Source organism: Triticum urartu, chromosome 3A (genome assembly GCF_056163025.1).
Source record: "Triticum urartu cultivar PI428250 chromosome 3A, HENAU_Tu73, whole genome shotgun sequence".
Classification (NCBI taxonomy): domain Eukaryota; kingdom Viridiplantae; phylum Streptophyta; class Magnoliopsida; order Poales; family Poaceae; genus Triticum; species Triticum urartu.
Window position 1 is genome coordinate 22,139,290 of NC_141875.1, and position 72,089 is coordinate 22,211,378.

General features: G+C 45.2%; 12 pseudogenes; all 12 read right to left on the reverse strand.

Moving 5' to 3' along the window:
- Positions 1-10,301: 10,301 nt before the first annotated feature.
- LOC147977996 (uncharacterized) lies at positions 10,302-11,118 on the reverse strand (annotated as a pseudogene).
- A 422-nt stretch (positions 11,119-11,540) lies between these two features.
- Positions 11,541-19,533, reverse strand: LOC147977997 (uncharacterized; annotated as a pseudogene).
- Positions 19,534-21,373: 1,840 nt separating this feature from the next.
- On the reverse strand, positions 21,374-22,302 carry LOC147977998 (uncharacterized; annotated as a pseudogene).
- A 2,908-nt stretch (positions 22,303-25,210) lies between these two features.
- LOC147977999 (uncharacterized) lies at positions 25,211-26,403 on the reverse strand (annotated as a pseudogene).
- A 412-nt stretch (positions 26,404-26,815) lies between these two features.
- On the reverse strand, positions 26,816-27,609 carry LOC147978000 (uncharacterized; annotated as a pseudogene).
- A 2,224-nt stretch (positions 27,610-29,833) lies between these two features.
- On the reverse strand, positions 29,834-30,637 carry LOC147978001 (uncharacterized; annotated as a pseudogene).
- An 820-nt stretch (positions 30,638-31,457) lies between these two features.
- On the reverse strand, positions 31,458-33,069 carry LOC147978002 (uncharacterized; annotated as a pseudogene).
- A 467-nt stretch (positions 33,070-33,536) lies between these two features.
- On the reverse strand, positions 33,537-34,230 carry LOC147978003 (uncharacterized; annotated as a pseudogene).
- A 177-nt stretch (positions 34,231-34,407) lies between these two features.
- Positions 34,408-35,447, reverse strand: LOC147978004 (uncharacterized; annotated as a pseudogene).
- Positions 35,448-54,516: 19,069 nt separating this feature from the next.
- LOC147978005 (uncharacterized) lies at positions 54,517-55,256 on the reverse strand (annotated as a pseudogene).
- An 11,664-nt stretch (positions 55,257-66,920) lies between these two features.
- On the reverse strand, positions 66,921-67,692 carry LOC147978006 (uncharacterized; annotated as a pseudogene).
- A 131-nt stretch (positions 67,693-67,823) lies between these two features.
- LOC147978007 (uncharacterized) lies at positions 67,824-68,906 on the reverse strand (annotated as a pseudogene).
- Positions 68,907-72,089: the final 3,183 nt, after the last annotated feature.

Genomic DNA, 72,089 nt, shown 5'->3' on the forward strand with positions numbered 1-72,089 from the left:
TTAGGTTAATGTAATAAAAATGCGCGAATTTCACCGAAATTTGTCATGTTTGGCCGAAATTTAACTAGTTTTTATCATAACTTCGTCGAACGGTCCTTTTTTTTAAAATACGCGCCTGGGGCGGCCTTGGGGGCCGACGGCTGGGGACCGACTCGCCCCAGGGCCATTTTTTGCGCTGGCTCATCCCCAGGCGGCGCTTTTAGACGCCCCTTAGGGGGCCAACGGCTGGAGATGCCCTTACGGCCAGTTCCAACCCACGGCCCAAGCCAAGGTCCGTTCTGTCCGGATTTCGTTTGTTTGGGTATAATAGCAAATGAAGCAACATCCAGCCATTTTCCCGAATGCGTCCATGGTGCATCCAACATCCGGTCGCATCTTGTTCGTTTCCCTATGACTATGCAAATAACCAAATAATGCAAATAAATCAAACATTGCAATTCCTTTTACAAAATATAAAACAGTTCCACGTCCAAATAAAAACACAATCAAATAGTTGTTTTACAACCCAATCAAAATTGTTTTGAATAGATGAAAAGTAAAAATAAACCGGTACATCTACTAGTTGCCACTGTGAGTCCAGATGTATTTGACCAAGACATCTTAGAGCTGCATATGAGTATACCAATCACGTATTTCGTGATGAAATTGGGCAAACTGTTCAAAGGTTGCCGGTTCTTGGTGCTCAGGCTCAAAATCTTCGCCCTGAAAATTGAACCCTTGGTCGTAGATGCTATCACCATGCTCATCTTCCAAAAGCACGCTTATGCATGATCAACACAAGCAGTCATCACCTCTCAAAACTTTTGGGTGCTCCATGTTAGTGCAGGGTTTCAAACGATACCCCATCGAGATTGAAGCACGCTCCGCATCCTTCCTGGCATTCTCTTGCATTTGGGCAAATTTTTGTCGCTTCTCTCCTTGTGGATTGGGTATTGTCTTAACAAGAGTTGACCACTGAGGATAGATACCATCAGCTAGGTAGTATCCCTTGTTGTAATGGTGGTCATTGATATCAAAGTTGACCTCTGGGGAGTGGCCTTCTGCAAGCCTTGTAAACACTGGAGAACACTGAAGCACATTTGTTAGGGCATATTTTATCATTGGTAGTTTTGGTGATTGATGACAGTGCGATTTGCAGACTAACTATGTGCATTGAGTTTTAGAGATTATTAGATGGTTTGAGACGGTTTGTTTGCCCTCGGTGATTAAGAGTGAAGACGATTATTTTTCCAGCAATTTCTTTTTGGTGGATTTGAGTCATAGGAAATCTATACTATCAAGAGGGGGTCCGCATTTGGAAAGGTTAGGTTGAAAATCAACACGTACACATTCATCTTTGCACCCTCCTTCCTTCCCGGCAATGTGGATCACCATCTATCTTTTGCTTGGGCTTATTAGAAGCACACAAGCGGTAGTACCGTGTTGGGGAGCGGCAGCACTGCTCCAGCGGTACTACCGCACTCTAGTACTTTAGACACTGCCGCTTGTTTTAGGCATTCTGTAAAATGAGCGGTAGTAAGACGGTACTCCCAAGTGATAGTACCGCTCGCGCGGTTTCACCGAACTCTATGCGGTACTGCCGGCTTCTACCTCCGCCCGGAGTACCGCTTAGCTTTGGGCTTCTGTAACCCATTTTCGCTCCAGAGGAAGTAGAGCGGTAGTACCACCCTGTGTGGTATTGCCGCACTACCTACCTCTACTACTGCGGTTTCACCTCTGTGTGCAACACTAAGTGGAAGTACCACTGGCGGGAGTGGTAGTACCGCTCTAGCGGCACTACCGTGTCCTTGATTGTGTCAGTTGCATGATGTGACTGGAACTACCATGTGCAGCGGTAGTACCATTCCCCCGAGCGGTAGTACCGCTTGTGCATGACTTGTGGGCAGAAAACGGTTGGATTTTGTTCCCTCACTATATAAGAAGGTCTTCTTCCCCAAGAAGACTTACCTCTTTTCCCCCCAAGCTCCATTGTTGCCCTTAAGCTCATTTTTTCCCGATCTCTCTCCCTAGCCAACAAAACTTGTTGATTCTCTAGGGTTTGCTTGAGGGGGCCCCGATCTACACTTCCATCGAGAGAAATTTTATTCCTCCCACTAATCCCTTGTTGATCTTGTTACTCTTGTGTGTTTGGGCACCCTAGACGGAAGAGGTCACCTTGGAGGGACAATCCATTGTGGTGAAGCTTCGTGGTGGTATTGGGAGTCTCCAATTAAGTTGTGAAGAGAGCTCCAACCTTGTTTGTAAAGGTCCGGTTGCCGCCTTCAAGGGAACCACTAGTAGAATCACGACATCTTGCATTGTGCGAGGGCGTGAGGAGAATACGGTGGCCCTAGTGGCTTGTTGGGGAGCATTGTGCCTCTACACTGCTCCAACGAAGACGTACGTCCCCCTAAAGGGAAGGAACTTCGGTAATACATCCTCGTCTCCATCGACTCCACTTGTGGTTATCTCTCACCATTAGTTACTTTGTGCAAGCTATTATTGTATTGTATCTCTTGCTTGCTTGTGTTGTGAGCGTCATATAGATTGTTCACCTAGTTGCATATGTAGACAACCTATTTGTTTCTAAACCTTTTTAAGAAAAGCTAAAAAGTGGCAATAGCCTATTCACCCCCCCACCCCCGCCCCCTCTAGTCAACCATCGATCCTTTTCAAGGTTGATATCATTGTGAGAACCAACCATGTCGAAGAAAGAATGCCATATCCACAAACCTTGTGAAGCCACCGCTTCTGGTATGACAGTGGCACCTTTCACGTGACACTCATATTGCCCCTGCCAAGCAAATGGACAGTTCTTTCACTTTCAGTGCATACAATCTATACTAGCAAGCATGCCCGGAAAGCACCTATCGACATTGATCACCAACAACATCTCTGTATCAGCGGTAGTTGTCTCTCTCAGGTACTCAGGGCCAAACACTGCCACCGCAATCTTGCATAAACTATACATCGATAGAAGACATGTGGACTCACTCATACGCACGTACTCACAACAAGATCACCTGGAATTTCATATGCAAGCATGCGAATAACCAAAGTGCATTTCTGGTAAGAGGAGAAGCCAAGCTTGCCAAGGGCATCCTCTTTGCACTCAAAGGATCAGTCATATCCTACCACTCCCTCTCAAATACAATTGAACACATGTCTCCTCATACGGAAGCGGCGGCCGAATCGGTGTGGTTTGAAGAGCAAGGTATTCTCAAAGTAATCGACAAAGAGTAGGGTGTGGCCACTCTCCCTATTGCGGTTCAAGGCCGGAGCATGACCCATGATTGATCCCCTGAACCAAGGCCGCTACCTAGCATTAGCAGTGTGGTCATTCACGACCAATGCAGCCACCACAAGGTCTTCGTCATCTGATGAACAAATGAAGTTATGAAAAAAATACTCACCCCACTATCCATGGTATCTTATGAGAAAAGTGTTCAACACCTTGCGGTCGTGGTGGAGCCGCGGCCGGGAAGAACATCTCAAGCTCCCCTCACAAGCAGCAGGCAAGGTTGAAGTTGGTGGGCGGCATCCTGCGTCTATGCAGCGCCTGCCTGAAGGTGTTGGGGTCGATGGGCGTCGGCGACGGCCGTAGCTTCTCTCCCACCGGTTGCATCAACAAAGATCCACGGACGCCGGCAAAAAGTCCTACGAAACGCATGCGTGGAGTAGGCTATGGCACGGGGTGGTCGTGGTTTGGGCGGCCTGGTAGGAAAGCAAGGAAGGCGGATGGGAAAATGCACCGGCGCTGATGGATGGCGGCGGCGATGGCGCGGGGGGGGGGGGGGGGCGGAGGGAAGGGCAGGAGAAGAGAAAATGGGCGTCTTTGTCCCCGACGGGCGGGCCAGGGAGGACAAGGGGCGTGCGCGTCCCGCCCGTCCGTGCGCTGTCCATTTTGGCGCAAAAGCGACCCAAATTTGGGCCGGGAATGGTTTGAAAGCGGATGAAAACAAACGTTTGTCCGTTTGCTCCCACGCGTTGGACCATGTTTTCTGTCCGTACGTTTACCCCCAAACGGACGCGGCCGGACCATTTGGGGTCATGCGATGGAGTTGGCCGAAGGGACATTTCTTTTAGGCGGCTTAAAATATAAGCTGCTTCTCCCGAGCTTAAAAAATAAATCTATGCCACACTGTGCAACACAAAATATCTGCGTACTACGTTATACATTTTTAAACCTACCTTAGTAGTTCTTGTATACGTCGGAGAGGTCGACGACCTCCGTGTCGACAGTGCCGGATGGACCGGCCTCGTCGTTGGCGGGAGCCCGCAACTCTGGCTCCTTGTTGGTGTCCAGGTCTGCGAAAACTTGCTCCAGCTCCGCGTCCGCCTGATGGAGGTAGTGCAGTTTTACCGCGACCTCAAGCTCCGACCAAATGGAGTCGAGGATGGTCTGTTGCCTTGCCGCCTTCTCCGTTTGGGCCACCTCAAACACGGCCAGCGTGTCGCCTATGCCGAATTCGGCAACAGGATGTGCTGGAACCGCCTCACCTTCCTTCTCCTCCTCATCATCCATCTCCGTGTCTGACGTCTCCTGCTCCTCCTCCGGAAAGTCCGGAGGCAAGTGGTTGCAATGTGAGCAGCGCGTCCTGCCTGGTTCTCTGATAGGAGCTCCAAACGGCACTACAGAGTAAGCATGGCGTAGGTGATGATCTGGCAGTGCACCATGGCTACTGCCGGACAACGAGCTTTGAGTAGATAGGGAGTGGTGGCGTGGTCGGGAGGAAGATGGTGGAAATGGGACTGCCTAGAGTTAAGGGTCGTCGGCGGCCCGTCGAAGCGGCGTTCTCACCGAACTGTTGGTTTCCCACGTGTGTCCGCCTGGGTTCCGCATATCAGTCTGGCATGGCAAACGTGTCCAGGCCTCTTATATCCACCCCGGAGACGAGTTGGTCAACCCGTACCTATAGGGCCGGTTTGAGGAGCCCGGCTAGGTCACGATTTTATGACCGGACACTGATCAGGCCGTCCACCCAAACATATAGAAGACATTTGAGAAGCCGATTGTAGATGCCCTCAGGTCACGGAAATGGCCTGAAATGGACGACCGGACGTGACGAGATAGACACTTTTAGCCATCCAGCAGGGCTCATCAAATATGTCCAAACTGGTCCAGATGTCTGAAATCGCATGGGAGCTATATGAAATTCTGGTCAGTTCGTCCAACCCACTGTGAGTTGGATAATGTCTCCCACTCTCCTTTTCGTTCGTCTGGTCCATTGTAAGTCACAGCTCACAGTTAAGAAACAAGGGATACCGCGTCAAAAAAGGATACGCTGAAGGGTCTCCGACCTGGAGCTGTACACGGACATTTGAGGTGGTCCGTCTTATGATTTCCATTGAAGATGCCTTTATATACTCTCTCCGGTCCTTTTTACTTCGTGTTTCGTCAAGTCAAACATTGCAAAGTTTGATCAAATTTATATTAAAAAATACCAACATCTACAATACCAAATGTATAGCTATGAAACTACATTTTATAATGAATCCAACAATATTGATTTAGCATTATGAAGATTGATACCTTTTTTATATGTTTGATTAAAGTAGAGATACTTTGATTTTGTATAAAACTTATAGGCAGACTAAAAAGGACCGGAGGCACTGCACAAAAGGCATGCACGCTGCGAACCATAGCAACCATGAATGAAGAAGAAATTGACTTGTGCGAGCTCTCTCCAACCAAAGTCTAACTCCTCAATCACGTGGCCTCGCATAGACCACCGAAAAGCAGAGGAAGAAGAGGCCTGGCCTACGGCACAGACCGAAGTCACGACGGTATCCGATCCGGAACAGTCAACGAATTGAACTAGGCAAAAAAAAATTAAAAAAATTAGAGCAACTCCAATGGGACGTCGTCCGTCCGCGTCCGTTTGGGTCGGCGCGTTGGCGATTTGCGTCGGCGCGGACACGGGACGGACGCGCGCGCGCCTACTCCTTTCCTCGGGCCCGCCGGTCGGTGGCAGCCACCAACATTCCCTCCATTTTCCAAAAACGCTCCCGCCCGCGCGCGCCTCCGCCCCCTAACCAGCCATGGAGGACGCAATCGGCCTCGACCTCGACCTCGACGCCGCTGCCCAATATGCCGCGCTCAAGGCACGTAGGGGGAAGGGCGCCGTGGAGGATGTTGGGGAGGGCGAGCCGGCACGGCCGCGGGGGAAGACAAACTCTAAGAAGGAGGACAAGCGAGATGCGATCACCAACGCCTTGATCGCAAGCGTGGACGGCATGATGAATAAGAAGGACTCAAGGAAGGAGGAGCGCCGACGTTTCAAGGCGGAGCAAACGGATACTTTCATGAAGATCCAAAGAAGGAGGCTTGATCTTAACGCCGAGAAGCAAGCCAAGATGTTCGAGCTCGAGGCGGAGAAGTAAGCCAAGATGCTAAAGATCGAGGCCGCCAACGCCAAGACAAAGGCGAAAGAAGTGGCTCTTGCAAGCATGATGACCGGGGTGGAGATCATGAAGGTGGATCTCAACACCTTGTCGCCAAGAAAGAGGCTGTGGTTCGAGAAGATGCAGGCCGACATGCTCAAGTTCGAGGACGAGTGATCTATGGCGTCGAGGGCCATCTTTTTGTATGCCGGCAGGTGTGCCGGCATGACCACGAGAGCCGCGATGGCGTGGTCGAACTCAAGTCCCACCATTTTTTGTGTGCTGGCATGTGTGCCGGCCGGCTGGCGAGTGCGCCAGCATGAACTGTGGTATTTTCTGAAGTCGGCATTGTATGCCGGCGCTGCCATGGTGCCGGCATGAGGCATGGTCACTGGCACGATCAGCCGCAGACCTTTTTTATTTAAAAGTTGAATGCGGACATGAAATGGATCGGCGTGTTGGGCGCATTGCCGATCCAAATGCAAAACTGAATGGATGCCCGGTGGACGGCCTAATCAAACGGACAAAAAACGGACAAATGCGACGTCCGTTTGGGTCGCCCCATTAAAATTGCTCTTTATTGCTTGTAAAAAGTAGAGTAAAATGCATTGACGGTAATTGAACTTGCGTCGGTAGCTCATTTTGGTCATTGTACTTAAAAATATGGTCAATACGGTCACTATATATGACTGTTGGTGATTATACGGTCACTGCCTCATCGTATGGCTTTGTATTTTTTTTCAAGTGACTGGTCAAACAATCCAAATGGTGCCTCATCAACTCAGGTCCCACATGTCAATGGGATATAAAGAAATAAACAAAATAAACTAAAATTATGTTTTTTAGGCGAATCGACACAGGGACCTCTTGGTCCAACCCAGACGCGCTAGCAAATTGAGCGCGCGCGGAAACCTTTGTGATGCAAAATTGGATCAACCTCTTATTATTTACTGTATTTAGTATTACTAGTACAAAGCACGGACAGCACACACCCAGCACGCATGCACGTGCGCCCACAACACACAGGTGCAAGAACGCGCGCGCACACACCATACACCGACACACGCGATTACACTCCTATGCATGCACATCACTTCTCGGTGTCTTGCTGATGGCGCAGCGGTCGACGGCCCCGGCGTCGACGCCGAGCGCGCGTGGTCGTGGGCTTACGTATCTCGCCTGTCGGGCGGCGGCTGCAGCCGAGCTGGTCGAAGGTAGACGTCGACGAGAGCGGATGCATGGATGATGCTCGGTGCGTCAAGACTCGCCCGACGTGTGTGCGCGTGTACTAGTGTGAGTATTGTGCTGGGTGTTCGTTGTGTGCATGCCTGCTGACTGCTGTGTGCTAGCGCGTGCGTGCGTACAATGTGTTCACGTCCTGTGTGCGTCGTGGGTAATTTATACGGAGTATTAAGTATCAACCAATTTTTTTACACAAAAAGGTTGTGCGCTCAACCGGCTAGTTTACGTGGTCGGCGGCGGCGAGCGAGAGATCCATGCTAACGTCCACAATTTTAGTTTAACCCACTCACATGCGGCGATTCACATAGGCAGAGAATACGATTTTTTTACCCCACTGACATACTGCCCCCGCACAGGCAGTGAGAGAACGCGAGTTGATGTGGCGCCACTTAGACTGTTTGACCGGTCAACCAGAAAAAATACGAAGCCATACAGTGAGGTAATGACCGTATAATCACCAACAATCGTACATAGTAACCGTATTGACCGTATTCTTAAGTACGACGATCAAAGTGAGCTATCGACGCAAGTTCAATGACCGCTAGTGCATTTTACTCTAAAAAGTACTCCCTCCATTTCACAATGTAGTGCTTCCTCTATCCACGTGTTTTAACTTTGACCGTAAATTTAACTATCAAAACCGATTGCGGCGGGGGCAAAAGTTATATCAGTGAATTCGTATTCGAAAGAAGTTTTTAATTATGTAACTTTTTCTCCCGCCGCAGTCGGTCTCGTTCGTTAAATTTATGGTCAAAATTTGACCTCGGAAAACGTAAACGCACTATATTTTAAAATGGAGGGAGTATATACACGCAAGATCGGGACAGATGACTGCGCGGACAGATAAGCTCGCCAGGAACGAACCAGTCTGAAGCCACGGCGCAGTCCCCGTTCGCTTCGGTCCAGAATCGAGAAGGCAACGACGACGACCACGTCTACTCCCGCGCGTCGCGGTCGGATCGGAACCAGCACGGGTAACGGCGAATAGTACCAGCTAGTGCTCGACAAATTCCGTTTAGGTGGCCGTCGCCGTCGATCGGCCTGTCAATCCGTCATGCCGACGGACGGGCGGTTGCGGCTGACATGGTTTGCGTCCGTGTACACGGGTTCGTAGGCGAACGGCGCGGCTCTGTTTTTTCACTACAGAGCACGGCAACAAAGTTTTCTTCTCTCACCACCCTCCAGTGGAAGCAAGCAACACGAAGCCAAGTTTAGTGCGATGTCTGTTTGGTATTTGATTCGGACATTTGGCACCCCTTCATTAAGGGATAGGAGTAGTGACAAGTGTGTTGCCAAGATGATGACTTTAATCTAACTGATGTATTACTTTGTAAGATCTTTGTGAATAATTAATAAAAATGGTTGCATGTCGTCTAGATGCAAAGGTCAGGGATATATAATCTTTTTTCTAAAGAAACAGTTGCTCAGAGAAGATGTAAGATACGTTTAACCAGTTTAAATTGTTGTGACAACTTTAAGTCTTGTTGGATAGATTGGCATTTAATCAGAAGACCAAATACCCACCTTATTCTCCTTTAGTTAAGATCACTTAGACCTTGCCCGATCCCTTGATTACACATATCTTCTAGGTTATTACTTTTTTCCCATGTCATTTCATTATTCTTCATTATTATTTTTGAAAATATTGTAAACACATATATTCCAAAAGAAAGAAAAAAGAACTATATCTGTAAATCATGAGTTTGCAAACATGTTAACTTAATTCAAACAATGTTGATAACATTAAACAAACTGTTTGTGACATTTTAAAAATGTTCATGTCATTAAAAATGTATTTGACATTTTTACAAAATGTTTACACAATGTAAAAGAATTGCGTAATTTATAAAAAAAACTACCATTCAAAAACATGAAACTTACATTTTTTAAAATGTTCAGGCGTTTCATAAATATGTTCATGACACTTTTAAGATATGTTTATACAATCTACAAAAATGATTGCTTAGTGTAAATAAAAAATCAATGCATATTTGAAAAGTGTGTATAACATTTTGGAAAAATGTCCAAAATCATGTGTTTGAAAAGGTGTTAATTGTGTATTCATAAAATGTATAAAAAAATTATTTACATGTAAACAACAATGTACAATGTGTGCAAAAAATAAATAATATTTGAAAAACCATGTATTTTCAAAATGTTAAACGTATATAAAAAAGTTCTTGATGTATATGAAAAACATACAGTGCACACAAAAATTCAGATATAATTGACAAAGGGGAAAGAAAATAATAAGAAAAAGAGGAAAAGATATTCACGAAACATGTATTCAAAAAATGTACATCATGTATTTGAAAAATGTTTATCATATATTTTAAAAAGTTCCAAACATGTATTTAAAAAAATTCAACATATTTTCAATATTAAAAACATGAATTCTTAAAAATGTACATTGTGTCTCTGAAAAATGGTCGATGTCTATCAATAAAATGTACTACGTCTAAACTAGAAGTGTACATTGTGTAAAAGTAGACATGTGTAGAAAACAAACACACACAAAATGGTGAGGAAATGCCAAAGACGAAAGAAACCAATTAAAGAAAGAAAGAAAAAAACGAAGAAAACAAGCAAAAACCAGCGAAGAATCGAAGAAAACCACGAAAAACCGGCGAACAAATGAACTAGAACATAAAGACGAAAAAGCAGTAAAGAAACAAAGTAAAACAGGGAAAATCAAACTAAACGCGAAAACAGTAGTCCGACAAATTAACGAGTGAAAGTTCTTGTTCGCTCACATTGTACATCACTATTTATAAGCTCCAGTAGCCCCACCTGATGAGGAAATGGGCTTTCTTTCCCACAACCGCAAGGTGCCCCATCTCCACAATGGCATATAGATGCAAGATGGTGCCAAATGGATACGTAACGATGGCATTCGGGTTCTCAACCGAGATCATTTTGCTTCACTCAGTAGTCTCAGATGAGTAAACAAAGGTGAACATGGTCTTTTCCTACCACGTTGGAGCCCACGAAAGATAAGAGGAAGGGACCGTCATGGTAGCCTAGGTGGTCGCAACAGTTCTTGGCACAGAGGACCGCGGCCATCCAGGTTATCTCCTCTCCATCACAAAGTGTCTTAAATAGCTTGGAGTCGGTGGACATCACTCGTTGGTTGTCGTTGATGGGGTCCCAAACGATGAAATATGTATCCTTCTCCCGGGTTGTGTAGAAGAGGACGCGGCCATGGCGGGAGTCGACCGCATCCTAGTCTCCGTGCTCGCAAATGAGTGGGCAGAAAGCTTTGGTGGGAACAAATTGAGCAACGTCGTGGCTCTCGTAGGATTTGTTGCGGAGGTAGACCAAGATCGGGGGCGTCCCGTGGAAGGCCTGGTAGCCGCTAAAAAAGCAGGGTAAGAGATGATCTCAAGTAAGGTGGCAGACGATGGAGGCGTGGACGAGGCTCGTCGGGTCATCTGACTGGATGCGGAACAAAATCTCGCGGATAGCGTCGTTGATCAGCGAGTGGAGGCTGAGTTGCGGTGGAGGTGGATTCATGGCGGGTGGTTGGGGCGAGTTGCCCTATCGCTCTATCAGCATTAGTGGCAAAGGGGCGGAGGTTGGAAGCATTGTGGCGTCGCGGCAGCATGGAGTAGCAGTACGCCACCCGTTGAGCCAAAAGGGGCGCCACGCCGCTGCGTGCCGTCGAACGAACAGGCTACCAGTGGGGACTACACTTAAAAATATACATTGTGTAAAAGTAGACATATGTCGGAAACACACACAAAAAACTGATGAAGAAACGCCAAAACACAACAAAGAAAAACCAAAGAAATCCATAAAAAATCAGTGAAGAAGCAAAGAAAACCATGAAAACCACAGAAAATAGGTGAAGAAATGAACTAAAACAGAAAGATGGAAAATAGTAATGAAACAAAGTAAAACAGGAAAACCCGAAGAAAACGCAAAATACCTTAGCCCTACCAATTAATAAGTGAAATTTCTTGCTCGCCCACATTGTACATCACTAGTTTCATGCTATAGTAGCCCCACTTTATGGGGATATACACTTTCTTTCCCCCAACCGCAGTGTGCCCCGTCTCCTCAATGGCATACATATGCAAGATGGTTTCAAACGGATACGTAACGACGGTACTTTGGTTCTCAAACGATATCATTTCGCTCCAGTCGGTTGTCTCGGATGGGTAAACGGAGGCAAACATGGTCTTCTCTACCACGTTTGGAGCCGACGAAAGCCACGAGGATGGGACCGCCATGGTAGCCCAGGGGTCGCAACAGTCCTTGGCGCAGAGGTCCGTGACCATCCAGGTTATGTCCTATTCTGCAGAAAGTATCTTCAATATCTTGGAGTAGGTGGAACTCACCTGCTGGTTGTCATGATGGGGTCCCAAACAATGAAATCTGTATCCTTCCCAGGCGTGTAGAAGAGGACGCGGGCATGGCGGGTTTCGACCGCATCCCAGTCTTCGTTCTCGCAAACGAGTGTGCATAAGGCTTTGTTGGGAACGAATTGAGCGACGTCGTTGCTTTCATAGGATTTGTTGTGGAGGTAGCCCTAGACCGTGGGCGTCCCATGGAAGGCCCGATAGTCGTGAAAAAAGGCATGGCCAAAGATAATCTCGAGCAAGGTGGTGCAGACGGCAAAGGCGTGGACGAGGCTGTTGGGGAACGCGGTAATTTCAAAAAAATCCCTACGCACACGCAAGATCTATCATGGTGATGCATAGCAACGAGAGGGAAGAGTGTTCTCTACGTACCCTCGTAGACCGTAAGCGGAAGCGTTATGAAAACGTGGTTTATGTAGTCGTATGTCTTCATGATCCGACCGATCCTAGTACCGAAAGTACGGCGCCTCCGCGATCGTGAAGACGTACTTTCGGTACTTGGATCGCGGAGGTGCCGTACTTTCGTTACTAGGATCGGTGATGTCCCACGAACTCTCGATCCAGCTGAGAGTCGAGGGAGAACTTCGTCAGCACGACGGCGTTATGACGATGATGATGAAGCTACCGGCGCAGGGCTTTGCCTAAGCACGACGACGATATGACCGAGGTGGATTATGGTGGAGGGGGCACCGCACACGGCTAAGACAATAATCAACTTTTGTGTCTATGGGGTGCCCCCTCCCCGTATATAAAGGAGTGGAGGAGGGGGGAGGGACGGCCCTCTATGGAGCGCCCTAGGGGAGTCCTACTCCCACCGGGAGTAGGATTCCCCCCTTCCAAGTAGTAGGAGTAGGAGAGAAGGAAGGGGAGGAGAGAGGGAAGGAAAGGGGGGCCCACCCAATTCGGATTGGGCTAGGGGCGCGCCTCCCACCTTTTCCCTTCCTCTCCTCTATTCCAATAAGGCCCAATAAGGCCCATATACTCCCCGGGGGGTTCCGGTAACCTCCCGGTACTCTGGAAAATGCCCGAACTCATCCGGAACCATTCCGATGTCCAAACATAGGCTTCCAATATATCGATCTTTACGTCTCGACCATTTGAAGACTCCTCGTCGTTTTCGTGATCATATCCGGGACTCCGAACTACCTTCGGTACATCAAAACACATAAACTCATAACACCGATCGTCACCGAACGTTAAGCGTGCGGACCCTACGGGTTCGAGAACTATGTAGACATGACCGAGACTCATCTCCGGTCAATAACCAATAGCGGAACCAGGATGCTCATATTGGTTCCTACATATTCTACGAAGATCTTTATCGGTCAAACAGCACAACAACATACGTTGTTCCCTTTGTCATCGGTATGTTACTTGCCCGAGATTCGATCGTCGGTATCTCAATACCTAGTTCAATCTCGTTACCGGCAAGTCTCTTTACTCGTTCCATAATGCATCATACGCAAATAACTCATTATTCACATTGCTTGCAAGGCTTATAGTGATGTGCATTACCGAGAGGGCCTAGAGATACCTCTTCGATACTCGGAGTGACAAATCCTAATCTCGATCTATGCCAACTCAACAAACACCATCAGAGACACCTGTAGAGCATCTTTATAGTCACCTAGTTACGTTGTGACGTTTGATAGCACACTAAGTGTTCCTTCGGTATTCAGGAGTTGCATGACTCATAGTCATAGGAAGAACATGTATAAGTTATGGAGAAAGCAATAGCAACAAACTAAACGATCATCATGCTAAGCTAACGGATGGGTCAAGTCAATCACATCATTATCTAATGATGCGATCCCGTTAATCAAATGACAACTCATGTCTATGGTCAGGAAACATAACCATCATTGATTCAACGAGCTAGTCAAGTAGAGGCATACTAGTGACACTCTGTCTGTCTATGTATTCACACATGCACTAAGTTTCCGGTTAATACAATTCTAGCATGAATAATAAACATTTATCACGATATAAGGAAATATAAATAACAACTTTATTATTCCTCTAGGGCATATTTCCTCCAGTCTCCCACTTGCACTAGAGTCAATAATCTAGATTACATTGTAATGATTCTAACACCCATGGAGTCTTGGTGCTGATCATGTCTTGCTCGTAAGAGAGGCTTAGTCAAAGGGTCTGCAACATTCAGATTCGTATGTATCTTGCAAATCTCCATGTATCCCTCCTTGACTTGATCGCGGATGGAATTGAAGCATCTCTTGACGTGCTTGGTTCTCTTGTGAAATCTGGATTCCTTTGCCAAGGCAATTGCACTAGTGTTGTCACAAAATATTTTCATTGGACCCGATGCACTAGATAATACACCTAGATCGGATATGAACTCCTTCATCCAGACTCCTTCATTTGCTGCTTCCGAAGCAGCTATGTACTCCGCTTCACACGTAGATCCCGCCACGACGCTCTGCTTGGAATTGCACCAACTGACAGCTCCACCATTTAATAAAAATTCGTATCCGGTTTGTGACTTAGAGTCATCCGGATCAGTGTCAAAGCTTGCATCGACATAACCGTTGACGACGAGCTCTTTGTCACCTCCATAAACGAGAAACATATCCTTAGTCCTTTTCAGGTATTTCAGGACGTTCTTTACCGTACCATTGTCCAGTGATCCACTCCTGGATTACTTTGGTACCTCCCTGCTAAACTAATAGCAAGGCACACATCAGGTCTGGTACACATCATTGCATACATGATAGAACCTATGGCTGAAGCATATGGAATGACTTTCATTTTCTCTCTATCTTCTGCAGTGGTCGGGCATTGAGTCTGACTCTAACTTCACACCTTGTAACACAGGCAAGAACCCTTTCTTTGCTTGATCCATTTTGAACTTCTTCAAAACTTTATCAAGGTATGTGCTTTGTGAAAGTCCAATTAAGCGTCTTGATCTATCTCTATAGATCTTGATGCCCAATATATAAGCAACTTCACCGAGGTCTTTCATTGAAAAATTCTTATTCAAGTATCCTTTTATGCTATTCAGAAATTCAGTATCATTTCCGATCAACAATATGTCATCTACATATAATATCAGAAATGCTACAGAGCTCCCACTCACTTTCTTGTAAATACAAGCTTCTCCAAAAGTCTGTATAAAACCATATGCTTTGATCACACTATCAAAGCGTATATTCCAACTCCGAGAGGCTTGCACCAGTCCATAAATGGATAGTTGGAGCTTGCACACTTTGTTAGCACCTTTTGGATCGACAAAACCTTCTGGTTGCATCATGTACAACTCTTCTTTAAGATATCCACTAAGGAATGCACTTTTGACATCCATTTGCCAAATTTCATAATCATAAAATGCAGCAATTGCTAACATGATTTGGACGGACTTAAGCATCGCTACGGGTGAGAAGGTCTCATCGTAGTCAACTCCTTGAACTAGTCGAAAACCTTTTGCAACAAGTCGAGCTTTGTAGACAGTAACATTACCGTCAGCGTCGGTCTTCTTCTTGAAGATCCCTTTATTCCCTATGGCATGCCGATCATCGGGAAAGTCAACCAAAGTCCATACTTTGTTCTCATACATGGATGCCATCTCAGATTTCATGGACTCAAGCCATTTTGCGGAATCTGGGCTCATCATCGCTTCCTCATAGTTCGTAGGTTCGTCATGGTCAAGTAACATGACCTCCAGAATAGGATTACCATACCATTCTGGTGCGGATCTTACTCTGGTTGACCTACGAGGTTCGGTAGTAACTTGATCAGAAGCTTCATAATCATCATCATTAGCTTCCTCACTTACTGGTGTAGGAATCACTAGAACTGATTTCAGTGATGAACTACTTTCCAATAAGGGAGCAGGTACAATTACCTCATCACGTTCTACTTTCCTCCCACTCACTTCTTTCGAGAGAAACTCCTTCTCTAGAAAGGATCAATTCTTAGCAACGAATATCTTGCCTTCGGATATGTGATAGAAGGTGTACCCAACAGTCTCTTTTGGTATCCTATGAAGACACATTTCTCCAATTTGGGTTCGAGCTTATCAGGTTGAAGCTTTTTCACATAAGCATCGCAGCCCCAAACTTTAAGAAATGACAACTTGGATTTCTTGCCAAACCATAGTTCATAAGGTGTCGTCTCAACGGATTTAGATGGTGCCCTATTTAACGTGAATGCAGTCGTCTCTAAAGCATAACCCCAAAACGATAGCGGTAAATCAGTAAGAGACAGCATAGATCACACCATATCTAGTAAAGTACGATTACGACGTTCGGACACACCATTACGCTGTGGTGTCCCGGGTGGCGTGAGTTGCGAAACTATTCCGCATTGTTTCAAATGAAGACCAAACTCGTAACTCAAATATTCTCCTCCACGATCAGATCGTAGAAACTTTATTTTCTTGTTACGATGATTTTGCACTTCACTCTGAAATTCTTTGAACTTCTCAAATGTTTCAGACTTATGTTTCATTAAGTAGATATACCCATATCTGCTCAAATCATCTATGAAGGTGAGAAAATAACGATATCCGCCGCGAGCCTCAATGTTCATTGGCCCACATACATCAGTATGTATGATTTCCAATAACTCTTTTGCTCGCTCCATTGTTCTGGAGAACGGATTTTTAGTCATCTTGCCCATGAGGCATGGTTCGCAAGTACCAAGTGATTCATAATCAAGTGATTCCAGAAGTCCATCAGAATGTAGTTTCTTCATGCGCTTTACACCAATATGACCCAAACGGCAGTGCCACAAATAAGTTGCACTATCATTATCAACTTTGCTTCTTTTGGCTTCAATACTATGAAGTGTATCACTACTATCAAGATTTAGTAAAAATAGACCACTCATAAAGGGTGCATGACCATAAAAGATATTAATCATATAAATAGAACAACCATTATTCTCTGATTTAAATGAATAACCGTCTCACATCAAACAAGATCCAGATATAATGTTCATGCTCAAAGCTGGCACCAAATAACAATTATCTAGGTCTAAAACTAATCCCGAAGGTAGATGTAGAGGTAGCATGCCAACGGTGATCACATCGACTTTGGAACCATTTCCCGCGCGCATCGTCACCTCATCCCTAGCCAATCTTCGCTTAATCCGTAGCCCCTGTTTTGAGTTGCAAATATTAGCAACGGAATCAGTATCAAATACCCAGGCGCTACTGCGAGCATTAGTAAGGTACACATCAATAACATGTATATCAAATATACCTTTCACTTTGCCATCCTTCTTCTCCGCCAAATACTTGGGGCAGTTCCGCTTCCAGTGACCAGTCCCTTTGCAGTAGAAGCACTCAGTTTCAGGCCTAGGTCCAGACTTGGGTTTCTTCACTTGAGCAGCAACTGGTTTGCTGTTCTTCTTGAAGTTCCCCTTCTTCCCTTTACCCTTTTTTCTTGAAACTAGTGGTCTTGTTGACCATCAACACTTGATGCTCTTTCTTGATTTCTACCTCCGCAGCCTTTAGCATTGCGAAGAGCTCGAGAATAGTCTTATCCATCCCTTGCATATTACAGTTCATCACGAAGCTCTTGTAGCTTGGTGGCGGTGATTGAAGAACTCTGTCAATGACACTATCATCAGGAAGATTAACTCCCAGCTGAGTCAAGTGGTTGTGGTACCCAGACATTCTGAGTATATGTTCACTGACAGAACTATTCTCCTCCATTTTGCAGCTGTAGAACTTATTGGAGACTTCATATCTCTCAATCCGGGCATTTGCTTGAAATATTAACTTCAACTCCTGGAACATCTCATATGCTCCATGACCTTCAAAACGTCATTGAAGTCCCGGTTCTAAGCCGTAAAGCATGGCACACTGAACTATCGAGTAGTCATCAGCTTTGCTCTGCCAGGTGTTCACAAAATCTGGCATTGCTCCTGCAGCGGGTTTGTCACCTAGCGGTGCTTCTAGGACGTAATTCTTCTGTGCAGCAATGAGGATAATCCTCAAGTTACGGACCCAGTCTGTGTAGTTGCTACCATCATGTTTCAACTTAGCTTTCTCTAGGAACACATTAAAATTCAACGGAACAACAACACGGGCCATCTATCTACAACAACATAGACATGCAAAATACTATCAGGTACTAAGTTCATGATAAATTAAAGTTCAATTAATCAAATTACTTAAGAACTCCCACTTAGATAGACATCTCTCTAATCATCTAAGTGATCACGTGATCCATATCAACTAAACCATGTCCGATCATCACATGAGATGGAGTAGTTTTCAATGGTGAACATCACTATGTTGGTCATATCTACTATATGATTCATGCTCGACCTTTCGGTCTCAGTGTTCCGAGGCCATATCTGCATATGCTAGGCTCGTCAAGTTTAACCCGAGTATTCTGCGTGTGCAAAACTGGCTCGCACCCATTGTATGTGAACGCAGAGCTTATCACACCCGATCATCACGTGGTGTCTCGGCACGACGAATTGTAGCAAACGGTGCATACTCAGGGAGAACATTTGTACCTTGAAATTTAGTGAGAGATCATCTTATAATGCTACCGCCGAACTAAGCAAAATAAGATGCATAAAGGATAAACATCACATGCAATCAATATAAGTGATATGATATGGTCATCATCATCTTGTGCCTTTGATCTCCATCTCCAAAGCACCATCATGATCACCATCGTCACCAGCTTGACACCTTGATCTCCATCGAAGCATCGTTGTCGTCTCGCCAACTATTGCTGCTACGACTATCGCTACCACTTAGTGATAAAGTGAAGCAATTACATGGCAGTTGCATTTCATACAATAAAGCGACAACCATATGGCTCCTGCTAGTTGCTGATAACTCTGTTACAAAAAATATGATCATCTCATACAATAAAATTTAGCATCATGCCTTGACCATATCACATCACAACATGCCCTGCAAGAACAATTTAGACATCCTCTACTTTGTTGTTGCAAGTTTTACGTGGCTGCTATGGGCTGAGCAAGAGCCATTCTTACCTACGCATCAAAAACCACAACGCGGTATAGTGATTGCTTTTGATCTTCAGAAAGAACCATATTCATTGAATTCGATTCAACTAAAGTTGGAGAAACTGACACCAACTAGCCACCTGTGTGCGAAGCACGTCGGTAGAACCAGTCTCGCGTAAGCGTACGCGTAATGTCGGTCTGGGCCGCTTCATCCAACAATACCGTTGAATCAAGAATCAACTAGTGACGGCAAGCAATATGTATATACCCACGCCCACAACTCCTTTGTGTTCTACTCGTGCATATAACATCTACTCATAGACCTGGCTCTGATGCCACTGTTGGGGAACGCGGTAATTTAAAAAAAAATCCTACGCACACGCAAGATCTATCATGGTGATGCATAGCAACGATCGGGAAGAGTGTTGTCCACGTACCCTCATAGAACGTAAGAAGAAGCGTTATGACAACGCGGTTGATGTAGTCGTACATCTTCACGATCCGACCGATCCTAGTAACGAAAGTACGACACCTCCGTGATCTACACACGTTCAACTCGGTGACGTCCCACGAACTCTTGATCCAACTGAGTGGTGAGGGAGAGCTTCATCAGCATGACGGCATGATGACGGTGATGATGAAGCTACCGGCGCAGGGCTTAGCCTAAGCACTACGACAATATGACCGAGGTGGATTATGATGGAGGGGGGCACTGCACACGGCTAAGACAATGATCAACTTTTGTGTCTATTGGGTGCCCCCCTCCCCCGTGTATAAAGGAGTGGAGGGGGGGAGGGCCGGCCCTCTATGGCGCGCCCTAGGGGAGTCCTACTCCCATCGGGAGTAGGATTCCCCCCTTCCAAGTAGTAGGAATAGGAGAAAAGGAAGGGGAGGAGAGAGGGAAGGAAAGGGGGGCGGCCCCACCCAACTCGGATTGGGCTAGGGGGCGCCTCCCACCTTTTCCCTTGCTCTCCTCTATTCCACTAAGGCCCAATAAGGCCCATATACTCCCCGGGGGGGTTCCGGTAACCTCCCGGTACTCCGGAAAATGCCCGAACTCATCCGGAACCATTTCGATGTCCAAATATAGGCTTCCAATATATCGATCTTTACATCTCGACCATTTCAAGACTCCTCGTCATGTCCGTGATCATATCCGGGACTCCGAACTACCTTTGGTACATCAAAACACATAAACTTATAATATTGATCGTCGCCAAATGTTAAGCGTGCGGACCCTACGGGTTCGAGAACTATGTAGACATGACCGAGACTCATCTCCGGTCAATAACCAATAGCGGAACCTGGATGTTCATATTGGTTCCTACATATTCTACAAAGATCTTTATCGTTCAAACTGCACAACAACATACGTTGTTCTCTTTGTCATCAGTATGTTACTTGCCCGAGATTCGATCGTCGGTATCTCAATACCTAGGTCAATCTCGTTACCGGCAAGTCCCTTTACTCGTTCCGTAATGCATCATCCCGCAACTAACTCATTAGTCACATTTCTTGCAAGGCTTATAGTGATGTGCATTACCAAGAGGGCCCAGAGATACCTCTCCGATACTCGGAGTGACAAATCCTAATCTCGATCTATGCCAACTCAACAAACACCATCAGAGACACCTGTAGAGCATCTTTATAGTCACCCAGTTACGTTGTGATGTTTGATAGCACACTAAGTGTTCCTCCTGTATTCGGGAGTTGCATGATCTCATAGTCATAGGAACATGTATAAGTTATGGAGAAAGCAATAGCAACAAACTAAAGGATCATCGTGCTAAGCTAACAGATGGGTCAAGTCAATCACATCATTCTCTAATGATGTTATCCAGTTAATCAAATGACAACCCATGTCTATGGTCAGGAAACATAACCATCATTGATTCAACGAGCTAATCAAGTAGATGCATACTAGTGACACTCTGTTTGTCTATGTATTCACACATGTAATAAGTTTCCGGTTAATACAATTCTAGCATGAATAATAAACATTTATCATGATATAAGGAAATATAAATAACAACTTTATTATTGCCTCTAGGGCATATTTCGTTCTCAGGCTTGTCGGATTATCCGATGGGATGCGGAACAAAATCTCGCGGATAATGTCATCGATCAACGAGTGGAGGCCGAGTTGCTGTGGAGGCTGATCCGTTGTGGGTGGTTGGAGATGAGTCATCCTATGGCTCTACCAGCATTAGAGGCGGAGGAGGCTGGAACTGGAAGCAGTGCGGCACCGCGGCAACATGGGGGAGTCATGCGCCGGCCATTGAGCCAAAAGGGGCGCCGACACCGCTACATGCCGTCGAACAAACAAGATGCGAGTGTGGACTTCACATAAAAATGTACATTGTGTAGAAGTAGACATGTGTGGAAAAACACACAAAGATACCGGTGAAGAAACGCCAACAAACAACAAATAAAAACTGAAGAGAACCATAAAAAAATCAGTGAAGAATCAAAGAAAACCATGAAGACCACGGAAAACCGGTGAACAAGTGAACTATAACATAAAGACGAAACCGGTAAACAAATGAAGTAAAACAAGAAATGCCGAAGAAAGGCATAAAATTGTAATCCTGCAAATTAACAAGTGAAAGTTCTTGCTCGCCCACATTGTACATCACTATTTTCATGCTTCAGTAGCCACACTTGACGAGAAAGAGACTTCATTTCCTGCAACCGCAGTGTGCCCAGTCTACTCAATAGCGCACAGATGCAAAATGGTGCCAAACGAATAAGTAATGATGGCATTTGGGTTTTCAACTAAGATCATTTCGCTCCACTCGGTAGTCACGGATGAGTAAACAGAGGCAAAGATGGTCTTTTCTACCATGTTGAAGCCGACAAAAGCCACAAGGAAGGGATCATCATGGCAGCCCAGGTGGTAGCAGTAGTACTTGGCGCAGAGGACCATGACCATCCAGGTTATTTCTTTTCCAGCACGGAGTGTCTTCAATAGCTTTGATTCGGTGGAAATAACCCATTGGTTGTCGGTAATGGGGTTCCGAACGATGAAATATGTATCCTACTCCCTGGGCGTGTATAAGAGGACGCGACCATGGCGGGAGTCGACTGCATCCTAATCTCGGTGCTCGCAAACAAGTGGGTGGTAGGTTCCGGTGAGAAGGAATTGAGCGACGTTGTGGCTCTCATAGGATTTGTTGTGGAGATAGCACAAGATCAGGGGTGTCCCGTGGAAGGCTCGGTAGTCACGGAAAAAAGCGGGGTCGGATATGATCTCAAGCAAGGTGGTGCAGATGACGGAGGTGTGTACGGGGCTCGTTGGGTCATCTGACGAGATGCGGAACAAAATCTCATGGATAACATCATCGATCAGCGGGTGGAGGCTGAGTTGCGGTGGAGGGGGATTCATTGCGGGTTGTTGGGGGCGAGTCGCCCTATCGCTCTATCAGCATAAGCGGCTGAGGCTGGAAGCAGTGTGGCACCACGGCAGCATGGGGGAAGTTGTGCACCGTCTATCGAGCCGAAAGGGGAGCCACCGCTGCAGCATGCCGTCAAACGAACAGGCAACCAAAGGGGATCACACTTAAAATTGTGTAAAAATAGACATGTGTGGGAAACACACACAAAGAAACTGGTCAAGAAAGCCGACAACCAACAAAGAAAAACCAAAGGAAACCATGAAAAATAAGCAAAGAAAATCATGAAAACCATGGAAAACCGGTAAAGAAATGAACTAAAATAGAAAGTTGAAAAACCAGTAATGAAACAAAGTAAAAAAAGGAAAAACCAAAGAAAACACACAAAACCATGGTCCTACAAATGAACTAGTGAAAGCCCACATTATACATCACTATTTTCATGCCGCGGTAGCCCTACTTGATCAGGAAATAGACTTCCTTTCCCCAACCATGGTGTGCCCCCATCTCCTCAATGACATACAGATGCAAGATGGTGCCAAACGAATATGTAACAACGACACTCTGATTCTCAACCGAGATCATTTCGCCCCACTCGGTAGTCTCAGATGAGTAAACGGAGGTGAACATGGTCTTTTGTACCACGCTGGAGCCAAACAAAGCCACGAGGAAGGGACCGTTAACCCATGTGATCGCAATAGTCCGTGGCGCAGAGGTCCGCGACCATCCAGGTTATCTCCTCACAAGCACAAAGAATCTTCAATAGCTTGGAGTCAGTCGAAATCACCTGCCAGTGGTCAGTGATGGGGTCCAAACGATGAAACCCGTATCCTTCTCCCCAGGCCTATAGAAGAGAATGCGTACATGGCGGGAGTCGACCACATCTGAGTCTCGGTGCTCGCAAACGAGTGGGCAGAAGGCTATAAGTGCAATATCCCTAGGTGGTTTTGGTAATTTTCATAACAACATATAGCTCATTGAGCTAATACTATTCCAAGATTAATATTTCAGGAAAAGCTCAATGAATGGCATGGCATGGATGAGGAAAGTGGACCCCTCAAAATACTAAGGACAAAAAGATTGGCTCAAGCTCAAAGCTCAAGACTCTACATTTTATATTTTAGTGATCCAAGATCACATTGAGTCTATAGGAAAAGCCAATACTATCAAGGAGGGATGAGGTGTTGCTTGATGAGGTTCTTGCTTCATAGTGCTTAGTGATATGCTCCAAAACCCTCAACTACCTTCCCACATCCACATATGACCTAAACCAGAAGTCAAACTTGGCCCCACCGATTCTTTCTATCCGGCGCCACCGAGTTCAGATGTCATAGCCACTGCCACAAACCCTAGGCAAATCGGTCTCATCGATAGGGATCTCGGTCACACCGAGATGGGGTTGTAATCTCTATGTTTCCCTTTGTAAAGTTTCGGTCCTACCGAGATGAGCGATCGGTCCCACCAAGATTGCAATGTAAACTCTCTGTTTTCCTTTTGTAACATTTCGGTCCCACCGAAATGAGCGATCGGTCCCACCGAGTTTACCTGACCAACTCTTTGGTTAGCTTATTACCAAAATCGGCCCCACCGAGTTTGTGTAATCGGTCACACCGAGATTACGTTGTGCCCTAACCCTAACCATATCGGTCCTACCGAGTTGCATCTCAGTCCCACCGAAAATCCTAACGGTCACTAGGTTTGCTAAATCGGTCCGACCGAGTTTCTCAATTCGGTCTCACCGAGATTGGTAAATTGTGTGTAACGGTTAGTTTTTGTGTGGAGGCTATATATACCCCTCCACCCACTATTCATCCATGGAGAGAGCCATTAGAACGTACATGCACTTCCAATACACATTTTCTGAGAGAGAACCACCTACTCATGTGTTGAGGCCAAGATATTCCATTCCCACCATATGAATCTTGATCTCTAGCCTTCCCCAAGTTGCTTTCCACTCAAATCTTCTTTCCACCAAATCCATATCCTGTGAGAGAGAGTTGAGTGTTGGGGAGACTATCATTTGAAGCACAAGAGCAAGGAGTTCATCATCAACACACCATTTGTTACTTCTTGGAGAGTGGTGTCTCCTAGATTGGCTAGGTGACACTTGGGAGCCTCCGACAAAGATTGTGGAGTTGAACCAAGGAGTTTGTAAGGGCAAGGGGATCGCCTACTTCGTGAAGATCTACCGCTAGTGAGGCAAGTCCTTCGTGGGCGATGGCCATGATGGGATAGACAAGGTTGCTTCTTCGTGGACCCTTCGTGGGTGGAACCCTCCGTGGACTCGCGCAACCGTTACCCTTCGTGGGTTGAAGTCTCCATCAACGTGGATGTACGATAGCACCACCTATCGGAACCACGACAAAAACATCCGTGTCTCAAATTGCGTTTGAATTCTCCAAACCCTTCCCTTTACATTCTTGCAAGTTGCATGCTTTACTTTCCGCTGCTCATAGACTCTTTGCATGCTTGCTTGAATTGTGTTAAGATTGCTTGACTTGTGCTAAGATAGCTAAAATCTGCCAAAGACTAAAATTGGGAAAATGATAGATTTTTATTTGGTCAAGTAGTCTAATCACCCCCCCCTCTAGACATACTTTCGATCCTACAAAGGCTCCAGTGGTAAAGAATTGAGAGACATCGTTGCTCTCGTAGGATTTGTTATTGAGGCCGCCCAAGATCATGGGCATCCCGTGGAAGGCCATGTAGTTGCGAAAAAAGGTAGGGTCAGAGATGATCTCTAGCAAGGTGGTGCAGAAGATGAAGGTGTGGACGAGGATCGTCGGGCCATCCAATAGGATGCAGGACAAAATCTCACAGATAACGTTGTCGATCAGCAAGTGGAGGCTGAGTTGCAGTGGAGGTGGATTCATTCTTGGTGGTTGGGGGAAAGTCGCCCAATCACTCTATAAGCATGAGCGACGGCGCAACGGAGGCTGAAAGTAGTGCAGCACCACATCAACATGGGGGAGTCATTCGCCAGCCGTTGAGCCAAGAGTGGCGCCGCTGCCACTACGTGTCGTCGAACAAATAGACTGCGAGTGTGGACTTCACATAAAAATGTACATTCTGTAAAGGTAGACATGTGTAGAAACACACACACAAAGATACCGGTGAAGAAACACAAAAACCAACAAACAAAAAATGAAGAGAACCAGAAAAAATCACGAAGAAGCGAAGATAACCATGAAGACCATGGAAACCTGGTGAACAAGTGAACTAAAACAGAAAGATGAAAATCGGAAAACAAACAAAGTAAAATTGAAAAAAAAAGAAAACGTGAAAAATTGTAATCTTGTAAATTAACAAGTGAAAGTTCTTGCTCGTCCACACTGTACATCACTATTTTCATGCTCTAGTAGCCACACTTGATGGCAAAGAGAATTTTCTTTTTCCTGCAACCGCGGTGTGCCCCGTCTACTCAATGGCACACGGATGCAAAATGGTGTCAAACTGATAAGTAACAATGGCATTCGGGTTCTCAACCAAGATCATTTTGCTCCACCCGGTAGTCTCGGATGAGTACAAGGAGGTGAACACGGTCTTTTTCTACCACGTTGGAGCAGACGAAAGATAAGAGGAAGGGATCATCATGGTAGCCCAGGTAGTCTCAACAATCCTTGGCACAGAGGACCACAACCATCCAGGCTATCACCTCTCCACCACAAAGTATCTTAAATAGCTAGGAGTCAGTGGAAATCACCCACCAATTTTTGTTGATGGGGTCCCAAACGATGAAATCTGCATCCTTCTCCCGAGGTGTGTAGAAGAGGATGCGGCCATGGCGGGAGTCGACCGCATCCTAGTCGTCGGGCTCGCAAATGAGTGGGCAGAAAGCTCCGCTGGGAACAAATTGAGCAACGTCGTGGCTCTCGTAGGAATTGATGTGGAGGTATCCCAAGATTGGGGGCGTCCCGTGGAAGGTCCGGTAGTCGCGAAAAAAAGCGGGGTAAGAGATGATCTCAAGCAAGGTGGCAGATAACGGAGGCATGGATGGGGCTCATCGGGTCATCCGACGAGATGCAGAACAAGATCTCGTGGATAGCATCGTCGATCAGCGAGTGGAGGCTGAGTTGCGGTGGAGGCGGATTCATGGCGGGTAGTTGGGGCCGAGTTGCCCTATCGTTCTATCAGCATTAGCGGCAAAGGGGCGGAGGTTGGAAGTAGTGTGGCATGGCGACAGCATGGACTAGCGGTGCACCACCCGTTGAGCCAAAAGGGGCGCCACGCCGCTGCGTGTCGTCGAACGAACAGGCTACCAGTGGGGACTACACTTGAAAAATGTACATTGTGTAAAAGTAGACATATGTGGGAAACACACACAAAAAACTGATGAAGAAACACCAAAACACAACAAAGAAAACCATAAAAATCGGTGAAGAAGAAAAGAAAACCATGAAAACCATAGAAAAACGGTGAAGAAACGAACTAAAACAGAAAGATGGAAAATAGTAATGAAATAAAGTAAAACAGGAAAACCCAAAGAAAACGGAAAATACCTTAGCCCTACCAATTAATAAGTGAAATTTCTTGCTCGCCCACATTGGACATCACTATTTTCATGCTGTAGTAGCCCCACTTTATGGGGATATACACTTTCTTTCCCCCAACCGTAGTGTGCCCCGTCTCCAATGGCATACAAATGCAAGATGGTGTCAAACGGATACGTAACGACGCCACTCTGGTTCTCAACCGAGATCATTTCGCTCCACTCGGTTGTCTTGGATGAGTAAATGGAGGCAAACAAGGTCTTCTCTGCCACGTTGGAGCCCACGAAAGCCATGAGGATGGGACTGCCATGGTAGCCCAGGAGTCGCAATAGTCCTTGGCGAAGAGGTCCGTGACCATCCAAGTTATCTCCTCTCCTGCAGAAAGTATCTTCAATAGCTTGGAGTAGGTGGAACTCACCATCTAGTTGCCATGATGGGGTCCCAAACGATGAAATCTGTATCCTTCTACCCGGGCGTGTAGAAGAGGACGCGGGCATGGCGTGATTTGACCGCATCCCAGTCTTCGTCCTCGCAAACGAGTGTGCAAAAGGCTCTGGTGGGAAAGAATTAAGCGACGTCGTTGCTTTCATAGGATTTGTTGTGGAGTTAGCCCAAGACCGTGGGCGTCCCATGGAAGGCCTGGTAGTCATGAAAAAAGGCGCGGTCAAAGATAATCTCGAGCAAGGTGGTGTAGACGGCGAAGGCGTGGACAAGGCTTGTCGGACTATCCCATGGGATGCGGAACAAAATCTCGTGGATAACATCGTCGATCAACGAGTGGAGGCCGAGTTGAAGTGGAGGCAGATCCATTGTGGGTGGTTGGAGGCGAGTCCTTCTATCACTCTACCATAATTAGAGACGGAGGAGGTTGGAAGCAGTGCGGCACCGCGGCAACATGGGGGAGTTGTGCATCGGCCGTTGAGCCAAAAGGGGCGCCGACGCCGCTACATGCCGTCGAACAAACAGGAAGCGAGTGTGGACTTCACATAAAGATGTACATTGTGTAGAAGTAGACATGTGTAGAAAAACACACAAAGATATGTCAAAGAAAAGGCGAAAAATTGTAATCCTACAAATTAACGGGTGAAAGTTCTTGCTCACCCACATTGTACATCACTATTTTCATGCTCCAGTAGCCACACTTGACGGGAAAGAGACATTCTTTCCTGCAACCGCAGTGTGCCCTGATACGTCTCCGACGATCTATACTTTTTGATTGTTTCATGCTGTTATATTATCCATCTTGGATGTTTTATAATCGTTTTATACTATTTTTTGGTACTAACCTATTGATATAGTGCCAACTGCCAGTTGTTGTTTTCTGCATGTTTTTTACATCGCAGGAAATCAATTCCAAACAGAGTCCAAATGCAACGAAACTTTACGAAGATTTTTTATGGACAAGAAGACACCTAATGGGCCAAGGCAGCGCCTGGGGGTGCTTCAAGGGGAGCACAACCCACCACGGCGCGCCAGGAGGCCCAGGCGCGCCCTGGTGGGTTGTGCCCACCTCGGGTGCCCCCCGGACCGCCTCTTTGCTCTATAAATACCCCAATATTCCAGAAACCCTAGAGGAGTTGACAAAAATCAATTCCAGTTGCCGCAGATTCCAGAACTATCATATCCAATCTAGACACCATCACGGAGGGGTTCACCACTTCCATTGGTGCCTCTCCGATGATGCGTGAGTAGTTCTTTATAAACCTTCGGGTCCGTAGTTAGATGCAAAGGCCGGGGGTATATCCCCTTTTTCTAAAAAAAACAATTGCTCAGAGAAGACATAAGATACGTTTAACCAGTTTAAATTGTTGTGACAACTTTAAGTTTTGTTGGATAGATTGGCATTTAATCAGAAGACCAAATATCCACCTTATTCTCCTAAGATCACTTAGACCTTGCCCGATCCCTTGATTACACATATCTTCTAGGTTATCACTTTTTTCCCATGTCATTTCATTATTTTTTTTGAAAATATTGTAAACACATATATTCCAAAAGAAAAAAAATAACTATCTCTGTAAATCATGAGTTTGCAAACAAGTTAACTTAATTCAAACAATGTTGATAACATTAAAAAAAACTGTTTCTGACATTTTAAAAATGTTCATGTCATTAAAAAATGTATTTGACATTTTTACAAAATGTTTACACAATGTAAAAGAATTGCGTAATTTATAAAAAACTACCATTCAAAAACATCAAACTTACATTTTTAAATGTCCAGGCGTTTCGTAAATATGACCATGACAATTTTAAGATATGTTTATACAATCTACAAAAATGATTGCTTAGTTTAAATAAAAAATCAATGCATATTTTGAAAAGTGTGTATAACATTTTGGAAAAATGTGCAAAAATCATGTGTTTGAAAAGGTGTTAATTGTGTATTCATAAAATGTATAAAAAATCATTTACATGTATACCAACAATGTACAATGTGTTCAAAAAATAAATAATATTTAAAAAATCATGTATTTTCAAAATGTTAAATGTGTATAAAAAAGTTCTTGATGTATATGAAAAAAATACGGTGTACAGGAAAATTCAGATATAATTGACAAAAGGGAAAGAAAAGAATAAGAAAAAGGAGGAAAAGATATTCACAAAATATGTATTCAAAAAAATGTACATCATGTATTTGAAAAATGTTTATCATATATTTAAAAAAGTTCCAAACATGTATTTAAAAAATCAACATATATTCAATATTAAAAACACGAATTCTTAAAAATGTACATTGTGTCTCTGAAAAATGGTCGACGTGTATCAATAAAATGTACTACTTCTAAACTAGAAGTGTGCATTGTGTTAAAGTAGACATGTGTAGAAAACAAACAGAGAAAAAACGGTGAGGAAATGCCAAAGATCAAAGAAACCCAATTTAAGAAAGAAAGAAAAAACGAAGAAAACAGGCAAAAACCGGCGAAGAAGCGAAGAAAACCATGAAAACCGGCGAAGAAATGAACTAAAACATAAAGACGAAAAGGCAGTAAAGAAACGAAGTAAAATAGGGAAAATCAAAGTAAACACGAAATCAGTAGTCCGGCAAATTAACGAGTGAAAGTTCTTGTTTGCTCACATTGTACATCACTATTTATAAGCTCCAGTAGCCCCACCTGATGAGGAAATGGACTTTTTTCCCCACAACCGCAGTGTGGCCCGTCTCACGATGGCATATAGATGCAAGATGGTGCCAAACGGATACGTAACGACGACATTCGGGTTCTCAACCGAGATCATTTTGCTCCACTCAATAGTCTCAGATGAGTAAACAAAGGTGAACAATGGTCTTTTCCTACCACTTTGGAGCCCACGAAAGATAAGAGGAAGGGACCGTCATGTTAGCCTAGGTGGTCGCAACAGTCCTTGGCACAGAGGACCGCGGCCATCCAGGTTATGTCCTGTCCATCACAAAGTATCTTAAATAGCTTGGAGTTGTTGGAAATCACTCGCTGGTTGTCGTTGCTGGGGTCCCAAACAATGAAATATGTATCCTTCTCCCGGGGTGTGTAGAAGAGGGCACGACCATGGCGGGAGTTGACCGCATCCTAGTCTTCGTGCTCGCAATTGAGTGGGCAGAAAGCTTCGGTGGGAACAAATTCAGCAACGTCGTGGCTCTCGTAGGATTTGTTGTGGAGGTAGCCCAAGACCGGGGCCGTCCCGTGGAAGGCCCGGTAGCCACAAAAAAAAGCGGGGTAAGAGATGATCTCAAGCAAGGTGGCACGGCGGAGGCGTGGACGGTGCTCGTCGGGTCATCTGACAGGATGCGGAACAAAATACGGCGGATAGCGTCGTTGATCAGCGAGTGGAGGCTGAGTTGCGGTGGAGGTGGATTCATGGCGGGTGGTTGGGGCGAGTTTCCCTATCACTCTATCAGCATTAGTGGCAAAGGGGCGGAGGTTGGAAGCAGTGTGGCTTCGCGGTGGCATGGAGTAGCGGTGCACCACCTGTTGAGCCGAAAGGGGCGCCACATCGCTGCGTGCCGTCGAACGAACAGGCTACCAGTGGGGACTACACTTGAAAATGTACATTGTGTAAAAGTAGACATATGTGGGAAACACACACAAAAAGCTGATGAAGAAACGCCAAAACACAACAAAGAAAAACCAAAGAAAGCCATAAAAAATCAGTGAAGAAGCAAAGAAAACCATGAAAACCACAGAAAATAGGTGAAGAAATGAACTAAAACAGAAAGATGGAAAATAGTAATGAAACAAAGTAAAACAGGAAAACCCGAAGAAAATGCAAAATACCTTAGCCCTACCAATTAATAAGTGAAATTTCTTGCTCGCCCACATTGTACATCACTAGTTTCATGCTATAGTAGCCCCACTTTATGGGGATATACACTTTCTTTCCCCCAACCGCAGTGCCCCGTCTCCTCAATGGCATACATATGCAAGATGGTTTCAAACGGATACGTAACGACGGTACTTTGGTTCTCAACCGAGATCATTTCGCTCTAGTCGGTTGTCTCGGATGGTTAAACAGAGGCAAACATGGTCTTCTCTACCACGTTGGAGCCGACGAAAGCCACGAGGATGGGACCGCCATGGTAGCCCAGGGGTCGCAACATTCCTTGGCGCAGAGGTCCGTGACCATCCAGGTTATCTCCTATCCTACAGAAAGTATCTTCAATAACTTGGAGTAGGTGGAACTCACCCGCTGGTTGTCATGATGGGGTCCCAAACAATGAAATCTGTATCCTTCTCCTCGGGCGTGTAGAAGAGGACGCGGGCATTGCGGGATTCAACCGCAACCCAGTCTTCGTTCTCACAAACAAGTGTGCATAAGGATCTGTTGGGAACAAATTGAGCGACGTCGTTGCTTTCATAGGATTTGTTGTGGAGGTAGCCCAAGACCGTGGGTGTCCCATGGAAAGCCTGATAGTCGTGAAAAAAAGTCATAGTCAAAGATAATCTCGAGCAAGGTGGTGCTGACGGCAAAGGCGTGGATGAGGCTTGTCGGATTATCCGATGGGATGCGGAACAAAATCTTGCGGATAATGTCGTCGATCAATGAGTGGAGGCCGAGTTGTTGTCGAGGCAGATCCGTTGTGGGTGGTTGGAGGGGAGTCATCCTATCGCTCTACCAGCAGTAGAGGCGGAGGAGGTTGGAAGCAGTGCGGCACCGCGGCAACATGGGGGAGTCGTGCGCCGGCCATTGAGCCAAAAGGGGCGCCGACGCCGCTACATGCTGTCGAACAAACATGATGCGAGTGTGGACTTCACATAAAAATGTACATTGTGTAGAAGTAGACATGTGTAGAAAAACACACAGAGATAACGGTGAAGAAACGCCAACAAACAACAAAGAAAAACTGAAGAGAACCATAAAAAATCAGTGAAGAATCAAAGGAAACCATGAAGACCACGGAAAACCAGTAAACAAGTGAAGTGCAACAGAAAGACGAAACGGGTAAACAAACGAAGTAAAACAAGAAATGCAGAAGAAAAGGTGTAAAATTGTAATCCTGCAAATTAACAAGTGAAAGTTCTTGCTCTCCCACATTGTACATCACTATTTTCATGCTTCAGTAGCCATACTTGACGGGAAAGATACTTTCTTTCCTTGAACCGCAATGTGCCTCGTCTACTCATTGGCACACAGATGCAAAATGGTGCCAAACGAATAAGTAATGACAGCATTCGGGTTTTCAACAAAGATCATTTCGCTCCACTCGGTAGTCACGAATGATTAAACGGTGGCGAAGATGGTCTTTTCTACCATGTTGGAGACGACAAAAGCCACAAGGAAGGGACCATCATGGCAGCCCAGGTGGTAGCAGTAGTACTTGGCGCAGAGGACCATGACCATCCAGGTTATTTCTTTTCCAGCACAGAGTGTCTACAATAGCTTTGATTCAGTGGAAATCGCCCGTTGGTTGTCAGTAATGGGGTTCCAAACGATGAAATATGTATCCTACTCGCTGGGCGTGTTGAAGAGGATGCGACCATGGCGGGAGTCGACCACATCCCAATCTCGGTGCTCGCAAACAAGTGGGCGGCAGGTTCCAGTGAGAAGGAATTGAGCGACGTTGTGGCTCTCATAGGATTTGTTGTGGAGGTAGCCCAAAATCGGGGGCGTCCTGTGGAAGGATCAGTAGTCACGGAAAAAAGCGGGGTTGGAGATGATCTCAAGCAAGGTGGTGCAGATGGCGGAGGTGTGTACGGGGCTTGTTGGGTCATGTGACGGGATGCGGAACAAAATCTCATGGATAACATCATCGATCAGCGGGTGGAGGCCGAGTTGCGATGGAGGGGGATTCATTGCGGGTTGTTGGGGGCGAGTCGCCCTATCGCTCTATTAGCATAAGCGGTGGAGGCTGGAAGCAGTGTGGCACCACAGTAGTATGGTGGGAGCTGTGCACTGTATGTCGAGCCGAAAGGGGAGCCACCGCCGCCGCGTGTCGTCAAACGAATAGGCAACCAAAGGGGATCACACTTAAAATTGTGTAAAAATAGACATGTGTGGGAAACACACACAAAGAAACTGGTGAAGAAATGCCGACACCCAACAAAGAAGAACCGAAGAAAACCATGAAAAAATAAGCAAATAAAATCATGAAAACCATGGAAAACCGGTAAAGAAATGAACTAAAATAGAAAGTTGAAAAACCAGTAATGAAACAAAGTAAAAAAAGGAAAAACCAAAGAAAACACACAAAACCATGGTCCTACAAATGAACTAGTGAAAGCCCACATTATATACATCACTATTTTCATGCCGCGGTTGCCCTACTTGATCAGGAAATAGACTTTCTTTTCCCCAACCGTGGTGTGCCCCCATCTCCTCAATGACATACAGATGCAAGATGGTGCCAAACGAATATGTAACAACGACACTCTGATTCTCAACCGAGATCATTTCGCTCCACTCGGTTGTCTCGGATGAGTAAACGGAGGTGAACATGGTCTTTTCTACCACGTTGGAGCCACCGAAAGCCACGAGGAAGGGACCATCAGCCCAAGTGGTCGTAATAGTCCATGGCGCAGAGGTCCGCGACCATCCAGGTTATCTCCACACAAGCACAAAGAATCTTCAATAGCTTGGAGTCGGTGGAAATCACCCGCCTGTGGTCAGTGACGGGGTCCAAATAATGAAACCCGTATTGTTCTCCCTAGGCCTATAGAAGAGAATGCGTACATGGCAGGAGTCGACCACATCCGAGTCTCCCATGGTAAAGAATTGAGCAACGTCCTTGCTCTCGTATGATTTGTTATTGAGGCGGCCCAAGATCATGGGTGTCCCGTGGAAGGCCATGTAGTCTTGAAAAAAGGCGGGGTCAGAGATGATATCCAGCAAGGTGGTGTAGAAGACGAAGGTGTGGATGAGGATCGTCGGGCCATCCGACAGGATGCAAGACAAAATCTCGCGGATAACATTGTCGATCAACGAGTGGAGGCTGAGTTGCAGTGGAGGTGGATCCATTCTTGGTGGTTGGGGGAAAGTCGCCCTATCACTCTATAAGCATTAGCGACGGCGCGACGGAGGCTGAAAGCAGTGCGGCACCGCAGCAACATGGGGGAGTCATTCGCCAGCCGTTGAGCCAAGAGTGGCGCCGCTGCCGCTACGTGTCGTCGAACAAACAAACTACGAGCGTGGACTTCACATAAAAATGTACATTCTGTAAAGGTAGACATGTATAGAAACACACACACAAAGATACCGGTGAAGAAACGCCAAAAACCAACAAACAAAAACTGAAGAGAACCATAAAAAATCACGAAGAAGCGAAGGTAACCATGAAGACCATCGAAACCCGATGAACAAGTGAAATAAAATAGAAAGATGAAAATCGATAACCAAACAAAGTAAAATAGGAAAAAAAGGAAACGTGAAAAATTGTAATACTGCAAATTAACGAGTGAAAGTTCTTGCTCGCCCACATTATACATCACTATTTTCATGCTCCAGTAGCCACACTTGATGGCAAAGAGAATTTTCTTTTTCCTGCAACCGGGTGTGCCCCGTCTACTCAATGGCACACGGATGCAAAATGGTGTCAAACCGATAAGTAACAATGGCATTCGGGTTCTCAACCGAGATCATTTTGCTCCACCCGGTAGTCTCGGATGAGTAAACGGAGGTGAACACGGTCTTTTTCTACCATGTTGGAGCGGACGAAAGATAAGAGGAAGGGATCGTCATGGTAGCCCAGGTGGTCTCAACAATCCTTGTCACAGAGGACCGCAACCATCCAGGTTATCACCTCTCCACCACAAAGTATCTTAGATAGCTAGGAGTCAGTGGAAATCACCCACCAGTTTTCGTTGACGGGGTCCCAAACGATGAAATCTGTATCCTTCTCCTGGGGTGTGTAGAAGAGGACGCGGCCATGGCGGGAGTCGATCGCATCCTAGTCTTCGTGATCGCAAATGAGTGGGCGGAAAGCTCCGGTGGGAATAAATTGAGCAACGTTGTGGCTCTCATGGGAATCGATGTGGAGGTATCCCAAGATCGGGGCATCCGTGGCAGGCCCGGTACTCGCGAAAAAAGCAGGGTAAGAGATGATCTCAAGCAAGGTGGCAGACAATGGAGGCATGGACGGGGCTCATCGGGTCATCTGACGGGATGCGGAACAAAATCTCGTGGATAGCGTCATCGATCGGCGAGTGGAGGCTGAGTTGCGGTGGAGGCGGATTCATGGCAGGTGGTTGGGGCCGAGTTGCCCTATCGCTCTATAAGCATTAGCGGCAAAGGGGCGAAGGTTGGAAGCAGTGTGGCATCGCGGCAGCATGGACTAGCGGTGCGCCACGCCGCTGTGTGTCGTCGAACGAACATGCTACCAGTGGGGACTACACTTAAAAATGTACATTGTGTAAAAGTAGACATATGTGGGAAACACACACAAAAAAAACTGATGAAGAAACGCCAAAACACAACAAAGAAAAACCAAAGAAAACCATAGAAATCAATGAAGAAGAAAAGAAAACCATGAAAACCACAGAAAACCGGTGAAGAAATGAACTAAAACAGACAAATGGAAAACAATAATGAAACAAAGTAAAACAGGAAAACCCAAAGAAAACGGAAAATACCTTAGCCCTACCAATTAATAAGTGAAATTTCTTGCTCACCCACATTGGACATCACTATTTTCATGCTGTAGTAGCCCCACTTTATGGGGATATACACTTTCTTTCCCCCAACCGCAGTGTGCCCCCTCTCCAATGGCATACAGATGCAAGATGGTGTCAAACAGATACGTCACGACGCCACTCTGGTTCTCAACCGAGATCACTTCGCTCCACTCGGTTATGTTGGAAGAGTAAACGGAGGCAAACAAGGTCTTCTCTGCCACGTTGGAGCCGACAAAAGCCATGAGGATGGGACCGCCATGGTAGCCCAGGGGACACAATATTCCTTGGCGCAGAGGTCCATGACCATCCAGGTTATCTCCTCTCCTGCAGAAAGTATCTTCAATAGCTTGGAGTAAGTGGAACTCACCATCTAGTTGCCATGATGGGGTCCCAAACGATGAAATCTGTATCCTTCTCCCCGGGCGTGTAGAAGAGGACGCGGGCATGGCGGGATTTGACCGCATCCCAGTCTTCGTTCTCGCAAACGAGTGTGCAAAAGGCTCTGGTGGGAACGAATTGAGCGACGTCGCTGGGATTTGTTGTGGAGTTAGCCCAAGACCGTGGGCGTCCCATGGAAGGCCTGGTAGTCGTGAAAAAAGGCGCGGTCAAAGATAATCTCGAGCAAGGTGGTGCAGACGGGGAAGGCGTGGACGAGGCTTGTCGGATTATCCCACGGGATGCAGAACAAAATCTTGTGGATAACATCGTCGATCAACGAGCGGAGGCCGAGTTGAAGTGGAGGCAGATCCATTGTGGGTGGTTGGTGGAGAGTCCTCCTATCGCTCTACTGGGATTAGAGGCGGAGGAGGCTGGAAGTAGTGCGGCACCGCTGCAACATGGGGGAGTCGTGCGCTGGCCATTGAGCCAAAAGGGGCGCCGACACCGCTACATGGCGTCGAACAAACAGGATGCGAGTGTGGACTTCACATAAAGATGTACATTGCGTAGAAGTATTCATGTGTAGAAAAACACACAAAGATACTAGTGAAGAAACGCCAAAAAAAAAGAAAAACTAAACAGAACCATAAAAAATCAGTGAAGAAGCGAAGAAAACCATGAAGACCACGGAAAACCGGTGAACAACTGAACTATAACAGAAAGACGGAAACATGTAAACAAATGAAGTAAAACAGGAAATGTCAAAGAAAAGGCGAAAAATTGTAATCCTGCAAATTAACGAGTGAAAGTTCTTGCTCAACCACATTGTACATCACTATTTTCATGCTCCAGTAGCCACACTTGACTTTCTTTCCTGCAACCGTAGTGTGCCTGATACGTCTCCAATGTATATATAATTTTTGATTTTTTCATGCCGTTATATTATCAATTTTGAATGTTTTATAATCATTTTATATTAATTTTTGGTACTAATCTATTGACATAGTGCCAACTGCCAGTTGCTTTTTTTGGCATGTTTTTTACATCGCATGAAATCAATTCCAAACGGAGTCCAAATGCAATGAAACTTTATGGAGATTTTTTATGGACAGGAAGACACCTAATGGGCCAAGGCAGTGCCTGGGGGGTGCTCCGAGAGGACCACAACCCACCAGAGCACCAGGAGGCCCAGGCGCGCCCTGGTGGGTTGTGCCCACCTCGGGTGCCCCCAAACCGCCTCTTACATCTATAAATACCGCAATATTTCAGAAACCCTAGGGGAGTCGACGAAAATCAATTCCAGCCGCCTCAGAGTCCAAAACCACCAGATCCAATGTAGACACCATCACGGAAGGGTTCACCACTTCCATTGGTGCCTCTCCGATTATGCGTGAGTAGTTCTTTATAGACCTTCGGGTCCGTAGTTAGATGCAAAGGCAGGGGGTATATTCTCTTTTTCTAAAAAAAATCAATTTCTCAGAGAAGACATAAGATACATTTAACCAGTTTAAATTGTTGTGACAACTTTAAGTCTTGTTGGATAGACTGGCATTTAATCAGAAGACCAAATATCCACCTTATTCTCCTAAGATCACTTAGACCTTGCCCGATCCCTTGATTACACATATCTTCTAGGTTATTACTTTTTTCCCATGTCATTTCATTATTATTTTGAAAATATTGTAAACACATATATTCCAAAATAAAAAAATAACTATCTCTGTAAATCATGAGTTTGCAAACAAGTTAACTTAATTCAAACAATGTTGATAACATTAAAAAAACTATTTCTGACATTTAAAAAATGTTCATGTCATTAAAAAATGTATTTGACATTTTTACAAAATGTTTACACAATGTAAAAGAATTGCGTAATTTATAAAGAACTACCATTCAAAAACATGAAACTTACATTTTTTAAAAATGTTCAGGCGTTTCATAAATATGTTCATGACACTTTTAAGATATGTTTATACAATCTACACAAATGATTGCTTAGTTTAAATAAAAAAATCAATGCATATTTGAAAAGTGTGTATAACATTTTGGAAAAATGTCCAAAATCATGTGTTTGAAAAGGTGTTAATTGTGTATCCATAAAATGTATAAAAAATCATTTACATGTATACCAACAATGTACAATGTGTGCAAAAAATAAATAATATTTAAAAAATCATGTATTTTCAAAATGTTAAACGTGTATAAAAAAGTTCTTGATGTATATGAAAAACATAAAGTGTACATGAAAATTCAGATTTATTTGACAAAAGGGAAAGAAAAGAATAAGAAAAGGAGGAAAAGATATTCATAAAACATGCATTAAAAAAATGTACATCATGTATTTGAAAAATGTTTATCATATATTTAAAAAAGTTCCAAACATGTATTTAAAAAAAAGTCAACATAGTTTTAATATTAAAACATGAATTCTTAAAAATGTACATTGTGTCTCTGAAAAATGGTCAACGAGTATCAATAAAATGTACTACGTCTAAACTAGAAGTGTACATTGTGTAAAAATAGACATGTGTAGAAAACAAACACAGAAAAAACGGTGAGGAAATGCCAAAGACCAAAGAAAACCAATTTAAGAAAGAAAGAAAAATCAAAGAAAACGAGCAAAAACCGGCGAAGAAGCGAAGAAAACCATGAAAAACCGGCGAAGAAATGAACTAAAACATAAAGACGAAAAAGCAGTAAAGAAACGAAGTAAAACAGGGAAAATCAAAGTAAAGACGAAAACAGTAGTCCGGCAAATTAACGAGTGAAAGTTCTTGTTCGCTCACATTGTACATCACTATTTATAAGCTCCAGTAGCCCCGCCTGATGAGGAAATGGAATTTCTTTCACACAAACGCAGTGTGGCCCGTCTCCACGATGGCATATAGATGCAAGATGGTGCCAAACGATACGTAAAGCCGGCATTCGGGTTCTCAACCGATATCATTTTGCTCCACTCAGTAGTCTCAAATGAGTAAAAAACGTGAATCTGGTCTTTTCCTATTGATACGTCTGAAGGAAATATGCCCTAGAGGCAATAATAAAGTTATTATTTATTTCCTTATATCATGATAAATGTTTATTATTCATGCTAGAATTGTATTAACCGGAAACATAATACATGTGTGAATACATAGACAAACAGAGTGTCACTAGTATGCCTCTACTTGACTAGCTCGTTGATCAAAGATGGTTATGTTTCCTAACCATAGACATGAGTTGTCATTTGATTAACGGGATCACATCATTAGGAGAATGATGTGATTGACTTGACCCATTCCGTTAGCTTAGCACTTGATCGCTTAGTTTCATGCTATTCCTTTCTTCATGACTTATACATGTTCCTATGACTATGAGATTATGCAACTCCCGTTTACCGGAGGAACACTTTATGTGCTACCAAACATCACAACGTAACTGGGTGATTATAAAGGTGCTCTACAGGTGTCTCCGAAGGTACTTGTTGGGTTGGCGTATTTCGAGATTAGGATTTGTCACTCCGATTGTCGGAGAGGTATCTCTGGGCCCTCTCAGTAATGCACATCACTTAAAGCCTTGCAAGCATTGCAACTAATGAGTTAGTTGCGGGATGATGTGTTACGGAACGAGTAAAGAGACTTGCCGGTAACGAGATTGAACTAGGTATTGAGATACCGACGATCGAATCTCGGGAAAGTAACATACCGATGACAAAGGGACCAACGTATGTTGTTATGCGGTTTGACCGATAAAGATCTTCGTAGAATATGTGGGAGCCAATATGAGCATCTAGGTTCCGCTATTGGTTATTGACCGGAGACGTGTCTCGGTCATGTCTACATTGTTCTCGAACCCGTAGGGTCCGCACGCTTAAGGTTTCGATGATAGTTATATTATGAGTTTATGAGTTTTGATGTACCGAAGGAGTTTGGAGTCCCGGATGAAATCGGGGACATGACAAGGAGTCTCGAAATGGTCGAGACGTAAAGATCGATATATTGGACGACTATATTCGGACATCGGAAAGGTTCTGAGTGATTCGGATATTTTTCATAGTACCGGAGAGTTACGGGAATTCGCCGGGGAGTATATGGGCCTTATTGGGCCATACGGGAATAGAGGAGAGAGGCCAAAAGGAAGGAGGCGCGCGCCCCCCCCTCTGGTCCGAATTGGACAAGGGGTGCAGCCCCCTTTTCCTTGTTCCTCTCCCCCTCTTTCCTTCTCTCCTACTCCAACAAGGGAAGGAGGAGTCCTACTCCCGGTGGGAGTAGGACTCCCCCCTTGGCGCGCCCTCATCCTAGGCCGGCCACCTCCCCCCTTGCTCCTTTATATACAGGGGCAGGGGGCACCTCTAGACACACAAGTTGATCAAGTTGATCTACTCTTAGCCGTGTGCGGTGCCCCCCTCCACCATAGTCCACCTCGATAATACTGTAGCGGTGCTTAGGCGAAGCCCTGCGTCGGTAGAACATCAATATCGTCACCACGCCGTCGTGCTGACGGAACTCTTCCCTGACATTCTGCTGGATCGAAGTCCGGGGATCGTCATCGAGCTGAACATGTGCTAGAACTCGGAGGTGCCGTAGTTTGGGTGCTTGATCGGTCGGGCCGTGAAGACGTACGACTACATCAACCGCGTTGTGCTAATGCTTCCGCTTTCGGTCTATGAGGGTACGTAGACAACACTCTCCCCTCTCTTTGCTATGCATCACCATGATCTTGCGTGTGCGTAGGAATTTATTTGAAATTACTACGTTCCCCAACAGTGGCATCCGAGCCTAGGTTTTATGCGTTGATGTTGTGCACGAGTAGAACACAAGTGAGTTGTGGGTGATATAAGTCATACTGCTTACCAGCATGTCATACTTTGGTTCGACGGTATTGTTGGATGAAGCGGCCCGGAATGACATTACGCGTACGCTTACGCAAGACTGGTTCTACCGACATGCTTTGCACACAGGTGGCTGGCGGGTGTCAGTTTCTCCAACTTTAGTTGAACCAAGTGTGGCTACGCCCGGTCCTTGCGAAGGTTAAAACAACACCAACTTGACAAACTATCGTTGTGGTTTTGATGCGTAGGTAAGAACGGTTCTTGCTAAAGCCCGTAGCAGCCACATAAAACTTGCAACAACAAAGTAGAGGACGTCTAACTTGTTTTTGCAGGGCATGTTGTGATATGATATGGTCAAGACATGATGCTAAATTTTATTGTATGAGATGATCATGTTTTGTAACCGAGTTATCGGCAACTGGCAGGAGCCATATGGTTGTCGCTTTATTGTATGCAATGCAATTGCGCTGTAATGCTTTACTTTATCACTAAGCGGTAGCGATAGTCGTGGAAGCATAAGATTGGCGAGATGACAACGATGCTACGATGGTGATCAACGTGTCGCGCCGGTGACGATGGTGATCATGACGGTGCTTCGGAGATGGAGATCACAAGCACAAGATGATGATGGCCATATCATATCACTTATATTGATTGCATGTGATGTTTATCTTTTATGCATCTTATTTTGCTTAGTTCGACGGTAGCTTTATAAGATGATCTCTCACTAAATTTCAAGATAAAAAGTGTTCTCCCTGAGTATGCACCGTTGCCAAAGTTCGTCGTGCCCAGACACCACGTGATGATCGGGTGTGATAAGCTCTACGTCCATCTACAACGGGTGCAAGCCAGTTTTGCACATGCGGAGTACTCAGGTTAAACTTGACAAGCCTAGCATATGCAGATATGGCCTCCAAACACTGAGACCGAAAGGTCGAGCATGAATCATATAGTAGATATGATCAACATGGTGATGTTCACCATTGAAAACTACTCCATTTCACATGATGATCGGTTATGGTTTAGTTGATTTGGATCACGTGATCACTTAGAAGATTAGAGGGATGTCTTTCTAAGTGGGAGTTCTTAAGTAATATGACTAATTGAACTTTAATTTATCATGAACTTAGTCCTGGTAGTATTAGCATATCTATGTTGTAGATCAATAGCTCGCGATATTGCTCCCGGTTTAGTGTGTTCCTAGAGAAAAATTATGTTGAAAAATGTTAGTAGCAATGATGCGGATTGGATCCGTGATATGAGGATTATCCTCATTGCTGCATAGAAGAATTATGTACTTAATGCACCGCTAGGTGACATACCTATTGCAGGAGCAGATGCAGACGTTATGAACGTTTGGCTAGCTCAATATGATGACTACTTGATAGTTTAGTGCACCATGCTTAAACGGCTTAGAATCGGGACTTCAAAGACGTTTTGAACGTCATGGACCATATGAGATGTTCCAGGAGTTGAAGTTAATATTTCAAGCAAATACCCGAGTTGAGAGATATGTAGTCTCCAACAAGTTCTATAGCTAAAAGATGGAGGAGAATAGCTCAAGCAGTGAGCATGTGCTCAGATTGTCTGGGTACTACAATCGCTTGAATCAAGTGGGAGTTAATCTTCCAGATAAGATAGTGATTGACAGAATTCTCTAGTCACCATCACCAAGTTAGTAGAACTTCGTGATGAACTATGATATGCAAGGGATAACGGAAACGATTCCCAAGCTCTTCGTAATGCTGAAATCAATGAAGGTAGAAATCAAGAAAAATATCAAGTGTTGATGGTAGACAAGACCACTAGTTTCAAGAAAAGGGCAAAGGGAAGAAGGGGAACTTCAAGAAGAACGGCAAGCAAGTTGCTGCTCAAGTGAAGAAGCCCAAGTCTGGTCCTAAGCCTGAGACTAAGTGCTTCTATTGCAAAGGGACTGGTCACTGGAAGCGGAACTGCCCCAAGTATTTGGCGGATAAGAAGGATGGCAAAATAATCAAAGGTATATTTGATATACGGATTATTGATGTGTATTTTACTAGTGTTCGTAGCAACCCCCGGTATTTGATACTGGTTCAGTTGCTAAGAGTAGTAACTCGAAACGGGAGTTGCAGAATGAATAGAGACTAGTTAAGGGTGAAGTGACGATGTGTGTTGGAAGTGGTTCCAAGATTGATATGATCATCATCGCACACTCCCTATACTTTCGGGATTAGTGTTGAACCTAAATAAGTGTTATTTGGTGTTTGCATTGAGCATGAATATGATTTGATCATGTTTATTGCAATACAGTTATTCATTTAAGTAAGAGAATAAATTGTTGTTCTGTTTACATATATGGTTACACACCCAATGAAAATGGTTCGTCGGATCTCGATCGTAGTGATACACATATTCATAATATTGAAACCAAAAGATGCAAAGTTAATAATGATAGTGCAACTTATTTGTGGCATTGCCGTTTAGGTCATATTGGTGTAAAGTGGATGAAGAAACTCCATGCTGATGGACTTTTGGAATCACTTGATTATGAATCAGTTGATGCTTGCGAACCATGCCTCATGGGCAAGATGACTAAGACTCCGTTCTCCGGAACAATGCAGCAAGCAACAGATTTGTTGGAAATCATGCATACTGATGTATGTGGTCCGATGAATATTGAAGCTCGCGGCAAGTATCATTATTTTCTGATCTTCACAGATGATTTGAGCAGATATGAGTATATCTACTTGATGAAACACAAGTATGAAACATTTGAAAAGTTCAAAGAATTTTAGAGTGAAGTGGAGAATCATCGTAACAAAATAAAAGTTTCTACGATATGATCGCAGAAGTAAAATATTTGAGTTACGAGTTTGGCCTTCAGTTAAAACAATGTGAAATAGTTTCACTACTCACGCCACCTGGAACACCACAGTGTAATGGTGTGTCCGAACGTCGTAACCGTGCTTTATTAGATATGGTGCGATCTATGACGTCTCTTACTGATTTACCGCTATCGTTTTGGGGTTATGCATTAGAGACAGCCACATTCACGTTAAATAGGGCACCATCTAAATACGTTGAGACGACACCTTATGAACTATGGTTTGACAAGAAACCTAAGCTGTTGTTTCTTAAAGTTTGAGGTTGCAATGCTTATGTGAAAAAATTTCAACCTGATAAGCTCAAACCCAAATCGGAGAAGTGGTCTTCATAGGATACCCAAAATAAATTGTTGGGTACACCTTCTAACACAGATCCGAAGGCAATATATTCGTTGCTGAGAATGGATCCTATCTAGAGAAGGAGTTTCTCTCGAAAGAAGTGAGTGGGAGGAAAATGGAACTTGATAAGGTAATTGTACCTTCTCCCGAATTGGAAAATAGTTCATCACAGAAATCAGTTCCAGTGATGTCTACACCAAGAGAGGAAGTTAATGATGATGATCATGAAACTTCAGATCAAGTTACTACAGAACTTCGTAGATCAACCAGACTGAGATCCGCACTAGAGTGGTACGGTAATCCTGTTCTGGAGGTCATGTTACTTGTCCATGATGAACTTGCGAACTATGAGGAAGCGATGATGAGCCCAGATTCCGCGAAATGGCTTGAGGCCATGAAATCTGAGATGCGATCCATGTATGAGAACAAAGTATGGACTTTGATTGACTTGCCCAATGATCGGCGAGCCGTTGAGATTAAATGGATCTTCAAGAGGAAGACGGACGCTGATAGTAGTATCACTATCTACAAAGCTAGAATTGTCGCAAAAAGGTTTCTCGACAAGTTCAAGGTGTTGACTACGATGAGAGTTTCTCACTCGTATCTATGCTTAAGTCTGTCCGAATCATGTTAGCAATTGTCGCATTTTATGAAATCTGGCAAGTGGATAAACAAAACTGCATTCCTTAATGGATTTATTAAAGAAGAGTTGTATATGATGCAACCAGAAGGTTTTGTCAATCCTAAAGGTACTAACAAAATATGCAAGCTCCAGCGATCCATCTATGGACTGGTGCAAGCATCTCAGAGTTGGAATATATGCTTTGATAAGTTGATCAAAGCATATAGTTTTATACAGACTTGTGGTGAAGCCTGTATTTACAAGAAAGTGAGTGGGAGCACTACAGCATTTCTGATAAGTATATGTGAATGACATATTGTTGATAAGAGACAATGTAGAATTATTCTACAAAGCATAAAGGAATGTTTGAAAGGAGTTTTTCAAAGAAAGACCTCGGTGAGGCTGCTTACATATTGAGCATCAAGATCTATAGAGATAGATCAAGACGCTTGATATGTTTTTCAATGAGTACATACCTTGACAAGATTTTGAAGTAGTTCAAAATGGAATAGTCAAAAAGGAGTTCTTGCCTGTGTTACAAGGTGTGAAGTTGAGTAAGACTCAAAACCCGACCACGGCAGAAGATAGAGAGAGAATGAAAGTCATTCCCTATGCCTCAGTCATAGGTTCTATAAAGTATGCCATGCTGTATACCAGACCTATTGCATACCCTGCCCTGAGTTTGGCAAGGGAGTACAATAGTGATCTAGGAGTAGATCACTGGACATTGGTCAAAATTATCCTTAGTGGAGTAAGGATATGTTTCTCGATTATGGAGGTGACAAAAGGTTCGTCGTAAAGGGTTACGTCGATGCAAGTTTTGACACTGATCCAGATGACTCTAAGTCTCAATCTGGAAACATATTGAAAGTGGGAGCAATTAGGTAGAGTAGCTCTGTGCAGAGCATTGTTGACATAGAAATTTGCAAAATACGTACGGATCTGAATGTGGCAGACACGTTGACTAAACTTCTCTCACAAGCAAAACATGATCACACCTTAGTACTCTTTGGGTGTTAATCACATGGCGATGTGAACTAGATTATTGACTCTAGTAAACCCTTTGGGTGTTGGTCACATGTCGATGTGAACTATGGGTGTTAATCACATGGTGATGTGAACTATTGGTATTAAATCACATGGCGATGTGAACCAGATTATTGACTCTAGTGCAAGTGGGAGACTGAAGGAAATATGCCCTAGAGGCAATAATAAAGTTATTATTTATTTCCTTATATCATGATAAATGTTTATTATTCATGCTAGAATTGTATTAACCGGAAACATAATACATGTGTGAATACATAGACAAACAGAGTGTCACTAGTATGCCTCTACTTGACTAGCTCGTTGATCAAAGATGGTTATGTTTCCTAACCATAGACATGAGTTGTCATTTGATTAACGGGATCACATCATTAGGAGAATGATGTGATTGACTTGACCCATTCCGTTAGCTTAGCACTTGATCGCTTAGTTTCATGCTATTCCTTTCTTCATGACTTATACATGTTCCTATGACTATGAGATTATGCAACTCCCGTTTACCGGAGGAACACTTTATGTGCTACCAAACATCACAACGTAACTGGGTGATTATAAAGGTGCTCTACAGGTGTCTCCGAAGGTACTTGTTGGGTTGGCGTATTTCGAGATTAGGATTTGTCACTCCGATTGTCGGAGAGGTATCTCTGGGCCCTCTCAGTAATGCACATCACTTAAAGCCTTGCAAGCATTGCAACTAATGAGTTAGTTGCGGGATGATGTGTTACGGAACGAGTAAAGAGACTTGCCGGTAACGAGATTGAACTAGGTATTGAGATACCTACGATCGAATCTCGGGCAAGTAACATACCGATGACAAAGGGAACAACGTAAGTTGTTATGTGGTTTGACCGATAAAGATCTTTGTAAAATATGTGGGAGACAATATGAGCATCCAGGTTCCGCTATTGGTTATTGACCGGAGACGTGGCTCGGTCATGTCTACATTGTTCTCGAACCCGTAGGGTCCGCACGCTTAAGGTTTAGATGATAGTTATATTATGAGTTTATGAGTTTTGATGTACCGAAGGAGTTCGGAGTCCCGGATGAGATCGGGGACATGACAAGGAGTCTCGAAATGGTCGAGACGTAAAGATCGATATATTGAACGACTATATTCGGGCATCGGAAAGGTCCCGAGTGATTCGGGTATTTTTCAGAGTACCGGAGAGTTACGGGAATTCGTTGGGGAGTATATGGGCCTTATTGGGCCATACAGGAATAGAGGAGAGAGGCCAAAAGGAAGGAGGCGCGCGCCCCCCCTCTGGTCCGAATTGGACAAGGGGTGCAGCCCCCTTTTCCTTGTTCCTCTCCCCCTCTTTCCTTCTCTCCTACTCCAACAAGGGAAGGAGGAGTCCTATTCCCGGTGGGAGTAGGACTCCCCCCTTGGCGCGCCCTCCTCCTAGGCCGGCCGCCTCCCCCCTTGCTCCTTTATATACAGGGGCAGGGGGCACCTCTAGACACACAAGTTGATCAAGTTGATCGTCTCTTAGCCGTGTGCGGTGCCCCCCTCCACCAGAGTCCACCTCGATAATACTGTAGCGGTGCTTAGGCGAAGCCCTGCGTCGGTAGAACATCAATATCGTCACCACGCCGTCGTGCTAACGGAACTCTTCCCCGACATTCTGCTGGATCGGAGTCCGGGGATCGTCATCGAGCTGAACGTGTGCTAGAACTCAGAGGTGCCGTAGTTTCGGTGCTTGATCGGTCGGGATGTGAAGACGTACGACTACATCAACCGCGTTGTGCTAACGCTTCCGCTTTCGGTCTACGAGGGTACATAGACAACACTCTCCCCTCTCGTTGCTATGCATCACCATGATCTTGCGTGTGCGTAGGAAATTTTTTGAAATTACTACGTTCCCCAACAACGTCTCCATCGTATCTATAATTTTTGATTGTTCCATGCCAATATTATACAACTTTCACATAGTTTTGGCAACTTTTTATACTATTTTTGGGACTAACATATTGATCCAGTGCCTACTGCCAGTTTTTGTTTGTTGCAAGTTTTTTGTTTCGCAGAAAATCCATATCAAATGGAGTCCAAACGGGATATAAACTGACAGAGATTTTTTTGGAATATATGTGATTTTTGGGAAGAAGAATCAACGCGAGACGATGCCCGAGGGGGCCACGAGGCGGGGGCGCGCCCCAGGGGGTCAAGCGTGCCCTGAACCCTCGTGGCCGCCTCGTAAAGCGGTTGGTGCCCTTATTTTGCCGCAAGAAAGCTAATATCCGGATAGAAATCGTGTTCAAAATTCAGCCCAATCGGAGTTACGGATCTCCGGGAATTTAAGAAACGGTGAAATGGCAGAATCAGGGAACGCAGAAACAGAGAGAGACAGAGAGCGAGATCCAATCTCGGAGGGGCTCTCGCCCCTCCCACGCCATGGAGACCATGGACCAGAGGGGAAACCCTTCTCCCATCTAGGGAGAAGGTCAAGGAAGAAGAAGAAGGAGGGGGGCTCTCTCCCCCTCGCTTCCGGTGGCACCGGAGTGCCACCGAGGCCATCATTGTCACCACAATCTTCACCAACAACTTCACCGCCGTCATCACCAACTCTTCCCCCCTCTATGCAGCGGTGTAACCCCTCTTTTACCCGCTGTAATCTCTACTTAAACATGGTGCTCAACTCTATATATTATTTCCCAATGATGTATGACTATCCTATGATGTTTGAGTAGATCCATTTTGTCCTATGGGTTAATTGATGATCGTGATTGGTTTGAGTTGCATGTTTTATTATTGGTGATGTCCTATGGTGCTCTCCGTGTTGCGCAAGCGTGAGGGATCCCCGCTATAGGGTGTTGCAATACGTTCATGATTTGCTTATGGTGGGTGGCGTGAGTGACAGAAGCACATACCCGAGTAAGTAGGTTGTTTGCATATGGGAGTAAAGAGGACTTGATACTTTAATGCTATGGTTGGGTTTTACCTTAATGATCTTTAGTAGTTGCGGACGCTTGCTAGAGTTCCAATCATAAGTGCATATGATCCAAGTAGAGAAAGTATGTTAGCTTATGCCTATCCCTCAAATAAAATTGCAATAACGATTACCGGTCTAGTTATCGATTGCCTAGGGACAAATAACCTTCTTGTGTGACAACAAGCTCTCTACTAAAACTAACTTAGTTGTGTCTTCATCTAAAGAACCCCTACTTTTTATTTACGCGCTCTTTATTATCTTGTAAACCTATCCAACAACACCTACAAAGTACTTCTAGTTTCATACTTGTTCTAGGTAAAGCGAACATTAAGCGTGCGTAGAGTTGTATCGGTGGTCGATAGAACTTGAGGGAATATGTGTTCTACCTTTAGCTCCTCGTTGGGTTCGACACTCTTACTTATCGAAAGAGGCTACAATTGATCCCCTATACTTGTGGGTTATTAAGACCTACCACGTTGGAGCCCATGAAAGATAAGAGGAAGGGACCAACATGTTAGCCTAGGTGGTCGCAACAGTCGTTGGCACAGAGGACCGCGGCCATCCAGGTTATCTCCTGTCCATCACAAAGTATCTTAAATAGCTTGTAGTCGGTGGAAATCACTCGCTGGTTGTCGTTGCTAGGGGCCCAAACGATGAAATATGTATCCTTCTCCCGGGGTGTGTAGAAGAGGACGCGACCATGGCGGGAGTCCACCACATCCTAGTCTCCGTGCTCGCAAATGAGTGGGCAGAAAGCTTCGGTGGGAACAAATTGAGCAACATCATGGCTCTCGTAGGAATTGTTGTGGAGGTAGCCCAAGACCGGGGGCGTCCCGTGGAAGGCCTAGCAGCCACACAAAAAAGCGGGGTACGAGATGATCTCAAGCAAGGTGGCAGACGGCGGAGGCATGGACGGGGCTCTCTGACGGGATGCGGAACAAAATCTTGTGGATAGCATCGTTGATCAGCGAGTGGAGGCTGAGTTGCGGTGGAGGTGGATTCATGGCGGGTGGTTGGGGGCGAGTTGCCCTATCGCTCTATCAGCATTAGTGGCAAAGGGGCGGAGGTTGGAAGCAGTGTGGCGTTGCGGCAGCATGGAGTAGCGGTGCGTCACCCGTTGAGCCGAAAGGGGCGCCACACCGCTGCGTGCCGTCGAACGAACAGGCTACCAGTGGGGACTGCACTTGAAAATGTACATTGTGTAAAAGTAGACATATGTGGGAAACACACACAAAAAACTGATGAAGAAACGCCAAAACACAACAAAGAAAAACCAAAGAAAACCATAAAAATCAGTGAAGAATCAAAGAAAACCATGAAAACCACAGAAAACAGGTGAAGAAATGAACTAAAACAGAAAGATGGAAAATAGTAAAGAAACGAAGTAAAACAGGAAAACCCAAAGAAAACGCAAAATACCTTAGCCCTACCAATTAATAAGTGAAATTTCTTGCTCGCCCACATTGTACATCGCTAGTTTCATGCTATATTAGCCCCACTTTATGGGGATATACACTTTGAAAGATCATGGATGTCGCCTAGAGGGGGGTGAGTAGGCGTTTTTAAAATATTTACGGTTGAGGCTTGAACAAATGTGGAATAAACCTAGTGGTTAATTTGTCAAGCACACAACATACAACAACTAGGCTCACCTATGTGCTCCAACAACTTATGCTAAGCAAGATAAACTACTAAGTGATAGCAAGAAATATGACAAGAAACAATATGGCTATCACAAAGTAAAGTGCATAAGTAAAGGGCTCTGGTAAGAGATAACCGAGGCACGCGTGGACGATGATGTATCCCGAAGTTCACACCCTTGCGGATGCTAATCTCCGTTTGGAGCGGTGTGGAGGCACAATGCTCCCCAAGAAGCCACTAGGGCCACCATAATCTCCTCACGCCCTCGTGCAATGCAAGATGCCGTGATTCCACTAAGGTACCCTTGAGGGCGGTCACCGAACCCGTACAAATGGCAACCCTTGGGGGCGGTCACCGAACCCGTAAACTTTGGCAACCCTTGGGGGTAGTCACCGAAACCTGTCAAATTGCTCGAGGCGATCTCCACAACCTAATTGGAGACCCCGAGGCTTGCTCGGAGCTTTACACCACAATGATTGAGCTCCGAACACCACCAACCATCTAGGGCGCCCAAGCACCCAAGAGGAACAAGCTCAAGGGCACCAAGCACCCAAGAGTAATAAGCTTCTCAACTTGTAACTTCCACGTATCACCGTGGAGAACTCAAACCATGCACCAAATGCAATGGCAAGGGCACACGGAGTGCCAAGTCCTTCTCTCTCAAATCCCACCGAAGCAACTAATGCTAGGGAGGAAAATGAGAGGAAGAACAAGAAGGAGAGCACCAAGAACTCCAAGATCTAGATCCAAGGGGTTCTGATAACCCACAAGTATAGGGGATCGCAACAGTTTTCGATAAGTAAGAGTGTGAAACCCAACGAGGAGCTAAAGGCAGAACGAATATTCCCTCAAGTTCTATTGACCACCGATACAACTCTACGCACGCTTGATGTTCGCTTTACCTAGAACAAGTATGAAACTAGAAGTACTTTGTAGGTGTTGTTGGATAGGTTTGCAAGATAATAAATATTACGTAAATAAAAATTAGGGGCTGTTTAGATAAAGACACAACTAAGTTAGTTTTAGTAAAGAGTTTTTTGTTACGAGAAAGTTATTTGTCCCTAGGCAATCGATAACTAGACCGGTAATCATTATTGCAATTTTATATGAGGGAGAGGCATAAGCTAACTTACTTTCTCTACTTGGATCATATGCACTTATGATTGGAACTCTAGCAAGCATCTGCAACTACTAAAGATCATTAAGGTAAAACCCAACCATAGCATTAAAGTATCAAGTCCTCTTTATCCCATACGCAAACAAGCTACTTACTCGGGTATGTGTTTCTATCACTCACGCCACCCACCATAAGCAAATCATGAACATATTGCAAACCCTACATCGGGAATCCCTCATGCTTGCGCGACACAGAGAGCACCATAGGACAGCATCAATAATAAAACATGCAACTCAAACCAATCACTATCATCAAATAACCCATGGGACAAATCGGATCTACTGAAACATCATAGGTTAGCCATACATCATTGGGAAATAATATATAGCGTTGAGCACCATGTTTAATTAGAGATTACAGCGGGTAAGAGAGAGGTTACACCGCTGCATAGAGGGGGGAAGACTTGGTGATGATGGCGGTGAAGTTGTTGGTGAAGATTGCGGTGATGATGGTGGCCCCCGGTGGCACTCCGGTGCCACCGGAAGCGAGGGGGATAGAGCCCCCTCCTTCTTATTCTTCCTTGACCTCCTCCCTAGATGGGAGAAGGGTTTCCCCTCTGGTCCATGGCCTCCATGGCATGGGAGGGGCGAGAGCCCCTCCGAGATTGGATCTGTCTCTTTGTCTCTCTCTGTTTCTGCGTTCTCAGATTCTACCCTTTCACCATTTCTTATATTCCTGGAGATCCGTAACTCCAATTGGGCTGAAATTTTAACACGATCTCTATCCGGATATTAGCTTTATTGCGGCGAAATAAGGGCATCAACTGCCTTACGGGGTGGCCACGAGGGTCAGGGGCGCGCCCCCTGTCTCGTGGCCCCCTTCGGGCATCGTCTCGCATGGATTTTTCTTCCCAAAAATCATATATATTCCAAAAAAAAATCTCCGTCAGTTTTTATCCCGTTTGGACTCTATTTGATATGGATATTCTGCGAAACAAAAAACATGCAACAAACAGGAATTGGCACTGGGCACTGGATCAATATGTTAGTCCCAAAAATAGTATAAAAAGTTGCCAAAAGTATATAAAAGTTGTAGAATATTGGCATGGAACAATAAAAAATTATAGATACGACGGAGACGTATCAGGTTCCCCTCACAAAGAGGAGAAAGTGATTGGTGGAAATGTGGATCTAGATCTCCTCTCTCTTTTCCCTCAAAAACTAGCAAGAATCCATGGAGGGATTGAGAGTTAGCAAGCTCGAAGAAGGTCAACAATGAGGGAAGAACACGAGCTCAAAGGATATGGTTCATTGGGGAAGAAGACCCCCTTTTATAGGAGGGGGAAAATCCAACCGTTATGTGCTCAGCCCGCACACGAGCGGTACTACCGCTCCACGAGTGGTACTACCGCTCGGGCGGAAGAAGCAGGGAAATGGAGCTACAAAACATGAACCTTGGGGCGGTAGTACCGCATATAAGCGGTACTACCGCTCACCCCAGCGGTACTACCGCTGGAGGAGCAGAACACGGGACCAAAAGAGGCAGGGCAGAGCAGAGTACGGCGGCAGTAATGCAGTAGCGGTACTACCGCCCGACCGGAGCGGTACTACCGCTTATAGGCGGTAGGCGGAACTGCCGTGCCTTACTGCTGTGCAACTACTGCTAAACCCGACATGAAAAGTGCAGGACCCAAAATCGAGGCGGTAGTAGAGCGGTGCTGGAGCGGTACTACCGCTTGACGCTACAAGCGGTACTACCGCTGCCCACCGCGGTACTACCGTAGGGAAAAAACCAGAATTGCCATAACTTCTTCATAAGAGCTCCGAATTGAGCAAACTCAAGTCTCCAACCGATAGAAGAGGCAGGGGAAGTATGCCTAACAACTAGAGGAGTGAAACCTTCATTCGAGAAGAACCGACAAAACCTCCAACATCGAAAACATCATAGAAGATGCATGTGAACTCTGTTTTCGATGAACTCGAGCTTGTCATCAAGATGACCATAAGCTCTAAGACTCACAAAAGCGAACCAAACAAGAACCAAGAAAGATGATGCAAGGATGCAATGGTTTGAGCTCTCTACGAACGATACGATCAAGCTACTCATCGATAGCCCCCCTTGATAGTACGGCAATCGATCCTATAACCCGGTCTCCCAACCACCACTATGAGACCGGTAAAATAGAAAACCTATCAAGGGCAAACCTTTGTCTTGCACATAGTCCACTTGAGCTAGATGATGACGATCTTGACTTCCTCAAGTTGGACCACCTTTCTTGATTGTGTTGGCTCGATGAAGACTAGTTGATTGCTCCCCCATACTCCACTATGGGTGAGCCACTCTTCGACACATCTTCATAAATCCATTGTTACCATAATGGACGGCAAGCTTCAAGCATTTAATCTCTTCGTGATGCTCCACTTGAACTTGCACATCGCAATCTAACCCCATAAAGAACTCTCACGAAAACCATGGGTTAGCAAACAAACCGTAATGGATAATGCTTACCATACCATGGGATCACTTGATCCCTCAGTACATCTTGTATGCTTTATGTGTTGATCAACTTGATTCATTCTTGACTTAATCTTGATCAACCTTGAATCTTTCCAATTCTCTTCATTTGGATGATGTCTTGAAGGTAGACATGAATGATCACACAATCTTCTTCTTCAAGACATGCTTTCAATAAGCTCAACACTCACATGACCAATTTTTGGATAATTCCTTGAATAGCACCTTGGTCGACACCAACTCTCCTTGAAACCAACACATGTACTCCAAGAAAATCCTATGGACAAAACCTTCAAATATAACTCAAGGCAACCATTAGTCCATAGAGATTGTCATCAATTACCAAAACCAAAGATGGGGGCACCGCATGTTCTTTCACACTTTGTTTCCCCCAACCGCAGTGTACCCCGTCTCCTCAATGGCATACATATGAAAGATGGTTTCAAATGGAAACGTAACGACGGTACTTTGGTTCTCAACCGAGATCATTTCGCTCCAGTCGGTTGTCTCGGATGGGTAAACAGAGGCAAACATGGTCTTCTCTACCATGTTGGAGCCGACGAAAGCCACGAGGATGGGACCGCCATGGTAGCCCAGGGGTCGCAATAGTCCTTAGCGCAGAGGTCCATGACCATCCAGGTTATCTCCTATATATCCTGTAGAAAGTATATTCAATAGCTTAGAGTAGGTGGAACTCACCCGCTGGTTGTCATGATGGGGTCCCAAACAATGAAATCTTTATCCTTCTCCTCGGGCATGTATAAGAGGACGTGGGCATGGCGGGATTCGATCGCATCCCAGTCTTCGTTCTTGCAAACGAGTGTGCATAAGGCTCTGTTGGGAACGAATTGAGCGACGTCGTTGCTTTCATGGGATTTGTTGTGGAGGTATCCCAAGACCGTGGGCGTCCAATGGAAGGCCCGATAGTCGTGAAAAAAGGCATGGTCAAAGATAATCTCAAGCAAGGTGGTGCAGACGGCAAAAGCATGGACGAGGCTTGTCGGATTATCCGATGGGATGCGGAACAAAATCTCGCGGATATTGTTGTCGATCAATGAGTGGAGGCCTAGTTGCTGTGGAGGCAGATCCGTTGTGGGTGGTTGGAGGCGAGTCATCCTATCGCTCTACCAGCATTAGAGGTGGAGGACGCTGGAAGCAGTGCGGCACCGTGGCAACATGGGGGAATCGTGCGCCGGCCATTGAGCCAAAAGGGGCGCCAACGCCGCTACATGCTGTCGAACAAACAACATGCGAGTGTGGACTTCACATAAAAATGTACATTGTGTAGAAGTAGACATGTGTAGAAAACACACAAATATAACGGTGAAGAAACACCAAAAAACAACAAAGAAAAACTGAAGAGAACCACAAAAAATCAGTGAAGAATCAAAGAAAACCATGAAGACCATGGAAAATCGGTGAACACATGAACTATAACAGAAAGACGAAACCAGTAAACAAACGAAGTAAAACAAGAAATGTTGAAGAAAAGGCGTAAAATTGTAATCCTGCAAATTAACAAGTGAAAGTTCTTGCTCGCCCACATTGTACATCACTATTTTCATGCTTCAGTAGCCACACTTGACGGGAAAGAGACTTTCTTTCCTGCAACCGCAATGTGCCCCGTCTACTCAATGGCGCACAGATACAAAATGGTGCCAAATGAGTAAGTAATGATGGCATTCGGGTTTTCAACTAAGATCATTTCGCTCCACTCGGTAGTCACGGATGAGTAAACGGAGGCAAAGATGGTCTTTTCTACCACGTTGGAGACGACAAAAGCCACAAGGAAGGGACCATCATGGTAGCCCAGGTGGTAGCAGTAGTACTTGGCGCAGAGGACCATGACCATCTAGGTTATTTCTTTTCCAGCACTGAGTGTCTTCAATAGCTTTGATTCGGTGGAAATCGCCCATTGGTTGTCGGTAATGGGGTTCCAAACGATGAAATATGTATCCTACTCCCCGGGCATGTAGAAGAGGATGCAAGAATGGCGGGAGTCGACCGCATCCCAATATTGGTGCTTGCAAACAAGTGGGCGGCAGGTTCCGGTGAGAAGGAATTGAGCGACGTTGTGGCTCTCTGTAGGATCGAAAGTATGTATAGAGGGGGGTGATTAGACTACTTGACCAAATAAAAACTTAACCTTTTCCCAATTTTAGTTCTTGGCAGATTTTAGCTAATTTAGGACAAGTCAAGCAATCATCACATAATTCAAGCAAGCATGCAAAGAGTATATAGGCAGCGGAAAGTAAAGCATGCAACTTGCAAGAATGTAAAGGGAAGGGTTTGGAGAATTCAAACGCAATTGGAGACACGGATGTTTTTCCCGTGGTTCGGATAGGTGGTGCTATCCTACATCCACGTTGATGGAGACTTCAGCCCACGAAGGGTAACGGTTGCGCGAGTCCACACAGGGCTCCACCCAAGGGTAACGGTTGCGCGAGTCCACACAGGGCTCCACCCACGAAGGGTCCACGAAGAAGCAACCACCCACAAAGGGTCCACGAAGAAGCAACCTTGTCTATCCCACCATGGCCATCGCCCACACAGGACTTGCCTCACTAGCGGTAGATCTTCACGAAGTAGGCGATCTCCTTGCCCTTACAAACTCCTTGGTTCAACTCCACAATCTTGTCGGAGGCTCCCAAGTGACACCTAGCCAATCTAGGAGACACCACTCTCCAAGAAGTAACAAATGGTGTGTAGGTAATGAACTCCTTGCTCTTGTGCTTCAAATGATAGTCTCCCCAACACTCAACTCTCTCTCATAGGATTTGGATTTGGTGGAAAGAAGATTTGAGTGGAAAGCAACTTGGAGAGGCTAGAGATCAAGATTCATATGGTAGGAATGGAATATCTTGGTCTCAACACATGAGTAGGTGGTTCTCTCTCAGAACATATGAGTTGGAATGGTGTGTGTGTTCTGATGGCTCTCTCCATGAATGAAGAGGAGGTGGAGGGGTATATATAGCCTCCACACAAAATCCAACCGTTACACACAGTTTTCCAATCTCGGTGGGACCGAATCAACAAACTCGGTCGGACCGAAAATGTAAACCTAGTGACCGTTAGAGATTTTCGGTGGGACTGACATGCAACTCGGTAGGACCGATATGGTTAGGGTTTGGGCATAACGTAATCTCGGTGAGACCGATTACACAAACTCGGTGAGACCGATATTGGTAATTAGCTAACCAGAGAGTTGGTCAGGCAAACTCGGTGGGACCGATTTGCTCTTTCGGTGAGACCGAAAAGTTACAAAGGGGAAACACTGAATTTACATGCAATCTCGGTGGGACCGATTCGCTCTTTCGGTGAGACCGAAAAGTTACGAAAGGGAAACAGAGAGTTTGCAACCCCATCTTGGTGAGACCGAGATCCCTATCGGTAGGACCGAATTGCTAGGGTTTGGCAGTGGCTTATGACAAATGAAAACTCGGTGGCGCCAGATAGGAAGAATCGGTAGGACCGAGTTTGGCTTAGGGTTTAGGTCAAATGTGGATATGGGAAAGTAGTTGAGGGTTTTTGGAGCATATTACTAAGCACATGAAGCAAGAGGCTCATTAAGCAACACCTCATCCCTCCTTGATAGTATTGGCTTTTCCTAAAGACTCAATGTGATCTTGGATCACTAAAATATAAAATGAAGAGTCTTGAGCTTTTGAGCTTGAGCCAATCCTTTGTCCTTAGCATTTTGAGGGTTCCACTTTCACATCCATGCCATGCCAATCATTGAGCTTTCCTGAAATAATCATCTTGGAATAGCATTAGCTCAATGAGCTATATGTTGTTATGAATTACCAAAACCACCTAGGGATAGTTGCACTTTCAATCTCCCCCTTTTTGGTAATTGATGACAACATATAGATCAAAGCTTCGACAAATGATAATAAGCATGAAATATATCGTCGCTTTGAGAAGTATGTGATAAGTAAGAGCTCCCCCTAAATTTGTGCATATTTAAAATTTGCTTTGGACTGCAAATGCACAAGGAGTTAGAGTCATGGGTTACTCTTCCATGTCACATACATCTTGGTGGAGTGCTTAAAATGATAAGAATGAAATACATGCACTCATCACCAAGAATAGTGAATGATCACATAAGATAGATAAGATAATAGCATTAAGCAGACATTAAGTGTAGCTTATGATCAAACACATGATCATCAATGTCTCACAAATAATGACGTAGTATCTCAAGCACTCAAAAGCAAACAAGTTCGAAAAACCACAAAATAAAGCAAGAGAGAAAAGCAACACTCTCTCTCTCGAAGCCTATGATCTATACATCTTCTCCCCCTTTGGCAACAAGTTACCAAAAAGTTCCTAGAAAATGCATAGTGCTAGATCGACGCTCAGGCTTGATCTTCTGGTGGTGGTGGAGTCCGGATCACTCCAAGGACGAAGGCTTTGGTAGACGCTGAAGTAGACGCTGGAGTTGGAGCTGAAGTAGATGCTGGAGCTGGTGGAACTGAGGCTGTGGCTGGTGCTGAGGTGGTGGCTCTTGTGTCAGCAACTGGCACGGCAGACGACCTCGGACCTCTTGGCACTCTGGCAAAGGCATGAGTGGTAGTCCTGCCTCTCCTCTCCTGCATGTCCTCCTGGAGCTGCTCCACTGCAGACTGAACTTCCGTTACTTTGACATCCAAGTCGTAGAACTTCTGTTCCATGATTCTCTCTAGGCTCTGCTGATTCTGAGTGAGGGTGGCTAGACTTTGCTCAATCCTTAGCGTGGATGCAATTTAGTAACCAAGCTGCTCTTGTTTAGTCTTCAAGAAATACTCAGATGCCTCCTCTTGAGTAGGCATCTTGGCAGCTTTCTCCTTCCTCGCCTTCTCCTTCTTTGCATATGCTTGGGCAGATGATGGCTCATTCTCAGTCATGACAACTTGATTGTCCTCAAAATCTGGACGGATGGGCAAATGTTCCTTGTCCAATAAGTATATGCCCGTGCCGATCTTGGAGTTGATGAGCTCCTGAATTTGGGGGGCATATCCGCAACTCCTCTTCTGATCTTCTGCAGTCCTCTTGATTGTTTCCACTATGAGGCTCATCACCTTGAACTTCTGAGGCACATCAAATACATGTAGCAAGTTGATCACATGGCCTCTGATCATCTTGTGATCACCTGACTTGGGCAACAAGGTGTGCCTCAAGATCCAATTGATGGTTGGCAGTCCTGGCAGAAGATAGTGCACTGAGCCAAATTTGAAAGTGTCAAGTGCCTCATTTGGAATTTACTTATACATATTGGACATGGAATTGTGGTCCATCTTCTTCTTGGCATATATGTCCATGTCATCATCATGCTCCTCTGGGGCATTAATGAGCTGTGCCCATTCCTCAATAGTGGATTGGTACCTCGTACCCTCAGACATCCATGTGATCCTCCCATCTGGATAAAAGTGAGCTATGGAGTAGAACTGCATGATGAGTTCCTCGTTCCACTTTGTGAGCTTCTGCCCAACAAAGTCCTCTACTCCACACGCCTTGAAGCTGTCCTGAACTCCTGGGTAGTACTCTTCATTGTCCTTAATGTATTGCCAATCAACCCATCTCATATCACAGACTATTGGCTTCTTATCAAGCAAAACAGTCTCATAGAAATCCTGCTGCTCCTTGGTGTGAAACCTGTAGTCAACTGCTGTCCTTCTCCTTGAAGCATATGGGTCTGCTTCTCTTCACTTCCTCAGCCCTGAATCTCTCCTGAGCTTCATGTCCTCAGCCACAGGATGAGCATCGTTGTGGTCTCGGATCTTGGGCTTTAGCTTTCTCAGAATTTGCTCTTCATCCTCTTCTTCAGCAACAGTCTCAGGCACTGGGGCCTTGTTCTTCTCAGCTGCAGGAATGCATCTTGTGTTCCTCTTTGGCTTTGGCTTTGGAGCTAGCTTGGCCTTGGAAGCAGCTCCCCCTGATTTTATGGCATCTCCCATTAGCTTGGGTGCCTTGGGCGCTGGTGCAGCCACCTCTTCTTCTTCTTCCTCTTCCATGATGGAAGCTTTGCCAAGCACTCTAGCCACAGTCTTCTTCACCCTTTCCTTTCTTTTCTTGCCTTCAGCTGCAACTGGCTCTATGGGCTTCTCAGTTGACATTCTGGCCTTTAACATTGGCTGCCTGCCTGCTAGCCTTTTGATTTTCAGCCCTGGCTTTGTGCCTTGAGCTGGCTCAACTCTCTTGGAAGTGGCCTCTTCCTCTGCCACATAATCTTCATCTTCAGAGTCTGAAGTTCTCTTCTTCCTCTGTCTCGTGGCAGCCTTTGGCAAGTTGCTAGGGGTGCTCCTGCTGCCCTCATCTGAAGAGCTGGAGGGACTAGTGCCCTCACTCATGTGCACCTGCTGCTCTGACATGTTCTGGCTATCACTTTGATCAGACATGCTGCACTCTGACTGCTGACCCTGTGAATAGGTTATAGATGAGATAGAGTGGATGAGCATCACAAAATGCAGAGATTTTTGCAAAAGAATGATCCAAAAACTTAGTTTTAGTTTCTCACTGAAATCATCTCGGATCTACCGATTTTTAAACCCGGTGATACCGAAGCAGTTTTGGCACCTAAACTAGTGAACTCGGTCAGACCGAGTCACAGTTCGGTGGCACCGAGACTGCTAGGGTTTCACTGAGTTCCATAATCGGTCACACCAATAAGTAATTCTCGGTCAGACCGAGTCTCACTTGTGCAATGGCATAAGCCAAATCGGTGGGACCGAGTTTTTCAACTCGGTGGGTCCAAGATGGTTTCGGCGGAAACCTAACCCTAAAATTTTCGAATCAAAGCTAATCTACGGGCGCATTGACTGGATAGGAGTGTTTCAATCGTGGCAAGAATCATGAAGAACACAATGTGCTAGGAATCGGACGGGGAATAGCACTGTGATCAAGTCCATACCCTAGTTCGGCGGAGACTTGCTACGGCGGCAACGGTGGGGCAGAATTCCCGTTGACGGCGACGGAGACCAGCGACTGGAGGCGGCTGGCGGCGAGAAGACGATCCGGAGACCACGAGGGCAGAGCAGGCTATTGCGCGGGCGAGGGGTTCGGAGAAATTTCCAAAATTTTGCCCGTGACTATATATAGCCCGACCCTGTCGGTGTGACCGAGTGGAACAACTCGGTGGCACCGAGATTCATAACTGCAGGCAGTTACTGAAACTCGGTGTGACCGAAAGGTTCAAATCGGTTGCACCGAGATCGAAAACCTAGATCAACTTAATGATCTCAGTAGGACCGAAAGTGGGGTATCGTTCAGACCGAGAATCATAAAGAGGTTTGGAAGTTTAAGTCTATGACGAATCGGGGACTCCGAGCGCTCCTCACACAGAGTGGTTCGAATCTGACTTGATCAAATTTTGTGATGCAGCATGAATAGAGTTTGAGACGAGAAAAGCATAGATAGCTAGAGGAGGTTCTTAGGCATTCTTGTCCATCCACTTGGCAAAAGAAAATAAAACCAAACAATCAAAACAACAAGTGGATGTCCTCGAACGAGTAAAAGATGCAACCAGCATGCTCACACAATAAGATGGCAAATGAAATATGTGACAAGGCATGCACAACCAATTCTAGCATCTATCAAGCAATTTGCGATGACTAGGTCATCTATATATGAGTATATTGACTTAGGAGTCAAGTGAGAACACTTGATCATAGGTCATACTCATCGTTTAAGCTCAAGTGGGGTTACCACTTTTACATAAAGCATTGTTGTGTTCACATCTTTAGAGTTGCTTTAGATCAAGTCTTAGAGTAAAGCTCCCCCTAGATGTGATATCCCCCCTAAGAGGGATGAACTAACCTTGGGTTTTGTCGATGATGACTTCATGTAGATGTTGAAGATGTGGATGCTCAATGTTGATGTAGATCACTTGGAGCTATCCATTTGAGTGAATTGCACTTTCAATACCTACATGGGTTAGTCCCACAAGGAACAAACAAGGATATCCATAGACATAGAGTGATGCACACACAAGATGATGTCCATGAAAACTTTTAGGTTACCTTGTCCCTTGTCTTACCAACAAGAGGGTTTGTGACTCCTTGAACTAGTGCAAGATGTGGAAGTTGATTGCACTTGTCCTTGCCAAAATGATAAGAGTGAAGTATGTTGGTGGAGTCACCCTCAAGAACTCTATAGTTCTTCTTCTTTTGGATCCACATCATCTTGATGGGAATCCTTGGAGTTGTAGTCATACTTGATGAAGTGGAACTTGAAGTAGTCTTGGGAATCCACTTGACTAAGGTCTTAGGAGTTTCTTCAAATGCGTCAATTTCCTCTTGAAGCTTGTCCTTGCCTTTTTGCTTGTAGTCTTGTGGTGGAAGATCATCTTGAGCTTGTGTCCCCTTGAAAGAAGTATCATACTTCTCTTGTTGAGGAATAAACTTTGTCTTGGGGTATTGATCTTCTTCCCACTCAACTCCATTGGCATTGAACTTTCGTTCAAAACCAACACCTTGATTCTTCTGGTGCATTCCTTGCTTGCGCACAATTTCCTCGAATTGCTTACTCCCGGCAAGGCTTTTGTACACTCCTTTCTCTATAATTCCGTTCAATAAGATATTTTCTTGCTCAAGTGTAACTTGGCTAAGAGAATCATTAGTGGAATCAAGAGAACTACTAGAAGCAACAATATTGGATTTAGCATGATCATTGTTACTACTAGAGGAAGAATCTTTCTTGTTCTTGTTACTAGACTTGACTTGAGGCATGTAAGTGGATAAGAGTAAACGCTTGGCAATGTAAGAAGAACTTTTCTTGCGGAGATCATCATTGATTGCTTTTAAGAACTCATGCTCTTGCTCAAGATTGAGCTTTTCAAAGCGTAATTTCTCATGAGCTCTTAAAAGTTCTTGATGATCTTCGAAGATAGTTTCATGAGCTAACTTAAGAGTGTTTAGTTCTTTAGTTAGAGCCTCAATCTTCTCCTTATCATTGTCATTCGTTTTATCTTGATTAGCATGATTAATTGACGTTTCATCGTAGTATTCATCACTAGAGTTGTCAACAAGCAAATCATCACCTAACAAGTCATCTTCATCACTATTGAAATCAACATACTCGGGTGTGTTACCTTAGGACCTTTGGCCATGAAGCATCTTCCAATTCCTTCATTTGGTGAGTCAAATATGTCGTAGGAGTTGGTTGACACAAGTGCTAGACCGGCAACACCTTCATCTTGAGTATCTTCGGAGTCGAAGTGATAACTTCTCTCGGAGTGGCTGTCGGAGTCGGAGCCGGATACCCATTCACCAACATGAGCTTGATGTCTTCGTCTTGTGTAGCTCCTTGATGATTTTTCCTTCCTTTCCGAATCCTTGCTTCTCCGTGAGTATCTTCGTTCATAACGATCATCTCTACTCCTTCTCTCTCTTGGTGGTGATTCTTTGCTTCTTCTTCTTGGAGAATCTTCTCTTCTCTTGTAGGGAGCCGTACACTCATTGGAATAGTGTCCGGGTCTTCCACAATTGTAGCAGTTTCGCTCTCGACTAGAAGATCTTTTGTCATTGTAGGACCTTGACTTGAAGCTTCTATCTTTGCTTCTACTCTTGTAGAACTTGTTGAAGTTCTTCACCATTAAGCTCAATTCTTCATTGAAGTCTTGTTTCTCACTTGATGATGTAGGGGCTTCACATGAGGCTTTATAGGCACCACTTGATTTGTTGTGAAGTTCCTCTTTATCCTTAAGTTACATCTCATGAGCAACAATTCTTCCAATCACCTCCGTTGGCTTGAGATCTTTGTAATTTGGCATCATTTGGATCAATGTGCACACGGTATCATATTTTCCATCCAAGGCTCTTAGAATCTTCTTGATGATGAATCTATCGGTCATCTCTTCACTTCCTAAGCCGGCAATCTCATTTGTGATGAGAGCAAGCCTAGAGTACATTTCGGCGACACCTTCACCATCCTTCATCTTGAACTTGTCAAGTTGGCTTTGAAGCACATCCAACTTGGATTCCTTGACGGAGTCGGTACCTTCGTGCATATCAATCAAAGTGTCCCAAATTTCCTTTGCATTCTCAAGACGGCTGATTTTGTTGAATTCTTCGGGGCACAATCCGTTGAAGAGAATATCACAAGCTTGAGCATTGTATTGCAACATCTTCAACTCATCCGCGGTAGCTTCACGGTTTGGTTCTCTCCCATCAAAGAAGTCACCTTGCAAACCAACACACACAATAGCCCAAACGGCGGGGTTATGTCCAAGAATATGCATTTTCATTTTATGCTTCCAACTAGCCAAATTAGTACCATCAAAGTAGTGACCTCTACGGTGGTAATTTCCCTCGCTAGACGCCATACTCTCCTAGGTTGTGAAACCAAGGCTATGACCACCAAAAGCTATGGAGATCAAAGCAAATGGAGACCAAAGCTCTGATACCACTTGTAGGATCGAAAGTATGTCTAGAGGGGGGTGATTAGACTACTTGACCAAATAAAAACTTAACCTTTTCCCAATTTTAGTTCTTGGCAGATTTTAGCTAATTTAGGACAAGTCAAGCAATCATCACATAATTCAAGCAAGCATGCAAAGAGTATATAGGCAGCGGAAAGTAAAGCATGCAACTTGCAAGTATGTAAAGGGAAGGGTTTGGAGAATTCAAACGCAATTGGAGACACGGATGTTTTTCCCGTGGTTCGGATAGGTGGTGCTATCCTACATCCATGTTGATGGAGACTTCAACCCACGAAGGGTAACGGTTGCGCGGGTCCACACAGGGCTCCACCCAGGGGTAACGGTTGCGCGAGTCCACACAGGGCTCCACCCACGAAGGGTCCATGAAGAAGCAACCACCCACAAAGGGTCCACGAAGAAACAACCTTGTCTATCCCACCATGGCCATCGCCCACACAGGACTTGCCTCACTAGCGGTAGATCTTCACGAAGTAGGCGATCTCCTTGCCCTTACAAACTCCTTGGTTCAACTCCACAATCTTGTCAGAGGCTCCCAAGTGACACCTAGCCAATCTAGGAGACACCACTCTCCAAGAAGTAACAAATGGTGTGTAGGTAATGAACTCCTTGCTCTTGTGCTTCAAATGATAGTCTCCCCAACACTCAACTCTCTCTCATAGGATTTGGATTTGGTGGAAAGAAGATTTGAGTGGAAAGCAACTTGGAGAGGCTAGAGATCAAGATTCATATGGTAGGAATGGAATATCTTGGTCTCAACACATGAGTAGGTGGTTCTCTCTCAGAACATATGAGTTGGAATGGTGTGTGTGTTCTGATGGCTCTCTCCATGAATGAAGAGGAGGTGGAGGGGTATATATAGCCTCCACACAAAATCCAACCGTTACACACAGTTTCCCAATCTCGGTGGGACCGAATCAACAAACTCGGTCGGACCGAAAATGTAAACCTAGTGACCGTTAGAGATTTTCGGTGGGACTGACATGCAACTCGGTAGGACCGATATGGTTAGGGTTTGGGCATAACGTAATCTCGGTGAGACCGATTACACAAACTCGGTGAGACTGATATTGGTAAATAGCTAACCAGAGAGTTGGTCAGGCAAACTCGGTGGGACCGATTTGCTCTTTCGGTGAGACCGAAAAGTTACAAAGGGGAAACATTGAATTTACATGCAATCTCGGTGGGACCGATTCGCTCTTTCGGTGAGACCGAAAAGTTACGAAAGGGAAACAGAGAGTTTGCAACCCCATCTTGGTGAGACCGAGATCCCTATCGGTAGGACCGAATTGCTAGGGTTTGGCAGTGGCTTATGACAAATGAAAACTCGGTGGCGCCGGATAGGAAGAATCGGTAGGACCGAGTTTGGCTTAGGGTTTAGGTCAAATGTGGATATGGGAAAGTAGTTGAGGGTTTTTGGAGCATATTACTAAGCACATGAAGCAAGAGGCTCATTAAGCAACACCTCATCCCTCCTTGATAGTATTGGCTTTTCCTAAAGACTCAATGTGATCTTGGATCACTAAAATATAAAATGAAGAGTCTTGAGCTTTTGAGCTTGAGCCAATCCTTTGTCCTTAGCATTTTGAGGGTTCCACTTTCACATCCATGCCATGCCAATCATTGAGCTTTCCTGAAATAATCATCTTGGAATAGCATTAGCTCAATGAGCTATATGTTGTTATGAATTACCAAAACCACCTAGGGATAGTTGCACTTTCACTCTCATAGGATTTTTTGTGGAGGTAGCCCAAGATCGGGGGCGTCCCATGGAAGGATCGGTAGTCACGAAAAAAAAGTGGGGTCGGAGATGATCTCAAGCTAGGTGGTGCAGACGGCGGAGGTGTGTACGGGTCTCGTTGGGTCATCTGACGGGATGCGGAACAAAATCTCATGGATAACATCATCGATCAGCAGGTGGAGGCTGAGTTGCGGTGGAGGGGGATACATTGCGGGTTGTTGGGGGCGAGTCCACCTATCGCTCTATCAGCATAAGCGGCAGAGGCTGGAAGTAGTGTGGCACCACGGCAGCATGGGGGGAGCCGTGCACCGTCTGTCGAGCCGTAAGGGGAGCCACCCCCACCACGTGCCGTCAAACGAACAGGCAACCAAAGGGGATCACACTTAAAGTTGTGTAAAAATAGACATGTGTGGGATACACACACAAAGAAACTGGTGAAGAAATACCGACACCCAACAAAGAAAAACCAAAGAAACCCATGAAAAATAAGCAAAGAAAATCATGAAAACCACGGAAAACCGGTAAAGAAATGAACTAAAACAGTAAGTTGAAAAACTAGTAATGAAACGAAGTAAAAAAGGAAAAACCAAAGAAAACACAGGAAACCATGGTCCTACAAATGAATTAGTGAAAGCCCACATCATACATCACTATTTTCATGTCGCGGTTGCCCTACTTGATCAGGAAATAGACTTTCTTCTCCCCAACCATGGTGTGCCCCCGTCTCCTTAGTGACATACAGATGCAAGATGGTGCCAAACAAATATGTAACAACGACACTCTGATTCTCAACTGAGATCATTTCGCTCCACTCGGTAGTCTCGGATGAGTAAACGGAGGTGAACATGGTCTTTTCTACCACGTTGGAGCAAATGAAAGGCACGAGGAAGGGACCGTCAGCCCAAGTGGTCGCAATAGTCCGTGGCGCAGAGCTCCGCGACCATCCAGGTTATCTCCTCACAAGCACAAAGAATCTTCAATAGCTTGGAGCCAGTGGAAATCACTTGCAAGTGGTTAGTGATGGGGTCCAAATGATGAAACCAGTATCCTTCTCCCCAGGCCCATAGAAGAGAATGGGTACATGGCGGGAGTCAACCACATCCAATTCTCGGTGCTCGCAAACGAGTGGGTAGAAGGCTCCAGTGGTAAAGAATTGAGCGACGTCGTTGCTCTCGTAGGATTTGTTATTGAGGCGGCCCAAGTTCATGGGTGTCCCGTGGAAGGCCATGTAGTCGCGAAAAAAGGTGGGGTTAAAGATTATCTCCAGCAAGGTGGTGCGGAAGACGAAGGTGTGGATGAGGATCGTCGGGCCATCCGACAGGATGCAGGACAAAATCTCGCGGATAACGTTGTCGATCAGCGAGTGGAGGCTGAGTTGCAGTGGAGGTGGATTCATTCTTGGTGGTTGGGGGAAATTCGCCCTATCACTCTATAAGCATGAGCGACGGCGGCTGAAAGTAGTGCGGCACCACAGCAACATGGGGGAGTCATTCGCCAGCCGTTGAGCCAAGAGTGGCGCCGCTGCCGCTACGTGTCGTCGAACAAACAGACTGTGAGTGTGGACTTCACATAAAAATGTACATTCTGTAAAGGTAGACATGTGTAGAAACACACACACAAAGATACCGGTGAAGAAACGCCAAAAACCAACCAACAAAAACTGTAAAGAACCATAAAAAAACACGAAGAAGCGAAGATAACCATGAAGACCATGGAAACCCGGTGAATAAGTGAACTAAAACAGAAAGACGAAAATCGGTAAACAAACAAAGTAAACTAGGAAAAAAAAGAAAGCATGAAAAATTGTAATCCTGCAAATTAACGAGTGAAAGTTCTTGCTCGCCCACATTATACATCACTATTTTCATGCTCTAGTAGCCACACTTCATGGCAAAGAGAATTTTCTTTTTCTTGCAACCGCGGTGTGCCCCGTCTACTCAATGGCACACGGATGCAAAATGTTGTCAAACCAATAAGTAACAATGGCATTCGGGTTCTCAACCAAGATCATTTTGCTCCACCCGGTAGTCTCGGATGAGTACACGGAGGTGAACACGGTCTTTTTCTACCACGTTGGAGCATACGAAAGATAAGAGGAAGGGATCATCATGGTAGCACAAGTGGTCTCAACAATCCCTGGCACAGAGGACCGCAACCATCCAGGTTATCACCTCTCCACCACAAACTATCTTAAATAGATAGGAGTCAGTGGAAATCACCCACCAGTTTCCATTGATGGGGTCCCAAACAATGAAATCTGTATCCTTCTCCCGGGGTGTGTAGAAGAGGAGGCGACCATGGCGGGAGTCGAGCGCATCCTAGTCTTCGAGCTCGCAAATGAGTGGGCAGAACGCTCCGGTGGGTACAAATTGAGCAACGTCGTGGCACTCGTAGGAATTGTTGTGGAGGTATCCCAAGATCGGGGGCGTCCCGTGGAAGGCCCGGTAGTCGTGAAAAAAAGTGGGGTAAGAGATGATCTCAAGCAAGGTGGCAGACAACAGAGGCATGGATGGGGCTCATCGGGTCATCCGACGGGATGCAGAACAAAATCTCATGGATAGCGTCGTTAATCAGCAAGTGGAGGCTGAGTTGCGGTGGAGGCGGATTCATGGCGGGTGGCTGTGGCCGAGTTGCCCTATCGCTCTATCAACATTAGCGGCAAAGGGGCGGAGGTTGGAAGGAGTGTGGCGTCGCGACGGCATGGACTAGCGGTGCGCCACCCGTTGAGCCCAAAGGGGCGCCATGCCGCTGCATGTCATCGAACGAACATGCTACCAGTGGGGATTACACTTAAAAATGTACATTGTGTAAAAGTAGACATACGTGGGAAACACACACACAAAACTGATGAAGAAACGCCAAAACACAACAAATAAAAACACAAAGAAACCCATAAAAAGTCACTGAAGAAGAAAAGAAAACCACGAAAACCACAGAAAACCGGTGAAGAAATGACCTAATACAGAAAGATGGAAAATTGTAATGAAACAAAGTAAAACAAGAAAACGCAAAATACCTTAGCCCTACCAATTAATAAGTGAAATTTCGTGCTTGCCCACATTGGACATCACTATTTTCATGTTGTAGTAGCCCCACTTTATGGGGATATACACTTTCTTTCCCCCAACCGTAGTGTGCCCCGTCTCCAATGGCATACAAATGCAAGATGGTGTCAAACGGATACGTAACGACGCCACTCTGGTTCTCAACCGAGATCATTTCGCTCCACTCAGTTGTCTTGGATGAGTAAACGGAGGCAAACAAGGTCTTCTCTACCACGTTGGAGCCGACGAAAGCCATGAGGATGGGACCGCCATGGTAGCCCAGGGGTCACAATAGTCCTTGGCGCAGAGGTCCGTGACCATCTAGGCTATCTCCTCTCCTGCAGAAAGTTTCTTCAATAGCTTGGAGTAGGTGGAACTCACCATCTAGTTGCCGTGATGGGGTCCCAAACGATGAAATCCGTATCCTTCTCCTCGGGCATGTAGAAGAGGACACGGGCATGGCGGGATTTGACCGCATCCCAGTCTTCGTTCTCGCAAACGAATGTGCAAAAGGCTCTGGTGGGAATGAATTGAGCGACATCGTTTCTTTCATAGGATTTGTTGTGGAGGTAGCCCAAGACCGCGGGCGTCCCATGGAAGGTCCGATAGTCGTCAAAAAAGGGTGCCGTCAAAGATAAGCTCGAACATGGTGGTGCAGACGACGAAGGCATGGACAAGGCTTGTCGGATTATCCCATGGGATGCGGAACAAAATCTCGTGTATAACATCGTCGATCAACGAGTGGAGGCCGAGTTGAAGTGGAGGCAGATCCATTGTGGGTGGTTCGAAGCGAGTCCTCTTATCGCTCTACCAGAATTAGAGGCGAAGGAGGCTGGAAGCAGTGCGGCACCGCGGCAACATGGGGGAGTCGTGCGCCAGCCGTTGAGCCAAAAGGGGCGCCGATGCCGCTACATGCCGTCGAACAAACAGGATGTGAGTGTGGACTTCACATAAAGATGTACACTGTGCAGAAGTAGACATGTGTAGAAAAACACACAAAGATACCAGTGAAGAAATGCCAAAAAACAACAAAGAAAAACTAAAGAGAACCATAAAAATCAGTGAAGAAGCGAAGAGAACCATGAAGACCATGGAAAACCGGTGAACAACTGAACTATAACAGAAAGACGGAAATAGGTAAACAAACTAAGTAAAATAGGAAATGTCAAAGAAAAGGCGAAAAATTGTAATCCTTCAAATTAATGAGTGAAAGTTGTTGCTCACCCACATTGTACATCACTGTTTTCATGCTCTAGTAGCCACACTTGCCGGGAAAGAGACTTTCTTTCCAACAACCTCATTGTGCCCTGATACATCTCCAACGTATCTATAATTTTTGATTGTTCCATGCTGTTATATTATCAATCTTGGATGTTTTATAATCATTTTATAGTCATTTTTTTGTACTAACCTATTGACATAGTGCCAAGTGCCACTTGCTGTTTTCTGCATGTTTTTTACATCGCAGAAAATCAATTCCAAACAGAGTCCAAATGCAACGAAACTTTACGGAGATTTTTTATGGACCAGAAGACACCCAATGGGCCAAGGCAGCTCCTGGGGGGTGCTCCGAGGGGAGCACAGCCCACCAGGGGGCGCCTGGAGGCCCAGGTGCGCCTTGGTGGGTTGTGCCTACCTCGGGTACCCCCGAGACCGCCTCTTTGCCCTGTAAATACCCCAATATTCCAGAAACCCTAGGGGAGTCAACGAAAATAAATTCCAACCGCCGCAGAGTCAAGAGCCACCAGATCCAATCTAGACACCATCACGGAGGGGTTCACCACTTCCATTGGTGCCTCTCCGATGATGCGTGAGTAGTTCTTTGTAGACCTTAGGGTCCGTAGTTAGTAGCTAGATGGCTTCCTCTCTCTCGTTTGATTCTCAATACAATGGTCTCTTGGAGATCCATATGATGTAACTCTTTTTGCAGTGTGTTTGTTGGGAGCGGATGAACTTTGAGTTTATGATCAGATCTATCTCTTTTTATCCATGAAAGTTATTTGAGTTTCTTTGATCTCTTATATGCATGATTGCTTATAGCCTCGTATTTCTTCTCCGATATTTGGGTTTTGTTTGGCCAACTTGATCTATTTATCTTGCAATGGGAACATGTGCTTTGTAGTGGGTTCGATCTTACGGTGCTTGATCCCAGTGACAGAAGGGGAACCGACACGTATGTATCGTTGGTTGATACGTCTCCAACGTATCTAAAATTTTGATTGTTCCATGCTATTATATTATCAACCTTGGATGTTTTATATGCATTTATATGCTATATTATATGATTTTGGGGACTAACCTATTAACTAGAGCCAGTGCTAGTTTATGTTTTTCCTTGTTTATGAGTATCGCAGAAAAGGAAAACCAAACAGAGTCCAATTGACCTGAAACTTCATGAAACTTATTTTTGGACCAGAAGAAGGCCATGGAGTAAAAGAGTTGGGCCAGAAGAGTCCCGGGCTACCCACGAGGGTGGGGGCGCGCCCCCTGCCTCGTGGACAGCCCGGAGACCCCCCTGACTTGTTCTCGACACCAAAACCTCTTATATATACAGAAACCCCCAGAACATAACCTAGAACGGGATTTCCGCCGCCAGAAGCCTCCGTAGCCACCGAAAACCATTCTAGACCCGTTCCGGCACCCTGCCGGAGGGTGATACGTCTCCATAATATCTACTTTTCCAAACACTTTTGCCCTTGTTTTGGACTCTAACTTGCATGATTTGAATGGAACTAAACCAGATTGACGC